At 39.0% G+C, this 72,089-nt stretch overlaps 3 protein-coding genes across 3 annotated transcripts in view; 2 read left to right on the forward strand and 1 right to left on the reverse strand.

The window, feature by feature from the left end:
• Positions 1–4,031, forward strand: part of LOC145805761 (uncharacterized) — a 6,876-nt gene extending 2,845 nt beyond the window's left edge. The window contains exons 5-6 of the mRNA XM_082900958.1: positions 1–1,047; positions 3,080–4,031. The exon at positions 1–1,047 is cut by the window's left edge and continues 107 nt beyond it. Coding sequence (XP_082757084.1) covers positions 1–1,047; positions 3,080–4,031 — 1,999 coding nt within the window. The remainder of the gene's footprint in view (positions 1,048–3,079) is intronic.
• A 23,531-nt stretch (positions 4,032–27,562) lies between these two features.
• On the reverse strand, positions 27,563–33,830 carry LOC114265219 (uncharacterized). The gene is made up of 5 exons (XM_082900959.1): positions 31,939–33,830; positions 28,201–31,855; positions 28,027–28,113; positions 27,750–27,924; positions 27,563–27,672 (listed from the first exon to the last, which is right to left on the reverse strand). The coding sequence occupies exons 1-5, from the start codon at positions 33,828–33,830 to the stop codon at positions 27,563–27,565; spliced, it is 5,919 nt and encodes a 1,972-aa protein (XP_082757085.1).
• Positions 33,831–34,360: 530 nt separating this feature from the next.
• Positions 34,361–35,476, forward strand: LOC114315046 (uncharacterized). The gene has a single exon (XM_028261616.2). The coding sequence runs from the start codon at positions 34,361–34,363 to the stop codon at positions 35,474–35,476; it is 1,116 nt and encodes a 371-aa protein (XP_028117417.2).
• Positions 35,477–72,089: the final 36,613 nt, after the last annotated feature.

Below are 72,089 nucleotides of genomic sequence, written 5' to 3' on the forward strand. Positions count from 1 at the left end.
CCTGGCTACGAGTTCGGAGTTAAATTCTGTTCAGTGGAAGTTGGATAAGGACCCTGGCAATCCTGTTCTACAAACACTTGAAAAGAGTCTCTATAAACAGTATGTGGATCTGAGTGCTGTTGAAGAAAGCTTGGCTCGCCAAAAGTCTAGGATCCAGTGGCTTGGTTTGGGGGATAGTAATAGCAAGTTCTTCTTTAGGTCTATTAAAGGCAACATTAATCGGGGTAAAATTCTCTGTATTGAGAGACATGATGGGCTTAGAACTACTAAGCCTGAGGATATTCAAGACGCTTTCATTAGCTTCTTTTCTGGTTTATTTGGCAAGCCTATTGATGATCACTATAATGGTTCTGCTAGGATTAATTCTCTTGTGAAAACTAAGCTATCTCAGGACCAGTCTTTGTTGCTTGCTAGTCCTGTGTCAGATAAGGAGATTAAAGATGTCTTTTGGTCGTTAAAACCCAATAAGGCCCCTGGCCCTGATGGGTTTTCTGCTGGTTTCTTTAAGAGCTCCTGGGATGTTGTTGGAAGAGAGGTCACCCAAGCTATCAGAACTTTCTTTGAATCTGGTAAGTTACTCTCTGAAGTCAATAGTACTATTATCGCTCTTATTCCTAAAGTTCCTAACCCTGTAAAAGTTGGGGACTATAGGCCTATCTCTTGCTGTAATACCATTTACAAGTGCATTGCGAAAATTATTGCTAATAGGATTAAAACATTTCTCCCTAAACTGATTGATCCTGTTCAGTCCGCATTTGTTTCTGGTAGGAAAATATCTGATAATATCTTCCTTTCCCAAGAGCGTATGAGAGGGTACCATAGAGGTTCCCCTACTCCTAAGTGTGCCATGAAAGTGGACATTATGAAAGCTTATGATAGTGTTAGATGGGAGTTTATCATTGATATTCTTAGAGCTATGGGCTTTCCTCCTACTATGGTGTCTTGGATTCAAGCTTGCATTACTAGCCCTTCTTTCTCTATCAGTATCAATGGTAGCCTGCATGGCTATTTCAGAGGTGCCAGGGGTCTTAGACAAGGGGATCCCATGTCCCCTTATCTCTTTGTCCTAGCCATGGAGATTCTTGCTAGGATTTTTTTTTTTTTTTTTTTTTTTTTGGGTGGGTAAGTCATAAATTAAATACAAAAAAACTTACACGTTTACAAGGGGCATACCCCAGGTAATACAATGAAAACACAAACCCACCAAAAGGGGAAAACTAACAAAAAATATAAAAAATAGCTAATTAAAAAAAAAAAAAACACACCCAAAACAGTCGGGTCACCATCATAACAATAATAAACAAAAATTGTCCATATATCATTTTTATCCCCAAGTACTCTCTACCATCCAAAAAATAATAGATGGGTACTTGGGAAAGATATATGGACAATTGTACAGGAGTGGTAGAAAACCCACCAAACAATTATCAATAAGTGGGGCCAAAAAAATCCCACATAAAAAGATAACCCACGGACTAACAGAAGAATAATCCACAGCCGAACGTAATTCCCTTAGCCCATAAATTGGGTCTAATAACATCAGCAAACCATGCCCCAAAAAAACCCACAGAACCGTCGGTACTGCTTGAATTTCCCTTCACCCACATTGAACGGCTCAGTGGGCCCCTACCAACTAAATATATAAATATACACACCAAACCGTGGCCCACTACCAACTGAATCCATCGAGAAACCCACTACATAACAAGTATATATAATATATATATATATATCTCACATCATTTGTCAGCCACAAAACCAGCCCATGGTTTTTGAAAACAATGACCAACAACCACAATTTCAAAAAAGCAACCCACGTGAGAAAGAAAAAATCCCACCTTCCACTCACGTGGTACAACCTGCTATGTAGCAACATTTACAACATCACTCATCATACGTCAAAACACATCATTCATAGGTGATGTATAGCCTATGAAAGCACCCAGCTACTTTTGTTAATGAATCCCACGCGCCCAAGACTCGTGAAATCCACTTCATCTTCTTCATAGCTCATGCATTAAAAATACACCAGCGTCGGAAGTCCATGGCCGACGAAGCTTGATTACCTAGAACAGAACCTGCCGTCAGAAAAAATCCAGCACCGCTAGCCAACAAAAATACAACCATCGCCGGTGTAGCAACGGCGCCACTAAACCACAGCCAGCTCCACACCAGAAAAAAAGAACGTAAAACCTCATAAGCACTGCCGGGATAGAAACCCCAAGCAACACCACCCGAAGTAGCGCCACAAAACAAAACTAACCAGCCGAACCATGATGACTATTGCCAACCTGCAAGACCAACGTTAGCCACCATGAACCCAGCACTAAGATTGAACCATGAAACCCAGAGCACCCAGGAACATGAACCCAGAGCACTCAAAAAGATCATCATTCTCTCTCTTAGAGAGGCAAAGACCAAAGGCACAAAAACCCACGGACATGGAAGACCCAACACCTCCGGCGACCCAAAACCGCGGACGACAAGCAGTGAACCAAAAAGAACTCAGCCTTGCTGAACTGTGAGCCATCCCACCGAGCCGAACCATAGACGACCTCACAGGTGGTAACCCAACCAGAACATGATGCAACGACATGAGCACCCACAGGTCACCTGAGCTTACCACCAAGCTTTGGCCAGCACCCCAAACCGGCCATAAAAATAGCTGGAGTGAGACTGACACGTCGGACCTCCATGAGACCGAAATAACCACGACGCTAGAACTACGAACAAGCTCGCCGAAACCACGTACGAGCTCGCCAAAACCATTTCCAGTCCATTCGAGCCAATCTGCAACAGCGTTCGAAGCTGGACAAAATGCCTCTGATGCACACTAAAACAGACTCACTCAAGCTGGCCGAACTGCACCAGACCCTCACCGCCAAGATACACCACCGGGGGGGAGTTTTCTCTCTCTAGATTCTAGAGAGATTCTAGAGAGAGAAGCTCCTACTTTCTTCCCCTTTGCTAGGATTTTTGCTGAAAAGTCTCATCTCCCGGCTTTCAAGTTTCATTGGAGATGTGACAAAACTAAAATTGTTAACCTTTGTTTTGCTGATGATCTTATGATCTTTTGTAGAGGTGATGTCCCCACGATTGAACTCATCATGGCTGGCCTTGATGAGTTTAGTAGTCTTTCTGGCCTAACTCCTAGCTCTAACAAGAGCAATATCTATTTCTCTGGTTGCAACCATGAGTTAAGAGAGTCAATCCTTAGAGTCGCTAAGTTTAGTGAAGGGACCCTCCCTGTTAAATATCTTGGGGTACCTCTCATTACTACTAAGTTAAGAGCGGTTGACTGTAACCAACTCACTGATAGAATCACTAAGAGGGTTAAGAGCTGGACTAATAGAATTCTTTCATATGCTGGTAGAGGCCAGCTCATTCAGACCATTCTCTTTTCTATGCAAGTGTATTGGTCTTCTCTTTTCATCCTCCCTAAGAAGGTGATTAAAGAGATTGAGAGTATCCTTCGGGCGTTTCTTTGGTCTGGTACTGAGCTCAAAAAGCATAGTGCTAAAGTTGCGTGGGACAAAGTGTGTGCTCCTAAAAATGAGGGCGGTTTGGGTTTTAAATCCATTGAGATTTGGAATAGGGCTGCTATTGCTAAACACATTTGGTTTTTGTTTTCCGGGGGTGAACAATCTGTGTGGTGTCAATGGGTTAAATCGTATTTACTCAAGGGTAGAAGTTTCTGGCATGTCAACACTCCTATTGATCCTTCTTGGGTTTGGAGGAAGCTATTGTCTCTTAGGAATATTGTCTCCCCTTTTATTCTCCACAAGATAGGTAAGGGTGACTCCACATTCCTTTGGTATGATAATTGGCATCCTCTTGGGCCCCTCTGGGATAGATATGGGGATAGAATTCTGTATGATTCTGGCTTTAATAGGGAGACCAAAGTTAGTCAAATTGTTCGTGGTAACTCTTGGCATTGGCCTTTCCCTACCTCATGGGAAATTCAGGAGTGGATCTCATCTACTCCTGAGAGTTGTAGACATGATGCCTCTAGTAATGATCTTATTAGTTGAACCCTCACTTCTGATGGGGAATTCACCATCAAGTCTACTTGGAACCACTGGAGAAGCAAGTTTGCCAAAGTAGCTTGGCATGATTTTGTCTGGGGCCCCCATAAAATACCTAAGGTTAGCTTTATTATCTGGCTTGCTATCCAGGAGAGGCTTAATACTGGTGACAGAGTGTCTTCTTTTGGTGTGATCACCACCTGTTCCTTTTGTCAGGATCCCAATGAAAGTCACTCTCATCTATTTTTTGATTGCTTATTCTCTTCTAGAGTTTGGCATGCTATTCAAGGTAAATGCAATGTTAACTGGCTAGATCTTCATTGGCCTGGGATCATGACTTATGCTACAGGAGAGACTAAGGGTAAAACTCTCAGAGCTAATGTCCTTAAGTTGGCTTTGATGTGCACTGTTTACAATCTTTGGCTTGAAAGGAATAACAGAAAATTCAATAAAGTCTCTAAACCTGAAGAGGTTGTTATCAAATCTATTATTCACATGGTTAGGGGGAGATTACTATCTGTTAATAACTTTTCCAGATCTCCAGGGGATAACTGGTTTCTATCTCATTGGAACTTGCCTGAAATTGTTTTGAAGCCCCTTTCTTCTGTCAGGAATGGGAGGGTTGCTGAGTGATGTGAGTTTCTCTACATGAGGGTTGAGTGAAGGAGAGCAAAATTATGTTTCCTAATTTTTTGCTCATTTTTGCAGTTGCTGTGCTTATGGATATCTCTTGAGAGTTGAGTGCTGTGAGAAATAAACACTTTTCTGTAGCTTATTGTGGGTTGAGTGAATTTAGACCTCAAATTGTTTGTACTAATGTTTACATATATAGTAATTTTTTATATGCAGGCTAAGGATGCTGTCATTGAGTGGTGTGAGTTCCTATACTGTGGGTTGAGTGATGCGAGGTCCTATATTGTGGGCTTTATTATTATGTTCCTGAAGTATGGTTCTCTTCCTTCATTTGGTTGTAATTTCTTCAAGTTACACAGTGCAGGGTTTACTACAGAGTGTAAGCAAGGTATGGGTTGCATGGGAGGTCAGCTGCGTCTCCATGGTAATTGCTGGTTTGCTGGTACAAATGTTTCGGGTTCAAGAGTTTGCTGGTGCGTGGTTATGGCTGCTTGTAGCGCCTCTGGTGGGAAGATTGTTTTTCTTTTCTGTTATTTTAATTTATTATGGTTGGACATTGTAGATGGTTTGCTGTGTTTCATTCCTTTTGGCCTATCCGTGCGGGATGTGCATGGCATTTTTGTTTTTTTTTTGTTCTTGGGTTTCGAACTGTGGATTATGGTACACATGTGAGTTGTGCATGGTCTTCATTCGACATGTTCCTCTTTTGCAAAGGAACAATATCTGTGGATAGCATCCTAGGTCATCTGCTATATGGGACAGCAGCGGGATGGACTTCAGCTATTTTGTTGACTATGGCTGCTGGGAATGCCCATGATGTGATGGACGTATTGTTTTTTATTTATTTTATTATTTGGTTTTTAAAGCCAGATGAATGCTTGTTTTATTTTTTGGTCTCATGCTTTACCTGCGGGATGTGCATGGTTAAGTTGGTCTGTATGGTCCCGAACCCGTTCGATTGTGTTCATCTTTCCCATATGTTTATTATTGGATACATGAACATTTTTGTATGCTCGGGTTTGTGTCGGTTTGTGTGGACAGTTCATTAGGCTTTGTATGTTTTTGGAATTTTGGCTCGTTTTCAGTTTCTTAGCTTGTTGATCTAGGCTGTTTTTTTGTTCTTATTGGTTAGGGCCTGGGGCATGCCCCTTGTATATGTGTAATTTTCTGTGTTTTTAATTTATGACTTATTCACCCAAAAAAAAAAAGATCAGATTTAGCAACAAGAACTCTAGTAGAGATGTCACTAAAATCTTTTTTATTAAGAGCTTTCAATTCAGTTTTCAGATTCTTAAGCTTTTGACAGACTCTGAACATAGGAACCCCCATGGATGTACTGACTCCACTCACGAGCAACTAAAGGAAGAAAATCCTCATGTTTGGACCAGAAGTTAAAAAACTTAAAAGGTTTTTTATATGAGGTAACATCATCAGCGATGGTAACAACAATAGGTGAATGGTCAGAAACACCAGAAGGCAGAAAATTGGCTGTAGAGCTAGGAAACTTGTCCAGCCAAGATTCATTGATAATAGCTCTATCAATTTTAGAGGCAATGTACTCCACTCCCTCCCTCTTGTTAGCCCAAGTGAACTAGCAGCCCGTATAGGAAAGGTCAACAAGCTCAGAGTCAAGAATATAAGAATTGAACTCCTCCTTCACAGAGGACCAATTTTGAGAGCCCCCAAATTTCTCATGACTGAATCTGGTGGCATTAAAATCACCCAGGAATATGATAGGGCTATTGGAATGAGAGTGGGACATCCTGACCATTGAATCAAAAAATACCCTTCTCATAGCATGGGTGTTTTCAACATACACAAAACAAGCAAGGAAAATAAAATGCTTAACTAGATCATTTATTTCATAAAACATATGTTGATCAGAGGTAGATATTATATTAACCTTACAAAAAATAGAGTCCCAACAAACACATTCTACCAGTTTGATTAGATTGTGAGTTAGACAAAAAAGACCAATTCCTTAAGCAAGTAGAAAATTTTTTTGCTTCATTAACAACTTTTATTTTGGTCTCCAAAATACCCATCGTGTTCAATTCTCACGTCCAAAAGGATAAATTTGAATTCTCTTTAATTTTCTTCCTATTTCCAATTATTTTCCCTTGCTTTCTCTTCTAAGTCTCAAGAAGAAAGTTTCTCCGTAACTCTATCCGTCCTTCTCCAAGCTTCTCCCTTTTGTTCTAGGAAATAATTACCTTAGGCAACTAATAGTTTCATTGGCTTAAGTTGCCAAGTTTAACTCAAACTAATCTTGCTTAGCCTCCAAGAAAGAGAATCTACTGAGTAATTGTAGCTTAACGATATTGTTTTAACTTAAGTACCTCATTTGAGGTTTCGTAAATTAATTTAAGCACCTCATTTAAGGTTTCGTAAATCACCTCAGTGTTCAGTTCTCAAGTCCAAACGGATGATTTGAACTCGCTTTAATTTTACTCCTATTTCCTTTTCTTTTATCTAACTTTCTCCTCTAGCTCTCAAGAAGAATGTTTCTCTTGAACTCTCTCTGTCTTTCTCCTCCCTTCACTCGTTTGTTCTCGAACTAATTAAGTTAGGCAACTACTAGCTTCATTAGCTTAAGTCGCCAAACTTAACTCAAACAAATTTTTCTTGACCTCCATGAAAGAGAATTTGTAGAGTAATTGTAGCTTGACGATATTAGGATTACTTAAGCAACTCATTTAAGGTTTTGTAAATCAGCTAAGTATTCAATTGTCAAGTCCAAAAGGATCAATTTGAATTTGATTCAATTTTCATCCTATTTCCCTTACATTTATTTCTCTCTAAATTTCTCTTTTACCACGCAAGAAGGAAGTTTTTTTCTCACTTTCTTCGTCCTTCTTAGTGCTTCTCTCTTTTGTTCTAGGAAGTAATTAATTAGCTTTGGCGACTAATAGTTTCATCAGACTAACTGGCCAAGTTCAACTCAAACTAATCTTGCTTAGCCTCCAAAAAAAGAAGTTACTAAGCAATTGTAACTTAACCATATAAGTTTAGCATAAGCAACTCATTTAACGTTTTATGAATCGCTTAAGTGTTCAATTCTCCTGTCAAAAAGCATTAATTTGAATTTGCTTTATATAGCGATCCCGGTTTTCCCTTCATTGTTTAATTGTATTTCAGACTCGGTTCCGTGGATGTATTGTTGTCTTTTTCCTGTTTCCATCCTTTACTCTTTGTATATGAGTCTTTGGTCGTGTTGGGTAGGTTTAAAACAGGTTAGTTGTGTTTGGAAACCAAGGGTTGATGTCCATTTAATTCCAACTAGTGTCTATTAAATTTTCATAATGGTTCATTCAATTCGAATTAGTGATCCATTCATATTCCATTAGTGGGATTTTATGACAAACTTGTCCATTCATATTTCTAACTAGTGTTCATTTAATTCTAGTTAGTGTTCATTTAATGCTAGTTAGTGTTCATTTAATTCTAACTTGTCCTTTCATTTTCCAATTAATGGGCTTTAATAACAACCTTTCAATATCACTTGTTCATCTCCCTTTTGATTTCAAAACCCTAGAACCATCTTCTGTCTCTCCCTACACACTTTCTCTCTAGGTTTTCATCTCCCTCTAGTGTAAATCTATACTAAGTCCTTTGTAAGAAAGGTAGAGTGGGTTGAGGGCTTCATTTTTAATCTGAAAGTTTGGCGATTTGGAGCACTTTGGTTTTTGGCCTTCATCTTCTCCATTTGGTCTCTCCATTTGAGGTAGGGATTTCTTTGTTCCTTTTCAATACTCTGTCTATAGATAGACATGTGGTAGTTTTGTATTGCATGAAAATCATATCCGTGTTGGATTTGTTTGAAAATCATGAGGGAAACCTAGGGTTGGTTGTTTGAGAATGGTTTTGTTATCACTGACTGTGATTTTGGACTAATTAGAGAGTAAAATTAGCATGTTATTGTTGAAAGAAGAGAAAGCCCTAAATTATATTTTGATTTGGTAAGATAAAAAGGATTTACGGTTGAACAATGTTGGTAAATTTCTATTGTTAATATGAGTTGTGTAGAAGGTGTTAACAGTTAAGGGATTAATTATGGTATTGAGGTTATTTTGAAATGAACGTATTGAATCAAGTTGGGTTATGGCTTATTATCCATGGAATTGATTTTGTAAAATGAAGAGAATGTAATTGGTTTTGTGAAAATGGAAAAGTGTTTTTGGAATAAGTGATGGAACATGTTGACTTAAGAAAATTATGAAGTTGATCTTGAAAATGGTAAATGAAATGTTAACTCTATGTGAGTCTCGGAAAATAAATTTGAGAATTAAACTATTGTATCATGAGTGTCGAATACACATATTTGGGGGTTTTATCCTTACCTATCGTACTAGTGTCGTTGTTGGGTTTAAGGTTTGCTTGAGAGTTGAGTCTCTTTTATTAGGTGTACTGAATACATGCATCTAGAGGTTTTGTCCTTGGTCATCGGTGGAGGATGACATTGGTGTGTTGAATTGTGATGTATGCGTTACACTTGTGTTGGTTAAACATTATTGAATAGTTTATGTGTATGTATTACACTTGTTATTGATGCTTTGTTGTATTGAGGAATTTGTGTATGATAATTGTTTATATACATTGTGTTGTGTGGGAGGAGATAGGGGATGTACTCCACGGTTTAGGGGAAGATAGGGGATGGACCTCTAAACCGGAAACTGTTTGACATTGATACAGCACTACAATGTGTATCATTTGTGAAGTATAGAATTGTTTTTGTTTGATATTGATACAACACCAAAATGTGTATCATTTGTGAAGTATGGAAGTATTTTTGTCTGAGATTGATACAAGACTAAAATGTGTATCTATTATGAGGTATGAAATGTTTAAAATGAGTTATTATCTCGCTTATCGCTTTGGCATATCCTTAGCTACTGTGCATATAGCCGGTAAAGCAGAGTTTTAATTGTTATCGTCAGTGTATCTGAGTATGTTATGGGTTGCGATGGTTACAGTTTTGAAAGGCTGAGCTGCCTCATTTGTGGGTTATATACATGTTGATGATTTGTTATTTCCCTTTTATTTAAGGCATGCATGTATTGATATGAATGTATTAGGAACAAACCAAAATGCCATTTTGAGATTTTGGAAAGTGTGAAGGAAAGTGGGGTATTTGTGAACATGTTTTCAAAAAAGGTCATTTTGTTGTAAGTACGGAAAATGGGGGAAGAGTAATGGGCTTGGTGAAATTGTTTTTTTTTTAAAAAAAAAAAAAAAAAAACTGTTATAGTCATGAAAGTTTGGAAAAATGGGTAATTAAAAGGAAAGAAGGTGAACATAGCGTTGAATGAATTGGCTGTTTTCGAGAAAAGTTCTTACTTATGTATATTTTGTATAAACTGCCACATTACTATTCTAGTATGAGATTGAACATTCATGATCATAGCTATCTGTAACTTGTTATTGTTGAGGATCATGTTGAGATCTCTACTGGACTATATGTTCATCCCACGTTGTTGAATCTTTTTCAGGTGATAACCAGGATGTGCTACAAAATTTTGGATCTTCTTATTTGTTGGCCACGAGGCCTCTTTTGTGTTGGCGGAATGCCATTTATGTAAAAGGGTTATACCCTTCTTCTTGACTTTTAATGATGTAAGCCCAAGGGCAATTTATTTAGTGTTCTCATGTTGTATTTACTTGCATACGAATGAGAGCAATGTTATTCACTTCTACAAGTTGAATATACGAGTTTATTTCCGCATGTTATCTCTGAAATGGAATTAAGTAAATGAAATTGGTAATACTTCGAGTAATAAAAAGTGGGGCGTGACAACTTGGTATCAGAGCGAGCCGGGTTTGAATACTTTGGGCTCGTGGGAAGTAGTTTTTACTACAGTGGGTTTGCTTCGGCGAGGACGTTGCATATAGTTAACATGAATGTTAGGACTTATATGTTGCATTTATGTGGGCATGGGATTAAGTTTTCTGGATAGTACTCGTAGCCGGTGAACTTGCTTTGAGGTCCTCTTGGAAACACGCCTGATCAACGTGGTTTCTGATAGGAATTCCTTGAGAGTTCTGGGATGAGTGACTATCTTTATGGACTTGATTCGATTATGTGTTTAAATGTTTAACTGTTTATATGCAATAGAAATGTATGTTTAGGGTGGTAAGTGTATGCCTCGGGGAAGGCTGTTGTGTTGTGCAGTAAGTGTGGTTTTGTTTTTGGACTTTATAGGATGTCTACACGAGGGAGCATGAGATTTGTATCTCGGGTTAGAGGAAATGGTACCGGTGTGTTGATTAGTGTTTTGGGCTTTGCTAGTTAATGAGTTTGTTGTGATCCCATCAGTTATGTATTTGGGTGGTGTTCGTATTATGACTTGTTATCGGTTGGTAACTATGTGTGGGTGAAATGAGTTAGTGGTGTTATTGGTTATTGGGTATGGTTTGTGAGTGGGAAGAGAATTTCTTGAGTGGATGCTGACGGCAATCTTTAAAAGGAAAATCAGTTTGTGTCCTCGGATAACGAGGGTAGCATTGGTTAAAATTGTCATTTGTATTAGGGATTGGGTGATTAAGGTTGACCATGTCAGTCTTGAGTTTGAGGAGGAGGGAAGGCTTGCTATGTAGGCTTGGGGGTGAAGACTCCCTTAAAAGCAGTGTTGGTGTGGTTCAATTTTAGGAAATCCGGTGAGATTCCAAAATTTGGGGGTTTGTGTAGGGAACTCCGTGTTTGGGGTAAATGGTTTTGAGTGGCACATCAGTGTGTCGTTTACTAAGTGTGGCGGTTTATTGAGTTGATTAGTCAACTTGTTGGCATCAGGTTTTGGTTGGCATTGGTCACCTTGAGGATAGTCGTGATTATTGTAGACATTGCATGTGGATTAGGGAAAACTGAAACTAACCATATTGGTTAAGTCATTGATTTTGACTGTTGAATTAATACAGAAAATACGTGTATTGATTGTGTGTTGTATATGACAAGTGTTTGATTCATTGCATATGCATTTTGTTTGGGAGGAGATAGGGGATGTACTCCACGGTTTAGGGGAAGATAGGGGATGGACCTCTAAACCGGATATTGTTTGGGAGGAGATAGGGGATGGACTCCAATAGCACCACTATATGTGTGCTTATTGATTTTTGGAAGTGTTTTTTTTACATGTTGTTGATACAACAAATTTGTGTATCAATTGAAGTATGGAAATGTTTATGTATGAGTTGTAGTCTCATTTAATAGCTCGGCTAGGCAATGGGCCATGTTTATGATTTTAAATTGATTAAGTAAAGGAATGTAGGATGAAATTCCAAAATCATGAATTTCTTATGCCTTATGTGTTGATAGCAAGGTTGTTATTTCTTTTTTTTTTGGGTGAGTAAGTCATAAATTAAAGACAATGAAATTTACAAGTTTACAAGGGGCATACCCCAGGCACGCCCAACAACAATGAATAAACGATTACAAAATTAACATAACCCAATTCCCACAGGAGTGGGAGAACAATCAGAAAACAAAACAAAACCCAACTTTACCCATATATCATGTTTCCCCCAAGTAACCCCTACCATCAGAAATAATAGATGGAAACTTGGGGTAGATGTATGGGCAAAGATACAAACAGACACCACATAACTTATAAACACAACAAACATACATACACAGCAACAACCCACAAGCCCAATAAACAGATAACCTCTCCCACATGCCCCCAGTCTCTACCACAGATAAAACACGGAACCCAATAAGCAACCCGCTCCTCACTGCCGTGACATCCTAGCCACTTAACCAAAGCAATGACGGAGGAAAAAATCTATCCCATGAGAGATCCGGACAGAGTCACATGAAGTAAGCAAGATCGGTCACCATAATCAATGGTCTTGGGAGTTGTAGCATAAAACAATAGCCCTCCCAGCAACAAACCAATACATGGCCAAAAATAGCATGAGAGTAATCATCACATCCCCCAGTCCCTACCTTGGTAGATCACAAGCCTTTTTTTGGGTGAATAGTAGATCACAAGCCTCAAACCCCACAGCAGTGTGCCCTTCACTCCATGGTAAGCGTGGCAAATAATCAATTAGGAAGGGTCACATGAAGACAAGAAGCCACCAAAAAATTGATGGCTAACCTCCCGCTCATCTCCCAGTCTCTAACTCAGCTAGTCATCGAACCACTATTCCCCATAGCAGTGACCCCTCAATCACTCTTGGCGGAGATGGCTCAAAACTAACCTCATATCGAGTCACATGAGGATCACATGATCAATCAACGTGAGAAATTCGACTATAAATAATTTGCTGCATCGTGGCTAAACAAAAATACATGGCCCACCAATCAAAGTCAAAGACCCAAAAAAATGGGCTCCACCAATTTCTCCACAAAAGACCAATAAGCCGTGGGCCCAAGAAAAGGACAGCCCACACTTGCACGAATCACAAAAGGTGGCTCGAACAGAATAAAAAGAGCCAGCCCAATTTCCAAGCCACGTGGGTAAACTTATATATAATGGCTCCAAAACCCTTGCTGGCCCACCAGACCAAAACAAATAACCCACTTATAACTCTATATATATATAAACAACCTCACACTTTTTGAACACTATTTGAATTTTCAAAACCACCCACTTTTTGCAACAGCCCACGGTATAACATCACTCCACGACGTGATGGACCATACCTGTGCTACCTACCACTTTGGGCAGAGCAGCAGCACACTAGATGGGATATTTCTGCAGCTTCATCCATGCTTTTGGCTAGGCGAAAAGCCACGCGCCATCTCAAATATTCTGAACCCATAGCCGACGTAAACCCAAAACTAGCCCACGGCCACGAGCTGGAAACCCCGATCAACTTCACAACATTGCCGGAGTAACCAGTTACGACAGTAAGCATCACCGGTTGAAGAACCACCAGAAAACATAGAGCACCGCCGGTAAATAAACACCTCCAGCACTCATAACAACATAACAAAACCTGCCGGTGGATGACACACCAACAGCGCCACCACTAACACCGCCCAGCGGCTGAACAATACAACGTGAATCCCACGCATCAACCCTCGGACTACACGACCGCTATGAGTCACAGTAGATCGGCAGCCAAGAACGAAAACCCAAGCCCAGGCTACTGAGACCGAAACCCAATCGACAGGCCGACCAACTAGCACTGTCACGAGCTCAAACCACAATACCGGAAGAACTTGTTTGCATCTTGAAACTGACCATCAACAAACACCATCACCACCGACGGCACACACATACTAAGTACATGGAGCAAAACCGGTCATGGCGCCACCCTCAACCGTAACTCATCAAGACCCAGAAGACACATTCAAAGGACATACCTCTCTCTCACAAAGACAGTAACGAATTGGAAAGAGAAGTTAACAACAAGATAGAGTTCAAAGCAGAGAACACACCATAGCTGGAGAAGAGCCCAGGACACAAAAAGCCGGACCATCACCGCCGGTTTACAACACCCAACAGTGACCACCATTACATGCGATTCACTCTCTCCTACAAAACAAAGTTCGTACTCAGAGAAGCAAAGAACCATGAACCCAGCTTTTGGACACCGAACTGTAAATCCAGCACAGACATGGAATCTGCAAAGACCCATAAACAACTGGTTGCCCAGAACACATTCTCCCTCAAGGGTGAGGGAGATATTCGGAACCATACTCAAGTTTCACTCCGGGGGGAGCTTTCTCTCTCTAGATTCTAGAGAGAGAGGCTCTACTTTCTTCCCCAGCTTATCTTGCTTGCAAGGTTGTTATTTCTATTAACTATTATTATGGAAATGTTATGTTTTATGTTGGTTGTGGCATCACCGTGTGAGTGGTGGGTGTTATGTTGGAAATAGATTGGAACATAAATTCTTCCTAGTGTTTTGGCCTTCTAAGGGCGCTGTTAAAAAGGAAAATGTTGAGGATTTGATTTAATTTGAATGTTATGAGAATTTCCAAACAAGTAGTTTTTAGCAAATAAACTGGAGATGTTTATGTATTATGGGTTTATGAAAAATGTTTACAAAATTTTTGAGTTTCGCATGGAAAATGCAAAATTTATTTTTGAATGTCAACGTTGAAAATTTGATTATCTTTGAGAAATGTCTCATGAACAAAAGAATGATTTTTCTTATATTTATACAAAAGATTTGCTTTGATTGTCTTATGTGAAGTTATGAATGTTGAGTAGTGGCATAGCTTGGAGCGCTAGTCGGGTGTTTTGGTGATTTGTTTCGGGAAGGGTTTGGTTTTGTTCAGGCTTTTGTGCCTGAGTGTTGCCTTTTGAAACGTGTTTCCTTGGTAAGCCCTTTCTTTTGTGAGAGTTAACCAGAGGTTTGTGGTGAGAATAGTTTCTTTTCTAAGTGCTCGGGTGTTGAGTGCTATGTGATTAGTTGGCCTTGTGTTTCTGGTGTACTCTTAATTTCGAGGACGAAATTCTTTAAGGAGGGGAGGTTATAGCGATCCCGATTTTCCCTTCATTGTTTAATTGTATTTCAGACTCGGTTCCGTGGATGTATTGTTGTCTTTTTCCCGTTTCCATCCTTTACTCTTTGTATATGAGTCTTTGGTTGTGTTGGGTAGGTTTAAAACAGGTTAGTTGTGTTTGGAAACCAAGGGTTGATGTCCATTTAATTCCAACTAGTGTCTATTAAATTTTCATAATGGTTCATTCAATTCGAATTAGTGATCCATTCATATTCCATTAGTGGGATTTTATGACAAACTTGTCCATTCATATTTCTAACTAGTGTTCATTTAATTCTAGTTAGTGTTCATTTAATGCTAGTTAGTGTTCATTTAATTCTAACTTGTCCTTTCATTTTCCAATTAATGGGCTTTAATAACAACCTTTCAATATCACTTGTTCATCTCCCTTTTGATTTCAAGACCCTAGAACCATCTTCTGTCTCTCCCTACACACCTTCTCTCTAGGTTTTCATCTCCCTCTAGTGTAAATCTATACTAAGTCCTTTGTAAGAAAGGTAGAGTGGGTTGAGGGCTTCATTTTTAATCTGAAAGTTTGGCGATTTGGAGCACTTTGGTTTTTGGCCTTCATCTTCTCCATTTGGTCTCTCCATTTGAGGTAGGGATTTCTTTGTTCCTTTTCAATACTTCGTCTATAGATAGACATGTGGTAGTTTTGTATTGCATGAAAATCATATCCGTGTTGGATTTGTTTGAAAATCATGAGGGGAACCTAGGGTTGGTTGTTTGAGACTGGTTTTGTTGTCACTGACTGTGGTTTGGACTAATTAGAGAGTAAAATTAGCATGTTATTGTTGAAAGAAGAAAAAGCCCTAAATTATATTTTGAATTAGTAAAATAGGTTAAGCCACAATTACTCAATAAATTATTATTATTTGAGGGGAAGAAAGCAGAGCCTCTCTCTCTAGAAAAGCTCCCCCCGGTGGAATCTCATGGTGGATGTTGATCTGGTATGGCTCCGGCTTGTGGAAAGCTCCTTCATCAAACTTTGAATGACAGTGAGCATGTATCTATGAGGTTAGTGACCTGGTGTTATTATGTTTTCTGGTTATGTCCCCATTTTTGGGGTGTATCGTTGATTCTGGGTTTTGGTTCATAGAGCTCGGACGTCATGTCTCTTCTGATGGTCATGGCGGGTTGTTCAAGGGTGTTTCTCCCTGGCCTGTGGGGGTTATGCAGGTACGTAGGTGCAGTATGACTCGCCGGGTTGGGGATCATCGCCGTTAATGGTGGGTTTCTCCGGCACATCTATTGCCGGAGATGCTCAAGGTTGTCGGCAAGCTATATGGATGGTCGATGATGCTGGTTTGGGTTGTGTGGGTATTGTCTTCTTGTCTCCCTCTCTAGGTCTAGAGAGAGAAAGATATTGTATACGGGTTTGGAATCTTGCTGGTACCTAAGCCCGTGAGCTGGATGTAGTTGGTTCTCCTCGGACGTGAGCTTGTCTACTCCGGTACTGGTTGGGTCGGGCTTCGTCGCTGTGCAGTTTTCATTCACCGGAGCTACCGATTATCTATATGTGAGATTGTTGTAGATGGGTGTACTGGTTTATTGGCCGCCGGTGTTGATACTTTGCGTCGCTGCCGTGGCTTCTTGTTCATGTCCGATGTGAATATGTATGGGTCTATGTGCTGTTTTCAGATAGCAACTCCCGACGGTTTATTCCGATGCAGGTTCATATCCGGCGTCGTTGCTTCTGTGTGTAAGGAGGTGATTTGGTGTCCGTGAGCGTGTGTTCTTTGGTTCTGCAGTTGGCGCGTTTACTTCACAGTATGGAAGACGCGTTGGTGCAATTTTGGGACCCTGCAAAGATGTGTTTTATCAGCATGGGTTGCACAGACCTAGTGAAAGGTGATAGTGCATGATGTGTGTTGGGAAGGTAAAAGCTTGATCAGCATTATATATTTTATATATATATTTTGGTTTGAATTGTGTTTTGCCACAAATTTGGAATTTGGTGGTGTTGGTGGGGCCCGCGTGGTTCTCCTCTCTATCACCTATGTTCGGCAGCACATAGGCATGTGGGACCGTGGGCTGTCTTTGTTAGCCGTTCGTTTGTTTGTAGCCTTCTGTATATATAAATATCTTAATATATATTTATATATTGGCTGGGCATGATTAAGTGGCTTTTGATGATGTCATTCGGTGTGAAGCAATTGGGATGGCCAACTTTTCAGTGGACTTTTCGTTGATTGCTTGGGCTGGGTATTATTTTGGTAATGGGCGGTGGGCCCCTTGTTTCCCATTATGGGCCGTCCGCGGGCTGCCTTGCTTGGTACACGTGGATATGCTATTTTTTGGGCCTATTCTTGGGCGATATTAGTGGCCATTTTTGGGCTACTATATTGGGGCAGATGGGCTCTTTTATTGGGTTCATTTTGGTTATTCTTTTGTTTAGACTCTTGGCAGCGAATCATTTATAGTTAATGATTTTATGATGATTGATTGTGTGATCCTCATGTGACTCGATACGAGGGTGGTTTTGAGCCATCTCCGCCAAGAGTGATTGGGGAGTCACTGCTATGGGGAACAGTGGTTTGATAACCAACCGAGTTAGAGACTGGGAAATGAGCGGGAGGATAGCTACCGGTTTCTGGTTGCTTCTTATTTTCATGTGACCCGTCCTAATTGATCGTATTGCCACGCCTGACATGGAGTGTGGGCCCACTGCCGTGGGGTTTGAGGCTTGTGATCTACCAAGGATGGGACTGGGGGATGTGATGATTGATCTCATGACTTTGTTGGCTGTGTATTGGTTTTGTTGCTGAGGGGCTACTGTCTTTTCACTACAACTCCTTGGTCCGTGGCTTATGGTTTTTTTTTATCGTGCTAGCTTCATGTGACTCTGCTGGGATTTCTCATGGGGTAGATCTTATCCTCCGTCATGGCTTGGTTTTAGTGGCTTGGATGTCACGGCTGTGAGGAGTGGGTTGCTTATTGGATTCCATGTTTTATCTGCAATAGAGGCTGGGGGCTTGTGGGGTTGATTATTATCTTTAACTCGGCTTGAGGGTTGTTGTTTGGTCTGTATCTGTTTTTGTTTATTAGCTTAGTGGTGTTATTTTGTGTGTATCTCTGATCCACCGCAAGTTCCCTTCTATTATCTCTGATGGTAGGGGTTACTTGAAGCGGGTATATGGGCAGAGTTGGGGTTGTTTCTGTTTTTCTATTGTTCTTGCTTGTCCCCTCTATTTTTAGGGGTGCAGTGGTAGTTTATGTTGGTTATATTTGTTTTTATTTATTTATTTGTTGTTGGGCGTGCCTGGGGTATGCCCCTTGTAAACGTGTAAATTTCATTGTCTTTATTTTATGACTTACTTACCCAAAAAAAAAAAAAGAATTAGTAAAATAAAAAGGATTTACGGTTGAACAATGTTGGTAAATTTCTATTGTTAATATGAGTTGTGTAGAAGGTGTTAACAGTTAAGGGATTAATTATGGTATTGGGGTTATTTTGAAATGAACGTATTGAATCAAGTTGGGTTATGGCTTATTATCCATGGAATTGATTTTGTAAAATGAAGAGAATGTAATTGGTTTTGTGAAAAGGGAAAAGTGTTTTTGGAATAAGTGATGGAACATGTTGACTTAAGAAAATTATGAAGTTGATCTTGAAAATGGTAAATGAAATGTGAACTCTATGTGAGTCTCGGAAAATAAATTTGAGAATTAAACTATTGTATCATGAGTGTCGAATACACATATTTGGGGGTTTTATCCTTACCTATCATACTAGTGTCGTTGTTGGGTTTAAGGTTTGCTTGAGAGTTGAGTCTCTTTTATTAGGTGTACTGAATACATGCATCTAGAGGTTTTGTCCTTGGTCATCGGTGGAGGATGACATTGGTGTGTTGAATTGTGATGTATGCGTTACACTTGTGTTGGTTAAACATTATTGAATAGTTTATGTGTATGTATTACACTTGTTATTGATGCTTTGTTGTATTGAGGAATTTGTGTATGATAATTGTTTATATACATTGTGTTGTGTGGGAGGAGATAGGGGATGTACTCCACGGTTTAGGGGAAGATAGGGGATGGACCTCTAAACCGGAAACTGTTTGACATTGATACAGCACTACAATGTGTATCATTTGTGAAGTATAGAATTGTTTTTGTTTGATATTGATACAACACCAAAATGTGTATCATTTGTGAAGTGTGGAAGTATTTTTGTCTGAGATTGATACAAGACTAAAATGTGTATCTATTATGAGGTATGAAATGTTTAAAATGAGTTATTATCTCGCTTATCGCTTTGGCATATCCTTAGCTACTGTGCATATAGCCGGTAGAGCAGAGTTTTAATTGTTATCGTCAGTGTATCTGAGTATGTTATGGGTTGCGATGGTTACAGTTTTGAAAGGCTGAGCTGCCTCATTTGTGGGTTATATACATGTTGATGATTTGTTATTTCCCTTTTATTTAAGGCATGCATGTATTGATATGAATGTATTAGGAACAAACCAAAATGCCATTTTGAGATTTTGGAAAGTGTGAAGGAAAGTGGGGTATTTGTGAACATGTTTTCAAAAAAGGTCATTTTGTTGTAAGTACGGAAAATGGGGGAAGAGTAATGGGCTTGGTGAAATTGTTTTTTTTTTTTTTAAAAAAAAAAAAAAAAACTGTTATAGTCATGAAAGTTTGGAAAAATGGGTAATTAAAAGGAAAGAAGGTGAACCGCTTATAGCGTTAAATGAATTGGCTGTTTTCAAGAAAAGTTCATACTTATGTATATTTTGTATAAACTGCCACATTACTATTCTAGTATGAGATTGAACATTCATGATCATAGCTATCTGTAAGTTGTTATTGTTGAGATTCATGTTGAGATCTCTACTGGATGTTCATCCCACGTTGTTGAATCTTTTTCAGGTGATAGCCAGGATGTGCTACAAAGTTTTGGATCTTCTTATTTGTTGGCCACGGGGCCTCTTTTGTGTTGGCGGAATGCCATTTATGTAAAAGGGTTATATCCTTCTTCTTGACTTCTAATGATGTAAGCCCATGGGCAATTTATTTAGTGTTCTCATGTTGTATTTACTTGCATACGAATGAGAGCAATGTTATTCACTTCTACAAGTTGAATATACGAGTTTATTTCTGCATATTATCTCTGAAATGGAATTAAGTAAATGAAATTGGTAATACTTCGAGTAATAAAAAGTGGGGCGTGACACTATAATTATCATCCTATTTCCCTTTCTTTTCTCTAACCATCTCTTCTAACTCTCAAGAAGAAAGTTTCTCTCCAACTCTCTCCGTACTTCTCCATCCATCTCTCTTTAACTCAAACTAATCTTGGTAAGCCTCCAACAAAGAGAATTTACTAAACGGAATTACTTTAAGTTAAGAAACTCTTTTAATGTTTTCTCAATCAACAATGTGTTCAATTTTCACATCTAAAAGGAGAAATTTGAATTCCCTTTAATTTTCTTCCTATTTCCATTTATTTTCTCTAACTTTCCCTTCGAATTCTCAAGAAGAAAGTTCCAACCTTCTCTGCTTTGTTCTAGGAAATAATTACCTTAGGCAACTAATACTTCGTTGGCTTTTTTTTTTTTTTTTTTTTGGGTGAATAGTTTCATTGGCTTAAGTTGCCATGTTCAACTCAAACTAATCTTGCTTAGCCTCCAACAAAGAGAATCTATTGAGTAATTGTAGCATAACGGTATTGGTTTAACTTAAGCACCTCATTTAAGTATTTGTAAATCACCTAAGTGTTCTCAAGTCCAAATGGATGATTTGAATTCGCTTTAAATTTAATCCTATTTCTTTTTCTTTTATCTAACTTTCTCTTCTAGCTCTCAAGAAGAATGTTTCTCTTGAACAGTCTCGGTCCTTCTCCTCCCTTCTCTCTTTTGTTCTCGAGCTAATTAGGTTAGGCAACTAATAGGTTCATTAGCTTAAGGGGCCAAACTTAACCCAAACTAACTTTTCTTGGCCTCCTTGAAAGAGAATTTATTGAGTAATTGTAGCTTGACGATATTAGGATTACTTAAGCAACTCATTATTATTAAATCAGCTAAGTGTTCAATTCCCAAGTCCAAAAGGTTCGATTTGAATTCGATTTAATTTTCATCCTACTTCCCTTACATTTTCTTTCTCTCTAAATTTCTCTTTTACCACTCAAGAAGGAAGTTTTTTTCTCACTCTCTTCGTCCTTCATCCTTCTCCGTGCTACTCTCTTTTGTTGTAGGAACTAATTAGCTTTGGCGACTAATAGTTTCATCAGACTAACTGGCCAAGTTCAACTCAAACTAATTTTGCTTAGCCTCTAAGAAAAGACAAGTTACTGAGTAATTGTAGCTTAACAATATAAGTTTAGCATCAGCAACTCATTTAATGTTTTCCAAATCGCCTAAGTGTTCATTTTTCCTGCATAAAAGCATTAATTTGAATTTGCGTTAATTATCATCCTATTTCCCTTTCTTTTCTCTAACCTTCTCTCCTAACTCTCAAGAATAAAGTTTCTTTCTAACTCTCTTCATTCTTCTCCATTAATCTCTCTTTTGTTCTGGGAACTAATTTGGTTAGTCAACTAATAGAAGCTTAAGTGGCCAAGTTTAACTCAAACTAATCTTGGTTAGCCTCCAAAAAATAGAATTTACTAAACGAGATTAGTTTAACTTAAGAAACTCATTTAATGTTTTCTCAACCAACAACGTGTTCAATTCTCACGTCCAAAAGGATAAATTTGAATTCTCTTTAATTTTCTTCCTATTTTCATTTATTTTCCCTTACTTTTTCTTCTAATTCTCAAGAAGAAAGTTTCTCCGTAACTCTATCCGTCCTTCTCCAAGCTTCTCCCTTTTGTTCTAGGAAATAATTACCTTAGGCAACTAATAGTTTTATTGGCTTATGTTGTCAAGTTTAACTCAAACTAATCTTGCTTAGCCTCCAAGAAAGAGAATCTAATGAGCAATTGTAGCTTAACGATATTGTTTTAACTTAAGCACCTCATTTGAGGTTTCATAATTAATTTAAGCACCTCATTTAAGGATTCGTAAATCACCTAAATGTTCAATTCTCAAGTCCAAATGGATGATTTGAACTCGCTTTAATTTTAATCCTATTTCCTTTTCTTTTATCTAACTTTCTCCTCTAGCTCTCAAGAACAATGTTTCTCTTGAACTCTCTCGGTCATTCTCCTCCCTTCACTCGTTTGTTCTCGAACTAATTAAGTTAGGCAACTACTAGCTTCATTAGCTTAAGTGGCCAAACTTAACTCAAACTAATTTTTCTTGACCTCCATGAAAGAGAATTTGCAGAGTAATTGTAGCTTGACGATATTAGGATTACTTAAGCAACTCATTTAAGGTTTTGTAAATCAGCTAAGTGTTCAATTGTCAAGTCCAAAAGGATCAATTTGAATTCGATTCAATTTTCATCCTATTTTCCTTACATTTATTTCTCTCTAAATTTCTCTTTTACCACTCAAGAAGGAAGTTTTTTTCTCACTCTCTCCGTCCTTCTCCGTGCTTCTCTCTTTTGCTCTAGCAACTAATTAATTAGCTTTGGCGACTAATAGTTTCATCAGACTAACTGGCCAAGTTCAACTCAAACTAATCTTGCTTAGCCTCCAAGAAAAAGAAGTTACTGAGTAATTGTAACTTAACAATATTAGTTTAGCATAAGCAACTCATTTAACGTTTTCTAAATCGTCTAAGTGTTCAATTCTCTTGTCAAAAAGCATTAATTTGAATATGCTTTAATTATCATCCTCTTTTTTTTTTTGGGTGGGTAAGTCATAAATTAAAGACAAAAGTTTACACATTTACAAGGGGCATACCCCAGGTAATACAAAGACAAAAGTTTACACATTAGTGAGAGAAGCTCTGACGTCTCTCTAGAAAACTCTGGGTTCAATATCTCATTGATTGCCAATGTCTGGAGTAAATGCTACCATTAATGATAGAGAGGTGGGGGAAAATGCAAAGAGTAAGTCTGTAAAGATATCTGGTCTGGTCAATCGGAATCTAGGGTTTACTAAGAATCGTTTTACGACATTGTGTGACGATTTGATGGCTTCTGAAGCAGAACTGTCTACACCTAGTGGCGAGGGTATCTCAAGCGTAGATCTCAGTGTTGTTATTCCGATGGTTGATCTGCCAAGTGCGGAGGCTCATAACCAGGAAGTGGTAGTCAACGTTGAGGCAAATCGTTCTGAAGAGATGGGTGTTTCGGCTCCGTTCTCGGAATTAGTGTGTTTAGACCTATCTAAATCCCCAATCAATGACGGATCTAAGGATGCTGTGCAGAGCTTGGATAAAATGAAGGTTCCAATGCTCCCAGGTCTTGGTCAGGAACCATCTACGCCGATTGGTAATGAGATTGGCACGAGTTGGTTTGAAATCGTCGAGGAAGAGAATAATAGCTTCCTGAATCTGCCCGATAGTCTGGAGATCGCGCGTAGCAGGGGGGGCCAAGCCAAATATGGTTCCTATCTCTGAAACCCAGATCCCTCTTGGAGAATCTACTCAAGGGGGAGGTGGTAGGGGGGGAAGCAGTTATCGGGGTGGGAGAGGAGGTCGCGGGGGCTCCAGTGGTAGCAGAACTGTAGAGCAAATGGATCAAGGAAACCAATCATGGGCCAATGTTACTGCCGCATCTACTCGATCAAACATCAAGCTCAGGTATGTCCCTCTAACTGCTGTAGAAGATAGTATTGTGGTAGAAATGCCAGCAAGACTTGACCCTTTGGAGAAATGGGATTCCTGCCTCATTGGCTATTTTATTGATAAAGGAGTTGGGTATAATTATCTTCGGAACAGTGCGTTTGGGATGTGGAAGGCTAAGGGCCTTAAGGAAGTTCTTACAAATGGGGATGGTTTCATGTTCTTCATTTTTGATACCCCTAAGTGCTGTAGAGACGTTCTAGAGGGAGGCCCATGGTATATTGGGGGTTACCTCCTCATCTTGAAACAATGGAAGAGAATGATGAAGCTTGCCAAGGAGAAATCCACTAAAATCCCAGTTTGGGTGAAATTTTTTAATGTCCCCCTGGAATACTGGGACCCTGATGGCTTAAGCAGGATTGCTAGTGCAATTGGCAACCCCCTCTTTATGGATCAGCTTACGGCTCGAGGTAGTAGAGTGGCTTTTGCTAGAATCTGTGTGGAGATAGAAGCTACATCAAAGTTGCTCTCTTATTTCCAAATCAGGTGTGGTGATGATGCAGTCTTAATTAAAGCTGAATATCAGGGACTGCCTTCTGTTTGTCAACACTGTCAGATCTTTGGACATAGTACTGAGAAGTGTGTTTCCAAACAAGTGGCCCAGTTGATCTCCTTGCAGAAGGTAACCGAAGAGAATGTTAATCCTCAGGAAGAAGGTTGGACAACTGTTCAAGCTAAGGGTAAAAGGAAGGTGGGGGATCCTGAGTTAGAGACTATACCTGAAGTGGTGGAGTCCCCTGAAATCCCTTCAGATACGGAGCCCATACCTACCTCAGCTGTAGAGCCTTTGGCTGTTTCAACTCATAATCAAGTGTTACAGGAGGATCCGGCCGAGAAGAGCTCCTCTGTGGAAGAAGTAAGTTCTGACAGTAGTGATGTGGATATATTTCAAAAGAAGATTTTCGAGATTACAAAGCTGGTTATACCTAATGCTACTGAAATGTTAGAGTCAGCTCTGAAGGAGGTAAAGAAGTCCCCTACTGTAGCTCAGGTGAACCAGAATATAACGAACAAGTCCTCTGGCAAGGGAAGCAGCAGCCAGAGGAAGAAGAAGAAGTAACCAGTTTCAGTTGGTTGTGGTTTTTGTCATCTCTCCTTTTTGTATCCCAATGACTGTTAAAATTGCTTCATGGAATGTTAGAGGATTGAATGATCCCTCTAAACAAAAAGAAGTTAAGAATTTTGTGTCTAAAGAAAATTTTCATGTCATGGGAGTTTTGGAAACTAAAATAAAGCAAACCAATGAGAGGAAAATTTGTGAAAAATGCTTTGGTAAATGGTCTATGCTCTCCAATTCACAACCAACTGAAACTGGGAGAGTCTGGGTGTGCTGGAACAATGAATATTTTTTTGTTGTTTTTGTCTATGCTACAAATAAGCACGTTTTGAGGAAGGTATTTTTTGATACAATGTTTAATATCTCCCGTGCTAAATCCAAAGTTCCTTGTATTTTTTTGAGTGATTTTAATGCTATAAGGTACCAACAGGAAAAAATTGGGGGTTCTCCTAGCTGGACTTCTGAAAATGAGGAGTTTAATACTTATATTAACGCATCTGAATTGGCTGATCTATCTTATGGTGGATGCCAATTCACATGGGCTAATAAAAGGAGTGCGGGAGCTTTCATAGCGACCAAGATTGACAGAGTCCTGGTTAATGAGGCCTGGCTGGATAAGTTTCCTGAGTCTACGGCTACTTTTCTCCCGGCTGGTATCTCTGATCACTCTTCTGTTGTGGTCAACATTAGTGTTAACAGTAGCTCCTTTAAGAAACCTTTCAAATACTTTGACTTCTGGTCTCAACACCCAGATTTTCTTAGCACTGTTTCTAATACCTGGTTTCAATATATTCGTGGTGTCCCTATGTTCAGAATTTGTCAGAAGCTGAGACAACTCAAAGTCAGTCTTAAGCTTCTTAATAAAAAAGATTTTAGTGATCTATCCACTCGTGTCCTTATCTCTAAGGCTAGTTTGGATCTTGCTCAAATTAAGCTTGATAAGGATCCTTTGAACTGTGGGCTTCAATCTGTGGAGAGAGAGGAGTTGAAAAGATACATTGAGCTTAGCAATTTGGAAGAGTGCCTTGCTCTTCAAAAATCCAGAGTCCAATGGCTTGGTCTGGGGGATAGGAATAGCAGCTTCTTCTTTAGGTCTGTTAAGAGTAATATTAATAGAGGTAAAATCATGAGTGTGGTTATGGAGGATGGTTCTAGGTCCACTAAGTATACTGATATTCATGATACTTTTGTCCAGTTCTATACCAAGCTGTTTGGTACCCCTATCTTGGGGGAGTACAATGGTCTTGAGCGTATCAAATCGCTGGTGAATAAAAAGGTTTCTAATTCTCAATCGGCTCTTTTAGCTAAACCTGTTTCGGATGTTGAAATCAAGGAGGTTTTTTGGTCTCTTAAAGCCAATAAAGCTCCTGGCCCTGATGGGTATTCAGCTGGTTTCTTCAAAAGCTCTTGGGATATTGTTGGGAAGGAGGTTACTCTTGCCATTAAGTCATTTTTTTACTCTGGTAAACTCCTCTCGGAGATAAATAGCACCATCATTGCTCTTATTCCTAAAATTCCTAATCCTACGAATGTTGGTGACTATAGGCCTATTTCTTGCTGTAATACCATCTATAAATGCATTGCCAAGATAATAGCTAACAGAGTCAAATTGGTGCTTCCTGATCTGATTGATCCTGTGCAATCTGCTTTTGTCCAAGGTAGAAGAATCTCAGACAACATCTTTCTGTCCCAAGAGATTATGAGGGGTTACCACCGGAGTTCTAAAACTCCGAAGTGCGCTATGAAGGTGGACATCATGAAAGCCTACGATACTGTGAGATGGGAGTTTATTATTGATATCCTCACTGCTATGGACTTTCCTCCTTGCATGATAAATTGGATTAGAGCTTGTATGACTAGTCCTTCCTTCTCCATTTGTGTTAATGGTAGTCTTCATGGGTATTTTAAAGGGGCTAGGGGGCTTAGGCAAGGAGACCCTATGTCCCCTTATCTTTTTGTCTTGGCTATGGAGGTTTTGGCTAGAATTCTTGCTGAAAAATCTAGAAACCCTCTTTTTAAGTTCCATTGGAGATGTGAGAAGACTAAAATTGTTAATTTGTGTTTTGCTGATGACCTTATGATCTTCTGTAGAGGGGATCCGGGGACTGTTAGTCTCATCATGCAAGGTTTGGAGGAATTCAGGAAATTGTCCGGTCTCACTCCTTTTTTGGGTAAGTAAGAAATAAATAAAACAAGAAAATTTACACGATTACAAGGGGCATACCCCAGGCCCTACCCCAAACTACAACGACAACGACCAAACAAACAACTGGCACCAGAAAGGCAAGCCAACCACAAAAAACAAGGAACTCTAAACAGCCAGAGCAACTAAGCACAAAAGACTTGTTCAAGAACCATATCCCACAGCAGATAGGGAGCTTGCACAAGATCTACACCGTTACAAAGAAGCACCGAACTGAGATAATACAAAGATCCCCGTGAAAACCAAAAAAAACACCCCTTATCTTAAGCTTAAACACATCCAGATCTAATAAACAAAGAACCCAAAAAAAAGGGGACAGCGTTACAATACACAATAATAAAAGTCCCACCATACAGATATATATACAAGCAGAATTTAAAACAGCTTATGAACCCACTGAAGTGCCAAGGTAAGGCGCACCGTGCTGCCATCACCGAAAAGCATCTCCACACAGCATATAGCTTCCCCGAGGGGCGCAGGTTGCAGCCACCTCCACACCACCAGTCAACACTAAATTCGATAGCAGGCACATCTTGTTGCCAACGCCCAAGAGCCTTCCCCAACAGCATCCAACTTGTAGTCGGAGTCCAATAACAGTCCCAATGACAGTACAAAGGAGACTGCCAGTAACAAACCCACCAGACAGTTTTATATTTCACCTGCCCAAAGAGAACTAGATAGTAAGTGCCAATATTACATGAGACATCATAGAGAAGGAGGAACATAAATCTGGGAATATGAGACGTCCCATCACTCGGCCCACATCTAATAACAACACTCCACACAGTATATGTCCTCTCTTCACTAGGCCCACATCTCTCAAACTCACTCATTATCTCAACTGATTTGCTGTATAAGGGCGCTTCCTCAACCTGTACATAAAAGTTAGAATATAGAAAAACAGTTAGAAATATGATGGTGAGTAGCCTCACATCTCTCAACCCACAAGATAAAATGAAATTATTCTGGCTCACTCCACTCGGCCCACATATAACTGTAGCCGAACATGTTAGAGAGTATGAAGACTTCATCCAATTGGAACAAGCATTCATGACATAAATCTGCAAAAGAGTAACCAATTAGAAATCCCTCAATATATGCTCCCCTCACTCAACCCTCAATATAGGTAAACTGTCCCCGCTCATTACACTCCCAGCATTGTTGTCCTGGGGCTGCTTCATAATTGTTGCAGGTAGATTCCATTGAGATAGATACCAATCATCACCTGCAGAGTTAGCCAGATTATACATAGAAAGCATCCTACCTCTAACCATCTGGACAATAAGGTTAGTCACAATTTTTTCAGGTTTAAACTCCTTGCTAAAAATCCTTCTATTCCTCTCAATCCAGATCTGATAGACAGTGCATAGAAAGGATAGTTTAGTAAGAGAAGACTTCAGGGCTTTGCCTCTGGTGGACTTAGTAGCATAGACCACGTACTCCAGCCAGGTTAATTGGGGCCAGCTAATGTTACACTTAACCTGAATGGCACCCCAGATCCTAGAAGAATACACACACCTGAAGAACAGATGGGAGTGATTCTCCTCAAGACCATGACAGAGGGGGCAGATAGAATTAGGGACAAGGCCGAATAGATGCAACCTATCCCCCGTGTTTAATCTCTCGTGAATAGCCATCCAGACTACAAAGCTGACCCTAGGAATGGACGGATGCCCCCAAACAAGATTAGCCCAAGGCACTTTAGTACCCTTTTCCCTCCAACAATTCCACGCAGATTGTATGGTAAAATCCCCATCCACAGTCAAGTTCCAGACAGGACAATCCTGGATATCCTTATTTGGTTTAAGCTCCAGAGGAGTGGAAGAGATCCACTCCTTGATCTCCCAAGAGTTGTCAATAGGCCATCTCCAATCATTATTAGATATGACAGCACTAACTTTAGACTCGAAAGAAAGACCCGTGTCGTACATAATCCTATGCCCAAATCTGTCCCATAAAGAACCCAAAGGATGCCAATTGTCAAACCACAGAAACACCTTCTCCCCATTACCAATTTTAAACTTGATAAGAGGGAAGATATTTTTCCTAATAGACAGAATTTTCCTCCAAACCCATGAGGGGTCACTAGGCATCTTAACATGCCAAAAGCTCTTACCCTTAAGTAAGTAAGACTTAACCCATTGGCACCACATAGATCCTTCCCCTCCAGAAAACAAGAACCAAACATGCTTGGTGATAGCCGCCCTATTCCAGACCCCCATCTCCTTAAACCCTAAGCCCCCTTCACCTTTAGGCTTACAGACATTATTCCAAGCAATTTTAGCACTATGCATCTTCAAATCAACACCCGACCAAAGAAAAGCTCTCAAAATGCTATCAATCTCTCTAATCACCTTCTTAGGGAGGATAAAAAGTGAGGACCAATAGACTTGCATGGAGAAAAGGATAGTCTGGATAAGTTGAGCTCTACCCGCATAGGAAAGAAGTCTATTGGTCCAGCTCTTAATCCTCTTGATGATTCTCTCAACCAGGATCTTACAATCAGTAGCCTTAAGCTTCGTAGTGATCAAGGGCACACCCAAGTATTTCACCGGAAGAGTGCCCTCAGTAAACTTGGAAATGCGAAGAATGTCATTTTTAAGCTCCCTATTACACCCCGAGAAGAATATATTACACTTACTAGGACTAGGGGTGAGACCAGACAATTGTCTAAACTCCTCAAGGCCTTGCATGATAAGGTTGACAGTGGCAGTATCACCTTTACTAAAAATCATGAGATCATCAGCAAAGCAAAGATTGACGATTTTGGTCTTATCACACCTCCAATGGAACTTGAAGAGGAGATCACAAGCTTTTTCAGCCAAAATTCTAGCTAAGATTTCCATAGCCAAAACAAACAAGTAGGGTGACATTGGATCACCTTGTCTAAGCCCCCTAGCCCCTTTGAAATACCCATGGAGACTCCCATTAATGCAGATTGAGAAAGAAGGACTCGTCATACAAGCCTTGATCCACATAATCATACAAGGGGGAAAGTTCATAGCTGACAAGATGTCAAGAATGAACTCCCACCTGACATTATCATAGGCTTTCATACTGTCCACTTTCATAGCACACTTGGGAATTTTAGAATTTCTATGATAACCCCTCATTATCTCCTGAGACAAGAAGATGTTATCCGAGATCCGTCTACCCTGGACAAAAGCTGATTGCACAGGATCTACCAGATCCGGAAGAACAATCTTAACTCTATTGGCAATGATCTTGGCTATGCACTTATAGATTGTGTTGCAACAGGAGATAGGCCTATAGTCCCCAACCTTCGTGGGGTTAGGGACTTTAGGAATGAGAGCTATAATCGTACTATTAACCTCCGAGAGAAGTTTACCAGTTTCAAAAAAGGATCTTATAGCAAGGGTGACCTCCTTGCCCACAATATCCCAAGAGCTCTTGAAAAAACCCACCGAATACCCATTAGGTCCCGGGGCCTTGTTAGGCTTAAGGGACCAAAAAACATCCTTAATCTCAGCATCAGAGATAGGCATAGCAAGCATAGCATACTGAGACACAGAAACTCTAGTTTTCACCAAAGAATTGATCCTATCAATGCCATTATACTGGTCCGCAAAGGGAGAGCCAAAGAGGTTGGTATAAAACTGAACAAAAGCAGTGTGAATGCCACTGATCTCCGTAATCCTATCACCATTCCCCAACTCAACACTCAAGATTTTACCCCTATTAGTATTACTCCTCACCGACCTAAAGAAGAAGCTGCTATTCCTGTCCCCCAAATTAAGCCATTGAATCCTGGATTTTTGAAGAGCAAGACTCTCCTCCACCTTGCTAAGGCCCAGATACTTCTTATACTCCTCCCTCTCCTGAATCTGGAGGCCACAATTCAGAGGATCTTTATCAAGCTTGATCTGGATTGATTCCAGAATAGCTTTCGAAACTTGAACTCTAACAGAAATGTCACTGTAATCCTTTTTATTCAACAGCTTGAGGGCCGTTTTAAGTTGTTTCAGCTTTTTACAGACCCTAAACATCGGAACACCTCTAATAAATTGATCCCAGGTAGTAGACACACAATTCAGAAAATCAGGATGCTTAGACCAAAAATCAAAAAATTTGAAAGGTTTTTTAAAAGAAGTTTTGGTCTCATTTATATTAACAACAGCAGGTGAGTGGTCAGAAATACCAGATGGAAGAAAAGAAGCACTGGATTTAGGGTATTTGACCAGCCAGTCCTCATTAACTAACACCCTATCAATTTTAGTAGCAATATAGTCACCATCAGCTCTTTTATTAGCCCAAGTAAATTGACAACCACCATACGAGAGATCAGTCAAATCAGCTGAGTTAATACATGTGTTAAATTCTTCATTGTCATTAGACCAAACCGAAGAGCCCCCTATTTTTTCCTGGCGATATCTTATGGCATTGAAATCACCCAGGAAAATACAAGGGGAATTGGACTTGACATGGGAGATGTGAACCATTTTTTCAAAAAATGTTTTCCTCACAGTATGTTTATTATCAGCATAAACAAATGTTGCAAAAATACTGGCTTTAGTGGCACGAAGCAGAACTTCACAAAAGATGTGTTGGTTAGACATCGAGCACAGTTTGACATCACAAGTTTCACTGTTCCAACACACCCACACCCTACCAGATTCAGTTGGTTGGGAGTTAGACAAAAAGGACCAATTTTCAAAACAGTTATTAAAAATCTTATTTTCATTATATTGGCTAATTTTGGTCTCCAAAACACCAATGACTTGGATATCTTCATTAAGCACAAATTTTTTAAGATCTTTATGTTTAGAAGGATCATTCAACCCTCTAACATTCCAAGAAGCAATTTTAAAAGTCATTGGAAACAAAAACAAAAAGTACATCCCACAACCAACTGCAACAGCAGTTACTTCTTCTTTTTCCTCTGACTGCTATTACCTTTGCCAGAGGATTTGCTACCTTGAACATGCTGAGTTTTTGGGACTTGAGTAGCCCCTGATGAACGCACCGTAGCTGGCATGGTATCAGCAATCACTGCCTCCAAGAGTTCTGCGGCCTGTGGGAGCACCGTTTTAGTCAATTCCATAACACTATTATGAAACATTTTAGCTTCCTTCACTGGCGTCTCTAACTCCTCCTCTGATGAACTCACTGCCACTGTTGGGATAGGATTTTCCACTACTGGAATGGTTGTTGTTGGAACATCAGGCACCAGACTGGGAACATCCACACTTTCAGGATTCGGATCCCCCACTTTCCTCTTCCCTTTGGCTTGGACAGTAGTCCATTCCTCTTCCGGCACCTCAACAGCTTCCTCAGAGTTCTTTTGGAGAGCAATTAGGTGCGCCACCTGTTTAGATACACACTTCTGAGTATCGTGACCAAAAATTTGGCAGTGTTGGCAGATGGAAGGCAAGCCTTGGTATTCAACACGGATCAGGACTGCTTCATCATCACAGCGAATCTGGAAATAGGTAGGAAGTTTGGCGGTAGCCTCTATCTCAATGCACACCCTTGCAAAAGCCACCCTGGACCCTCTAGCTGTGAGTTGATCCATACAAAGAGGACTGCCAATAGCACTAGCAATCCTACTAAGCCCATCCGGGTCCCAGTACTCCAGTGGGATGTTAAAAAACTTAACCCAAATCGGAATCTTGGTGGATTTTTCCTTGGCTAACTTCATCATCCTTTTCCATTGTTTTAGAATGAGTAAATAACCACCAATATACCACGGCCCCTCTTCAAGCACCTCCCTGCAACAGTTCGGGGAATCAAAAATAAAGAACATAAAACCATCCCCGTTGGTTAAAACTTCCTTAAGGCCTTTGTTTTTCCACAACCCAAAGGCACTGTTACGAAGGTAATTGTAACCTACACCCTTATCTATGAAATAGCCTACCAAACATGAGTCCCATTTCTCCAGACGATCTGATCTCCGGGGCATATTAACCACAACAGCATCATCAATCTGAGTAGGGGGAATATACCTTAGTTTGATATTAGATTGAGTTGGTGCCGCAGCCACGTTGGCCCACGATCTCTGCTGAGGCTGATTAGGCCCCACAACATCAGAGGAGCTCCTGTCTCCATTACCCCCTCGACCCCCTCTCGCCCCTCGGTAACTTTCTCCGCCCCTTCCTCGACCACCAGACTGGTTGGGAACATTCACAGTAAGATTTTCCGAATCATTACCCACAGGCAAGACATCGAGAGTTGGACGACTCCTCCCTTCTCCTCTGATTCTAGTAACATCAAGGCTGTCAGGAAGATTTTGAAATCTGTAGTCTTCGTTGTCAGCACTTTCTGACCATCTAGGGTTAGAGGTCTGACCCATCGGAGTCGAAGGAAAGACCTCTCCACCTTCCTTCTCTGAAGCTAAGATCATTGGGGCTTTAAGCTTTTCCAAACGATCTGTATTACCCTGAGTAACCTCATCAACACCGATCTGAGTAATCACGGTTCGCTCTACCCCTTCAACCCCTTCAGATCGCTCTCGAGCCCTCGCAGCCAAATCGATTTGCCCTGTTACATATGTACCCAACAGATCTGAGTTCCTCAATCCCGAAGTACACACCACTGCATCTCCATGCTCTGCGCTAGATACAATATTCCCACTTAGAGAGGGTGAACTGACCATTTTTGCTGCAGACGTATCCATGGTTTTGAACACAGATGTTCTTTGTGTTTCCAACTCAAGATCTCCCAAACGAATACTATCTTTTACGAGGCCAGATCCTACGGAACAGATGGGATCATTAACTTTTGCATTTAACTCATTAGGGATAGCATTAACTCCGGACATCGTAAATCAATGAGATATTTTGTTTTCTAGAGAGATGTCAGAGCTTCTCTCTCTAACCCATGATTCTTCTAACTTTCTCTTTTAGCTCTTCCGGTCTCACTCCTAATCCTAATAAGAGTAATATTTATTTTTCCGGGTGTAGTAGTGAGCTTAAAGCTAATATTTTGCACATTGCCAAATTCACTGAGGGCTCCCTCCCTGTGAAATACTTGGGTGTGCCTTTGATCACCACTAAGCTTAGAGCGTCTGATTGCCAAACTTTGGTTGATAGGATGACTAAAAGGATTAAAAGATGGACCAATAAATTGCTATCTTATGCTGGAAGAGCCCAACTCATCCAGTCTATTCTTTTTTTGATGCAAGTTTATTGGTCCTCCATTTTTATTCTCCCTAAGAGGGTTATCCGCGACATAGAAAATCTTCTCAGATCTTTCCTTTGGTCTGGGACGGAGCTGAAAAAACATAGTGCTTAAATTGGTTGGAAGCAAATTTGTAAAAAAAAAGATGAGGGTGGGCTTGGTTTTAAGGATATGGAGGTTTGGAATAAAGCGGCTATAGCCAAACATGTTTGGTATTTGTTTTCGGGTGGGGAATGTTCTATGTGGTGTCAATGGGTTAAGTCATACTTACTTAAGGGTAAGAGTTTTTGGGGTATTAAGGTGCCCAGTGATCCCTCCTGGGTTTGGAGGAAACTATTGTCACTTAGGGATTTAATTTTCCCCCTTATCAAATTCAAACTTGGTAATGGTGGAAATGTGTTCCTCTGGTATGATAACTGGCACCCCTTTGGTTCGCTTCTGCTTCGGTATGGTCCTAGGATTTTGTATGATACGAACCTTCCTGATAGTTCTAAGGTTAGTTCTATTATCTCAAATGATTCTTGGAATTGGCCTTTTCCTAACTCTTGGGAGATACAGGAATGGATTGCAGCCACTCCTCCTTCTCTTAAACCTTCCCTTGATTCCCCTGATATTCCTGTGTGGAGCTTGACTGCTGATGGCTCTTTTTCTATCCACTCTGCTTGGGAATGTTGGAGGGACAAGGGCCCAAAGGTTACTTGGTCTAATCTTATTTGGGGTCCTCCTGTTATCCCTAGGGTTAGTTTCATTGTGTGGCTGGCTATTCATGAGAGACTTAACACCGGGGATAGGCTCCAAATCTTTGGTCTCCTTACTAGCCCTAGCTGCCCTTTATGTTGTGCTCCTGAGGAGAACCACTCCCATTTGTTCTTTGGGTGTCTCTATTCCTCTAGGATTTGGGCTGTTATCCAAGCTAAATGTAATTCCCACTGGCCTTCTCTGCCCGGGTTGGAACTTGTTGAGTTTGCTACTAAATCCATCAATGGTAAATCTCTGAAATCTGTGATTTTGAAACTCTCTTTTCTCTGCACTATCTACCACATTTGGATGGAGAGAAATAGTAGAATCTTTAGTAAGGTTTTCAAACCTGAAGAGGTTGTCACTAACTCTATCATCCAAATGGTCAGGGATAGACTCCTTTCTATGGAAAATGTGAAAGCTTATGCAGGTGACAACTGGTATTTGGAACAACGGAACCTACCCTCTAAAATCCTGTTGCAGTCCCAAACTGCTGCAGTTGAAAGGAATTTGAGTGGTGTGAGTTATCCTACATTGAGGGTTGAGTGATGGTGAGCAGATATGGAGTGTTTTGTCTAACAAAGGGTGCTGTTTTGCAGATGGTTTTTATTCTCAGATTCTATCAGCTATTATGGACCCCAAATGTTTACAATATCTGGAGCCTATGAAGGGAGGGTTGAGGGATGTGAGCCAATACAGATACTATTGTAAATGTGGGTTGAGTGGGGGGAGGAAATACATATATTTTCTAACTTGTGCCATATATTATATATATAGATATATATTGTGCAGGTTCATGGAATTCTCAAGTACATTGTTCAGCTGGCTGGAATAAGTGAGCACGAGATTTGTAAGCCGAGTGATGGGAGATATTACATTGAGTAGAGAGCTCTCCTTTCTTGTGGGTTGAGTGAGGGGAGGTCCTATACTGAGTGCTTGTGGTTTCTTCTTCTTTATGACTCAATATATTATTATGGCAACTCCTTTCTATTATCTGTTGAACAGGTTAAGCAGCAACTTGTAAGGTGGGATTGCTCCTGGCAGTTTCTTTCGGATTGTTGTTGGGCTTGTTATTGGGCTGTGGCTGCAAGTAGCCTGCTGTTGGTGACTGCTTTTGGGCGTTGGCAGCAATCTGTGCCTGGTATTGCCTGGTGGTGTGACGGTGACGGCAACCAGCGTCTCTATTTGACGTTGTACGCTGTGTGGATATGCTCTTTGGTGATGGCTGCAAGTTGCGCCTTGCCTAGGCATCTCAGTGGGTTCAAAAGCTGTTTTCATTTCTGTCTGTACATATACCCGTATAGTGTGTTTGTAATTTTGTATACCATAATTTTGTCCCCTCTGTGGGCTGTTTTGTCTTTAGTTCTGGCCTTGTTTGAGACTAAGTACTAGGCTGGTGTTTTGTTGGTCCTTGTATTACCCCAGTTCGGTGCAACTGCTGGGCTGGTGTTGTATTTGTGCAAGACCCCTGTCTGTTGTGGGGACATGGGTTTTGAACAATTATTATGTTCTGCTTAGTTGTATTGGCTGCGTGTGTTCCCGGTCTAGTGGGTTGGTAGATTTTTGTTTCCTTTTCAGTTTGGGTGTCTTTGTTGTAGTTTGTGTTAGGGCTTGGGGGATGCCCCTTGTATTTGTGTAAATTTTCCTGTTTATTTATTTCTTATTCACCCAAAAAAAAAATAGAAAGAATCTCATGCTGCCCCCCAAAGGAGGGGGGAAACTATTACAAATAAAATAAATACAAAATAACAAATTAACATAACCCATAACTGCAGGGTACCCAACAAATAAAGCATAAATAGATTTTAAAACTTTAATTATCATCCTATTTCCCTTTCTTTTCTCTAACCTTCTCTTCTAACTCTCAAAAAGAAAGTTTCTCTCTAACTCTCTCTGTACTTGTCCATCCATCTGTCTTTCGTTCTAGGAACTAATTTGGTTAGGCAACTAATAATTTCATTAGCTTAAGTGGCCAAGTTTTTTTTTGGGTGAATAAGAAATAATATAAAACAGAAAGATTTACAAAAATATAAGGGGCATACCCCAGGCCCTAACAACAGAAAAACAACACGAGCCTCAGCCCACAGACACCGAAGCCCAAAAAAAACACAAACAAAAACACTAGACCAAGCCTAGGAGCTACATCCGAAAATTAGGAGAGCCAAAAGAAAACTTAGCCAATCGAACTGTACAAAGGCCATATCCTATGATGAATAGGGGACCTTGTACAAAAGACAAAACCAGCAACCAACAAGCACCACTACAACAGTCCAAAACTCCCTACACAACCCGTAGGGATGGGCACCATCACACCCACAAAACCTCCCTACACAACCCGTAGGGATAGGCACCTGTAACAAAATAAATATAATACAAAAATAGTAACCCAAGCAAACCGAAGTGATGAACCAAGAGGGGCCCATCTTACCGAATTGCTCAAAAAACCTGTTACACAAGACACCAAAGTACACATGAAACCTCCTACACAACCCGTAGGAGTAGGCAAACTGCAAACTACAACTGTGTACAAATAAAAATAAAAAGAAAGACCACTGATTAGCTCCCACTTGTAGCATAGCAAGGCGCTTGAAGCAGCCATCACCATGGTACATACACACCCTGCCAACTGCCACCCAAATCTGAACAGCAATCAGCCACCACTCCTCCACAGCAAGAGAGAAATAAAAGAAATGAAGATAGTTTATGAACCCACTAAAATGCCTAGGCAAGGCGCAACTTGCAGCCATCACCGAAGAGCAAATCCACACAGCGTACAACGCCAAAGAGGGGCGCTGATTGCAGCCACCTTCACACCACCAGGCAAACCCCGGCACAGATTGCTGCCAATGCCCAGAGATAGTCACCAACAGCAAACTTCTTGCAGCCAAAGCCCAAATCCAGTAACCATCCGAAAGGAACTGCCAGGAGCAATCCCACCTTACAAGTTGCTGCTTAACCTGTTCAACATGTAATAGAGAGGAATTTCCATAACAATATATTGAGTCATACAGAAGAAGAAACAACAAGCATTCAGTATAGGACCTCCCCTCACTCGACCCACAATAAAAGAGAGCTCTCCACTCAATGTAAGATCTCCCATCACTCGGCCCACATATTCCGTGCTCTCTCATTCCAGCCAGCTGAACAATGTACTTGAAATTCCATAAACCTGCACAAAAATATATATAATATATAGTACATGTTAGTCTAAAATATATGTACTTCCTCCCCCCACTCAACCCACATTTACAAGAGGAACTGTACTGCAACAGGATTTTAGAAGGTAGGTTCCATTGTTCCAAATACCAGTTGTCACCTGCATAAGCTTTCACATTTTCCATAGAAAGGAGTCTACCCCTAACCATTTGGATGATAGAGTTAGTGACAACCTCTTTAGGTTTGAAAACCTTACTAAAGATTCTACTATTTCTCTCCATTCAAATGTGGTAGATAGTGCAGAGAAAAGAGAGTTTCATAATCACAAATTTCAGAGATTTACCATTGATGGATTTAGTAGCAAACTCAACAAGTTCCAACCAGGGCAAAGAAGGCCAATGGGAATTACACTTAGCTTGGATAACAGCCCAAATCCTAGAGGAGTAGAGACACCTAAAGAACAGATGGGAATGGTTTTCCTCAGGAGCACAACATAAAGGGCAGCTAGGGCTCGTAAGAAGACCAAAGATTTGGAGTCTATCCCCAGTGTTAAGTCTCTCATGGATAGCCAACCACACAATGAAACTAACCCTAGGGATAACAGGCGGACCCCAAATGAGATTAGACCAAGTAACCTTTGGACCCTTGTCCCTCCAACATTCCCAAGCAGAGTGAATAGAAAAAGAGCCATCAGCAGTCAAACTCCACACATGAATATCAGGGGAATCAAGGGAAGGTTTAAGAGAAGGAGGAGTGGCAGCAATCCATTCCTGTATCTCCCAAGAGATAGGAAAAGGCCAGTTCCAAGAATCATTTGAGATAATTGAACTAACCTTAGAATTGTCAGGAAGGTTGGTATCATACAAAATCCTAGGACCATACCGAAGCAAGAGCGAACCAAAGGGGTGCCAGTTATCATGCCAGAGGAACACAGTTTCACCATTACCAAGTTTGAATTTGATAATAGGGAAGATTAAATCCCTAAGCGATAAAAGTTTCCTCCAAACCCAGGATGGATCACTGGGCATCTTAATACCCCAAAAACTCTTACCCTTAAGTAAGTAGGACTTAACCCATTGACACCACATTGAACATTCCCCACCCGAAAACAAATACCAAACATGTTTGGCTATAGCCGCTTTATTCCAAACCTCCATATCCTTAAAACCAAGCCCACCCTCATTTTTTTTTTCGCAAATATGCTTCCAAGCAATTTTAGCACTATGCTTTTTCAGCTCCGTCCCAGACCAAAGGAAATATCTGAGCAGATTTTCAATGTCACAGATAACCCTCTTAGGGAGAATAAAAATAGAAGACCAATAAACTTGCATCGAGAAAAGAATAGACTGGATGAGTTGGGCTCTACCAGCATAAGATAGCAATTTATTGGTCCAGCTTTTGATCCTTTTAGTCATCCTATCAACCAAGGTTTGGCAGTCAGACGCTCTAAGCTTAGTGGTAATCAAAGGCACACCCAAATATTTCACAGGGAGGGAGCCCTCAGTGAATTTGGCAATTTGCAAAATGTTAGCTTTAAGCTCACTACTACATTCGGAGAAATAAATATTACTCTTATTAGGATTAGGAGTGAGACCGGACAAGTTCCTAAAATCCTCCAAACCTTGCATGATGAGATGAACAGTCCCCGGATCCCCTCTACAGAAGATCATAAGGTCATCAGCAAAACACAAATTAACAATTTTAGTCTTCTCACATCTCCAATGGAACTTAAAAAGGGGGTTTCTAGATTTTTCAGCAAGAATTCTAGCCAAAACCTCCATAGCCAACACAAAAAGATAAGGGGACATAGGGTCTCCTTGCCTAAGGCCCCTAGCCCCTTTAAAGTACACATGAAGACTACCATTAATGCAAATAGAGAAAGAAGGACTAGTCATACAAGCATTGATCCAATTTATCATGCAAGGAGGAAAGTTCATAGCAGTGAGGATATCAATAATAAACTCCCATCTCACAGTATCATAGGCTTTCATGATGTCCACTTTCATAGCGCACTTCGGAGTTTTGGAACTCCGGTGGTAACCCCTCATAATCTCTTGGGACAGAAAGATGTTGTCCGAGATTCTTCTACCCTGGACAAAAGCAGATTGCACAGGATCAATAAGATCAGGAAGCACCAATTTGACTCTGTTAGCTATTATCTTGGCAATGCATTTGTAGATGGTGTTGCAGCAAGAAATAGGCCTATAGTCACCAACATTCATAAGATTAGGAATTTTGGGAATAAGAGCAATGATGGTGCTATTGATCTCCGAGAGGAGTTTACCAGAGTCAAAAAATGACTTAATACCTCCTTCCCAACAATATCCCACGAGCTTTTGACGAAACCAGCTAAATACCCATCAAGGCCAGGAGCTTTATTGGCTTTGAGAGACCAAAAAACCTCCTTGATTTCAGCATCCGAAATAGGTTTAGCCAAAAGAGCCGATTGAGAATTGGAAACCTTTTTATTCACCAACGAAGTGGCCAAGTTTAACTGAAACTAATCTTAGTAAGCCTCCAACAAAGAGAATTTACTTAACGAAATTATTTGAAGTTAACAAACTCATTTAATGCTTTCTCAATCAACAACGTGTTCAATTCTCACATCCAAAAGGATAAATTTGAATTCCCTTTAATTTTCTTCCTATTTCCATTTATTTTCTCTAACTTTCCCTTCTAATTCTCAAGAAAAAAGTTTCCCTCTAACTCTCTCCATCCTTCTCCAACCTTCTCTGCTTTGTTCTAGGAAATAATTACCTTAGGCAACTAATACTTTCATTGGCTTTTTTTTTTTTGGGGGGTGAATAGTTTCATTGGCTTAAGTTGCATTGTTCAACTCAAACTAATCTTGCTTAGCCTCCAACAAAGAGAATATACTTGAACACAAAAGGGTCACCAACTGTGAAAGGGGAAGAAAGCAGAGCCTCTCTCTCCAGAATCTAGAGAGAGAAAGCTCCCCCCGGAGTAAAATGGTGCACTGTTCTAGTTTTCTTCCTCACCCTTGAGGGAGAAAGTGTTCTTTGTGATTTTGTTGAGGTAATTTCTTGTTTTCCAGTCCGGCTATCTCAGTTTCCGGCTGGTTTTTGTTTTATCTTTTGAGTGCATTGAGTTTTGGTGTTGTTCCAGAGTATCAGTTTCGTCCAACCATGGGTTGTCAGACTTTTGCTCCTTGTTATTCTATTCATGTATGTTCTTTCCTGCTCGGGTTCTTCAAGTAGGGAAGTTCAGATCATGTTGTGAAGTTGGTGCCGCCGTTCTTGGTGGATGTTGGCCTTAGCCGGCGTTGTTTCCTGCTAGTGAGGTTTGATTTCTTTGCTTGGCTTCGGTTGGATTTGAGTATGCTGGTCAAGGCGGTAATGCTTATGTTTCAGTTCCGGCAGAGTTATCCGGCAATGGCGTCGTGAGATTGTGGCGTTGTGGTTGTCTGCCGGTGCACGTGTCTTTGGTTGTTTTGGGTTGTTAGAGCTTCGGTGGTGATTCTGGTTCTATGGAGGGCTTCAGAGCTGGTCTTTTGCCGGTGATGGGGTCTACCATTCTTTTGGTGCTGTTGTGTTGGTTTGGTTTACCGCCAGCTGCGGTTTGTTTGCTCACTGTCGTTTAGTTGCTGCCACTCATCGGAGGGTCTGCAACTTTTGAGTTTGGGTGGTCATGGCAGATGTGAGTTCCACGCGCGTTATCTGAGGTGGGCTTTGTTTCATGGGTGGTTGTGCAATACCATGTAGGTATGTGTACATCTGGTTTTGATGTTTGGTTTTGTAAAGCTGTGGGCTGAACTTTTCCGCCGATCAAAAGGTTGTTTTGTCTTCACCATAGATGGCTAGCACGTGGAATTAGTTCTCATTGTGGGGCCCTCCATTTTTTGGGTGGGATTCAAAAAGTTGAATTTGGTTAGTTATATATAAATATATTTATTTTATATATACATAGCTATTTCCTTTGTTTAAGTCAGAAGTGTTTTGTGCTAGTGGGTGCTTATGGGGCCCACTTGTCTATTGGCTTGATGTGTTTGCTGCTTCGAAGGGTCATAGGTAATTTTGGGCCGTTTGTTGGGCCATTATTTTCCTACTGTGGGTAGTCCGTGGGCCTCCTTTTTGGTGCTCGTGATCTTGTTGATTTTGGGCCTTTTCTTGGGTATTTGTGTTGGGTCTCAATTTTATTGGTGTGCCCATTTATTTTTTGATTAGCCACAATGCAGCGAATCTTTTGTAGTCGATTATTTCATGTTGATTGATCGTGTGATCCTCATGTGACTCGATATGAGGATAGTTTTGGGCCACCTCTGCCAAGAGTGATTGGGGAGTCACTGCTATGGGAATAGTGGTTCGATAACTAGCCGAGTTAGAGACTGGGAGATGAGCGGGAGGATAGCTACCGGTTTTCTGGTCGCTTCTTGTCTTCATGTGACCCTTCCTAATTGATTGTTCTGCCCCGCCTGACATGGAGTGATGGGGACACTTCCGTGGGGTTTGAGGCTTGTGATCTACCAAGGAAGGGACTGGGGGATGTGATGATTGCTCTCATGTTTTGTTGGCTATGTACTGGTTTGTTGCAGCGGGGCTATTGTTTTTTCACTACTATTCTCAAGACCGTGGCTTATGGTTACTGACCATATTAGCTTCATGTGATTCTATTGGGATTTCTCGTGGGGTAGATTTTTTCCTCCGTCACGGCTTTGGTTAATTGGCTTGGATGTCACGGCTATGAGGAGTGGGATGCTTATTGGACTCCATGTGTTTATCTGCAGTGGAGACTGGGGGCATGTGGGGTTGGTGGTATCCTTCGTTTCTGGTTTGAGGGTTGTAGCTTTGTGAGTGTCTGTTGTGTTTTACAAGTTTTGTGGTGCTTTTTATATCCTTGCCCATATATCCACCCCAAGTTTCCATCTATTATCTCTAATGGTAGGGGGTTACTTGGGGAAAAAAAAGGACCCCAAGTTTCCATCTATTATCTCTGATGGTAGGGGGTTACTTGGGGAAAAAAAGGATATATATGGGCAAAGTTGGGTTATTTTGTTGTTTTGTTGTTCTTGTTTATTCCCCTCTTTCTTAGAGGGGTGCAGTGGTAGTTTTTGTTGGGTTTGTAATTGCTTTTTCTTTATTATTTGTTGTTGGGCATGCCTGGGGTATGCCCCTTGTAAACTTGTAAATTTCATTGTCTTTATTTTATGACTTACTTACCCAAAAAAAAAAAAAAAGAGAATATACTGAGTAATTGTAGCATATCGGTATTGGTTTAACTTAAGCACCTCATTTAAGGTTTTTTAGAGCTTTCCTTTGGTCTGGCAGTGAGCTCAAAACCCATAGTGCTAAGATTGCCTGGGATTCTGTGTGTGTTCCTAAAAATGAGGGGGGTCTTGGGTTTAAATCTCTTGGTATCTGGAATAGAGCTGCTATAGCTAAGCATGTCTGGTTCCTCTTCTCTGGTGGCGAGAAGTCTATGTGGTGCCAGTGGGTTAAATCCTATTTACTCAAGGGTAAAAGCTTTTGGAGGGTCAAAATTCCCCCTGACCCTTCCTGGGTTTGGAGGAAGTTATTGTCTCTTAGAGACTGGTTGTCTCCTCTAATTAACCACCAAGTTGGTTGTGGTGATTCTACATTCCTTTGGTATGACAATTGGCATCCTCTTGGTCCTCTATGGAAAAAGTTTGGGGACAGGATTTTGTATGATTCCTGCCTCAACAGTGAGACCAAAGTCAGTCAAATCATCAGTGGTCATTCTTGGAAGTGGCCTATCCCTAATTCTTGGGAAATTCAGGAGTTGATCTCATCTACTCCCGAATGCTGCAAACCTAACCCTTCTAAGTGTGACCAAGTTACCTGGAAACTCACTACGGATGGTAAGTTCTCCATTCACTCAGCTTGGAATCATTGGAGAAGTAGGTCTGACAGAGTGGTCTGGCATAAACTCCTTTGGGGCCCTCATAGGATTCCTAAAGTTAGTTTTATTGTCTGGGTTGCTATCCATAACAGGTTATACACTGGAGATAGGCTAATGCTGTTTGGTTTATCTCCTCATTCACAGTGTCCTTTTTGCCTTGACCCTGGAGAGAGTCATTCTCATCTCTTTTTTAAGTGTAGTTTTACTAATAGAGTTTGGGGTGCTATTGAAGGCAAATGTAACATGAAGTGGCCTGTTTTGGATTGGCCTGATATTGTTACATATGCTACAAAAGAAACCAAGGGTAATTCTCTCAGGGCTAATATTCTTAGCAATGCTTTCTTGTGCTCTATCTACCACATCTGGATTGAGAGAAATAATCGTGTTTTTAACAAAGAATGTAAGCCTGAAGAGGTGGTTATTAAATCTGTAATCCAGATGGTGAGAAGTAGAATGCTATCCATTAAGAATTTGCCTAACTCTGCTAGTGACAGCTGGTTTCTTGCCCATTGGAACCTGCCAACAACGATATTGAAGCCCCATATTATCAGATATGGGAGGGCTGCTGAGTGATGTGAGTTCCATATATGTGGGTTGAGTGTAGGTGAGCAACATTGTGTGTTTGCATAATGGTTTGGTCTTGTGCAGGTTTGTTCAGAGTTCACTGTGGTTGCATACATATCTTTGAGGGTTGAGTGATGAGAGAAGTTAAATTGTCACTTTACATGAGGGTTGAGTGTTGTCAGCCACCATATTTGTTTATGTTAATATATATTATAATTCTTTATTTGCAGGGTAAGGAAGCTCAAGTCGAGTGGTGCGAGTCTCTAAATTGTGGGTCGAGTGGTGTGAGATCCTATATTGAGGGCACTGTTACTGATTTAATTCATAGCAGATTGTATCTTATTTGCTGGAGGTACTTATTCATGGCTGTTCTTACAGGGTCTACTATAATGTATGAGCATGACTTGGACTGCATGGGTCAGCACTGGCGTCACTTATCTTGTGGTGACTGGCTCTTGGACCCAATGGTTCATGGCTCCTCAGGTTTTGCTACAATGCTCCATTTCTGCTGGGCATGTAAGGGAAGGAAAAACTGCGTTTTGTTTGATGACTGTGGCTGTGCCGGTACTCATTTGCTGCGCAGGTTGTGTTCGAGAGTTTATGTATTTGGTGTGATGGCTGCTTGGAGCGCCTTTGTGGAAACTTGTTCTTACTTAATTTTTACATTTTGTTCAGATACTTATGTTTGGAATTTAGATGGTCTGCTTGTATGGACTATGAATATTTTTATGGGTTGTCACTTTTTTTGGCCTAGCCGTGTGGGATGTACATGGTTGCTAGTTTTGTTTTTTCTGCTGGTTTTAGCTGTTTTGTGGGGTGGTTTTATTACAGAGTTGGGTCGCTGTTGGATGTGTTCATGATCCTCATTCGAATTATGCGGCTCATGAACACATTTTTGGGGGTTTATATTTTCCCATGTCCTTTCTCTAATTCTTATGTCTTGTTAGTTTCTAGTCCTGTTTAGTTTGGTTTGTTTGCTGGTTGTGTGTTTTGGTCTTTTCATTTATTCTTGTATAGTTTTCGTTAGGTCCTGGGGTATGCCCCTTGTAGCTGTGTAATCTCTGTTTTTTTATTTATGTCTTATTCACCCAAAAAAAAGGTTTTTTTTTTTGGGTGAATAAGACAAATAAAACAGGAAAATATACTCATTTAAGGTTTTGTAAATCACCTAAGTGTTCAATTCTCAAGTCGAAATGGATGATTTGAATTCACTTTAAATTTAATCCTATTTCCTTTTCTTTTATCTAACTTTCTCTTCTAGCTCTCAAGAAGAATGTTTCTCTTGAACTCTCTCGGTCCTTCTCCTCCCTTCACTCGTTTGTTCTCGAACTAATTAAGTTAGGCAACTACTAGCTTCATTAGCTTAAGTGGCCAAACTTAACTCAAACTAATTATTCTTGGCCTCCATGAAAGAGAATTTGCAAAGTAATTGTAGCTTGACGATATTAGGATTACTTAAGCAACTCATTTAAGGTTTTGTAAATCAGCTAAGTGTTCAATTGCCAAGTCCAAAAGGATCAATTTGAATTCGATTCAATTTTACATTTATCTCTCTCTAAATTTCTCTTTTACCACTCAAGAACGAAGTTTTTTTCTCACTCTCTCCGTCCTTCTCCGTGCTTCTCCCTTTTGTTCTAGGAACTAATTAATTAGCTTTGGCGACTAATAGTTTCATCAGACTAATTGGCCAAGTTCAACTCAAACTAATCTTGCTTAGCCTCCAAGAAAAAGAAGTTACTGAGTAATTGTAACTTAACAATATTAGTTTAGCAAAACCAACTCATTTAACATTTTCTAAATTGCTTAAGTGTTCAATTCTCCTGTCAAAAAGCATTAATTTGAATATGCTTTAATTATCATACTATTTCCCTTTATTTTCTCTAACCTTCTCTTCTAACTCTCAAAAAGAAAGTTTCTCTCGAACTCTCTTCGTACTTCTCCATCCATCTCTCTTTCGTTCTAGGAACTAATTTGGTTAGGCAACTAATAATTTCATTAGCTTAAGTGGCCAAGTTTAACTCAAACTAATCTTGGTAAGCCTCCAACAAAGAGAATTTACTTAACGAAATTACTTGAAGTTAACAAACTCATTTAATGTTTTTTCAATCAACAACGTGTTCAATTCTCACATCCAAAAGGATAAATTTGAATTCCTTTTAATTTTCTTCCTATTTCCATTTATTTTCTCTAACTTTCCCTTCTAATTCTCAAGAAGAAAGTTTCTCTCTAACTCTCTCCATCCTTCTCCAACCTTCTCCGCTTTGTTCTAGGAAATAATTACCTTAGGCAACTAATAGTTTCGTTGGCTTTTTTTTTCGGTGTATAGTTTCGTTGGCTTAAGTTGCCATGTTCAACTCAAACTAATCTTGCTTAGCCTCCAACAAAGAGAATCTACTGGGTAATTGTAGCTTAACGGTATTGGTTTAACTTAAGCACCTCATTTAAGGTTTTGTAAATTACCTAAGTGTTCAATTCTCAAGTCCAAACGGATGATTTGAATTTGCTTTAAATTTAATCCTGTTTCTTTTTCTTTTATCTAACTTTCTCTTCTAGCTCTCAAGAAGAATGTTTCTCTTGAACAGTCTCGGTCCTTCTCCTCTCTTCTCTCTTTTGTTCTCGTTTAGGCTAGGCAACTAATAGCTTCATTAGCTTAAGGGGCCAAACTTAACCCAAACTAATTTTTCTTGGCCTCCTTGAAAGAGAATTTATTAAGTAATTGTAGCTTGACGATATTAGGATTACGTCGGCAACTCATTTAATGTTTCTTAAATCAGCTAAGTGTTCAATTCTCAAGTCCAAAAGGATCGATTTGAATTCGATTTAATTTTCATCCTGTTTCCCTTGCATTTCTTTCTCTCTAAATTTCTCTTTTACCACTCAAGAAGGAAGTTTTTTTCTCACTCTCTTCGTCCTTCTCCGTGCTTCTCTCTTTTTTCTAGGAACTAATTAGCTTTGGCGACTAATAGTTTCATCAGATTAACTCGCCAAATTCAACTCAAACTAATTTTGCTTAGCCTCTAAGAAAGACAAGTTACTGAGTAATTGTAACTTAACAATATAAGTTTAACAATATAACTCATTTAATGTTTTCCAAATCACCTAAGTGTTCAATTCTCCTGTCAAAAAGCATTAATTTGAATATGCGTTAATTATCATCCTATTTCCCTTTCTTTTCTCTAACCTTCTCCCCTAACTCTCAAGAAGAAAGTTTCTCTATAACTCTCTTCGTCCTTCTCCATCCATCTCTCTTTTGTTCTAGGAACTAATTTGGTTAGTCAACTAATAGTTTATTAGCTTAACTGGCCAAGTTTAACTCAAACTAATCTTGGTTAGCCTCCAAAAAAGAGAATTTACTGAATGAAATTAGTTTAACTTAAGAAACTCATTTAATGTTATCTCAACCAACAACGTGTTCAATTCTCACGTCCAAAATGATAAATTTGAATTCTCTTTAATTTTCTTCCTATTTCCATTTATTTTCCCTTACTTTCTCTTCTAATCCTCAAGAAGAAAGTTTTTCCGTAACTCTATCCGTCCTTCTCCAAGCTTCTCCCTTTTGTTCTAGGAAATAATTACCTTAGGCAACTAATAGTTTCATTCGCTTAAGTTGTCAAGTTTAACTCAAACTAATCTTGCTTAGCCTCCAAGAAAGAGAATCTACTGAGCAATTGTAGCTTAACGATATTGTTTTAACTTAAGCACCTCATTTGAGGTTTCGTAAATTAATTTAAGAACCTCATTTGAGATTTCGTAAATCACCTAAGTGTTCAGTTCTCAAGTCCAAACGGATGATTTGAACTCGCTTCAATTTTAATCCTATTTCCTTTTCTTTTATCTAACTTTCTCCTCTGGCTCTCAAGAAAAATGTTTCTCTTGAACTGTCTCGGTCCTTCTCCTCCCTTCACTCGTTTGTTCTCGAACTAATTAAGTTAGGCAACTACTAGCTTCATTAGCTTAAGTGGCCAAACTTAACTCAAACTAATTTTTCTTGACCTCCATGAAAGAGAATTTGCAGAGTAACTGTAGCTTGACGATATTAGGATTACTTAAGCAACTCCTTTAAGGTTTTGTAAATCAGTTAAGTGTTCAATTGTCAAGTCCAAAAGGATCAATTTGAATTCGATTCAATTTTCATCCTATTTCCCTTACATTTATTTCTCTCTAAATTTCTCTTTTACCACTCAAGAAGGAAGTTTTTTTCTCACTCTCTCCGTCCTTCTCCGTGCTTCTCTCTTTTGTTCTAGGAAATAATTAATTAGCTTTCGCGGCTAATAGTTTCATCAAACTAACTGGCCAAGTTCAACTCAAACTAATCTTGCTTAGCCTCCAAGAAAAAGAAGTTACTGAGTAATTGTAACTTAACAATATAAGTTTAGCATAAGCAACTCATTTAACGTTTTCTAAATCGCCTATGTGTTCAATGCTCTTGTCAACAAGCATTCATTTGAATTTGCTTTAATTATCATCCTATTTCCCATTCTTTTCTCTAACCTTCTCTTCTAACTCTCAAGTAGAAAGTTTCTCTCCAACTATCTCCGTACTTCTCCATCCATCTCTCTTTTGAATTTGCTTTAATTATCATCCTATTTCCCTTTCTTTTCTCTAACCTTCTCTTCTAACTCTCAAGAAGAAAGTTTCTCTCTAACTCTCTCCGTACTTCTCCATCCATCTCTCTTTTGTTCTAGGAACTAATTTGGTTAGGCAACTAATAGTTTCATTAGCTTAAGTGGCCAAGTTTAACTCAAACTAATCTTGGTAAGCCTCCAACAAAGAGAATTTACTTAACGAAATTACTTTGAGTTAAGAAACTCATTTAATGTTTTCTCAATCAACAACGTGTTCAATTCTCACGTCCAAAAGGGTAAATTTGAATTCCCTTTAATTTTCTAACTATTTCCATTTATTTTCTCTAACTTTCCCTTCTAATTCTCAAGAAGAAAGTTTCTCTCTAACTCTCTCCATCCTTCTCCAACTTTCTCTGCTTTGTTCAAGGAAATAATTACCTTAGGCAACTAATAGTTTCAATGGCTTTTTTTTTTTTTTTGGGTGAATAGTTTCATTGGCTTAGGTTGCCAGGTTCAGCTCAAACTAATCTTGCTTAGCCTCTAATAAAGAGAATCTACTGAGTAATTGTAGCTTAACGGTAGTGGTTTAACTTAAGCACCTCATTTATGGTTTTGCAAATCACCTAAGTGTTCAATTCTCAAGTCCAAATGGATGATTCGAATTCGCTTTAAATTTAATCCTATTTCTTTTTCTTTTATCTAACTTTCTCTTCTGGCTCTCAAGAAGTATGTTTCTCTTGAACAGTCTCGGTCCTTCTCCTCCCTTCTCTCTTTTGTTCTCGAACTAATTACGTTGGGCAACTAATAGCTTCATTAGCTTAAGGGGCCAAACTTAACTCAAACTAATTTTTCTTGGCCTCCTTGAAAGAGAGTAATTGTAGCTTGACGATATAAGGATTACTTAAGCAACTCATTTAATGCTTCTTAAATCAGCTAAGTGTTAGGGGAAGAAAGTAGAGCCTCTCTCTCTAGAACTAGAGAGAGAAAGCTCTCCCCGGAGTAAAATGGTGCACTGTCTGGTTATTCTTCTCACCCCTTTCGGGAGAATGTGTTCTATGTGAGTTACCAGTCCGGTGAAATCATTTTGGCTGGTTTGTTATTAGTGGGGAGTGACTTTTGTGAGTTTGGGCTATGGTGCTGTTGTTTTGCATCATTTGTTATGGCCATATGTTGTCAAACATTGGCTGGTGTGTTATTATATTCATGTCTATTCTTTCCAGTTTGGATTCTTCAAGATGGGAAGTTCTGATCATGTTGTGAAGGTGCTTGAAACCGGTCTTCTACATTGCCGGTGTGTGTTCTTGTTGGAGTCAATCCATGGCAGTGTCTCGGCACTGTGTTGGTATAGGGCCTGTCTCATGTAGAGGGCTTCACATAGTTTCGTTTTCTGGTGCTTTGCTGGATTATCGTTGGGATTTTCTTCTGGTGACACCATGATAATGTGTTCCGTGGGGTTTACTTCTGGCATTGGTCTGAGTTCACTGGTTGCCGGCGTGCTGCTGTGACGATAGAACTGGGGACTGTGTGGCTTATCTCTCGGTTTTGTTGCCGGATAGGAAGGTTGCTGGCCATGGTGGTGTGTTTGACTTCACCGGTGGTCTGGTTTGCTGGTGTACTACTATTTCAGCGGTGGCCATGGCGGCCACCTGCTATGGCGTGTTGTTACAATGTGCTAAAATTTTGTCTCGTGTGGGTTGTTGTGCACATCGGGCAGTGTGTTTTCCCGCCCATGCGTGTGGGCCGGTGGGATTTCGATTTGATCTTCAAAAAGTTGAGTTTTGTTTATATATGTTATATATATAACTTTGTGGGTTCATAGATACATGTATTTGGTCTGGAAGTGGGGCCTGTCACTTTTTTGGGCTAGCTGTAGTCTACTAGCAGATTGATACATGGGGAAGGCTTTTGCGTGTGTGGGTTAACTTTCTCACGTGATTTTTTGGGGGTTCAAGTGAACGTGTACTGTGGGGGCTCAAGTGGGGCCCGTGTTATTGGTGAATGTGTATTGTGCAAATGGGACGTGAATTGTGCAGAGGTTTTGTAGGGCCCACGGATTTCTTTATTCCAAACGCGGTTTGTACTTTTGAGGTGGTGCAATATCCTGGTGTTTTTATTATCAAAATATGGTGCTTGTTTTGACCTACGTGAGGCTATCCGTGGGCTGGTTCATTGGTGAGGAAAGTGGGCTTCTTCTTGGGCTCTCTTTTTTAGTGTCTTATGAGTGGCCCATATGTTTATTATTCTCAACAGATTGGGTTGTGTGTTATTGGGTTTGATCAAGTGGGTTTTTTGTGCTCACTTATTTTTTTTTTAGTCCCATTGCAGCGGTTTACGACTTATAGTTGATTTTTTTCATTTTGATTGATCGTGTGATCCTCATGTGACTCTTTACGAGGTGAGTTTTGAGCCATCTCCGCCAAGAGTGATTGAGGGGTCACTGCTATGGGGAATAGTGGTTCGTTGACTTGCTGAGTTAGAGACTGGGAGATGAGTGGGAGGTTAGCTACCGGTTTATGGTTGCTTCTTGTCTTCATGTGACCATTTCTAATTGATTATATTGCCACGCCTAACATGGAGTGAAGGGCACACTACCGTGGGGTTTGAGGCTTGTGATCTACCAAGGAAGGGACTGGGGGATGTGATGTTTGATCTTATGCGATTTTTGACTATATATTGGGCTATTGCAGTGGGGCTATTGTTTTGTTGCTACAACTCCTAAGACCGTTGATTATGGTTACTGCTCGTGCTAGCTTCATGTGACTCTGTCGGGGATATGTCGTGGGGTAGATTTTTTTCCTCTGTCATGGCTTTGGTTAAGTGGCTAGGATGTCACGGCTGTGAGGAGTGGAAGGCTTACTGGATTCCATGTGCTCATCTTCGGTAGAGACTGGCAGCATGTGGGGGTGGCTATCCTTTTGGATCGGGCTTGTGGGTTGCAGCTTTGTGTGTTTGTTTGTTATGTTTAATTAGCTGTGTGGAGTTTATTTGTATCTTTGCCCATATATTCACCTCAAGTTTCCATCTATTATCTCTGATGGTAGGGGTTACTCGGGGTCAAAAGGATATATGGGCAAAGTTGGGCTACTCTGTTTTCTGTTGTTCTTGTGTTTCTCCCCCATCTTATGGGGGTGCTTTAGTAGTTTATGTTGGTTATGCAATCTTTTATTTATTGTTGTTGGGCGTACCTGCGGTATGCCCCCTGTAAACATGTATATTTCATTGTCCTTATTTTATGACTTACTTACCCAAAAAAAAAAATCAGCTAAGTGTTCAATTCTCAAGTCCAAAATGATCGATTTGAATTCGATTTAATTTTCATCCTATTTCCCTTACATTTCTTTCTCTCTAAATTTCTCTTTTACCACTCAAGAAGGAAGTTTTTTCTGACTCACTCCGTGCTTCTCTCTTTTGTTCTAGGAACTAATTAACTTTGGCGACTAATAGTTTCATCAGATTAACTGGCCAAGTTCAACTCAAACTAATTTTGCTTAGCCTCTAAGAACGACAAGTTACTGAGTAATTTTAACTTAACAATATAAGTTTAGCATCAACAACTCATTTAATGTTTTCCGAGTCGCTTAACTGTTCAATTCTCCTGTCAAAAAGCATTAATTTGAATTTGCGTTAATTATCATCCTTTTTTGGGTGAATAAGACATAAATAAAAAAACAGAGATTACACAGCTACAAGGGGCATACCCCAGGACCTAACGAAAACTATACAAGAATAAATGAAAAGACCAAAACACACAACCAGCAAACAAACCAAACTAAACAGGACTAGAAACTAACAACTAACAAGACATAAGAATTAGAGAAAGGACATGGGAAAATATAAACCCCCAAAAATGTGTTCATGAGCCGCATAATTCGAATGAGGATCATGAACACATCCAACAGCGACCCAACTCTGTAATAAAACCACCCCACAAAACAGCTAAAACCAGCAGAAAAAACAAAACTAGCAACCATGTACATCCCACACGGCTAGGCTAAAAAAAGTGACAACCCATAAAAATATTCATAGTCCATACAAGCATACCATCTAAATTCCAAACATAAGTATCTGAACAAAATGTAAAAATTAAGTAAGAACAAGTTTCCACAAAGGCGCTCCAAGCAGCCATCACACCAAATACATAAACTCTCGAACACAACCTGCGCAGCAAATGAGTACCGGCACAGCCACAGTCATCAAACAAAACGCAGTTTTTCCTTCCCTTACATGCCCAGCAGAAATGGAGCATTGTAGCAAAACCTGAGGAGCCATGAACCATTGAGTCCAAGAGCCAGTCACCACAAGATAAGTGACGCCAGTGCTGACCCATGCAGTCCAAGTCATGCTCATACATTATAGTAGACCCTGTAAGAACAGCCATGAATAAGTACCTCCAGCAAATAAGATACAATCTGCTATGAATTAAATCAGTAACAGTGCCCTCAATATACGATCTCACACCACTCGACCCACAATTTAGAGACTCACACCACTCGACTTGAGCTTCCTTACCCTGCAAATAAAGAATTATAATATATATTAACATAAACAAATATGGTGGCTGACAACACTCAACCCTCATGTAAAGTGACAATTTAACTTCTCTCATCACTCAACCCTCAAAGATATGTATGCAACCACAGTGAACTCTGAACAAACCTGCACAAGACCAAACCATTATGCAAACACACAATGTTGCTCACCTACACTCAACCCACATATATGGAACTCACATCACTCAGCAGCCCTCCCATATCTGATAATATGGGGCTTCAATATCGTTGTTGGCAGGTTCCATTGGGCAAGAAACCAGCTGTCACTAGCAGAGTTAGGCAAATTCTTAATGGATAGCATTCTACTTCTCACCATCTGGATTACAGATTTAATAACCACCTCTTCAGGCTTACATTCTTTGTTAAAAACACGATTATTTCTCTCAATCCAGATGTTAATTATCATCCTGTTTCCCTTTCTTTTCTCTAACCTTCTCTCCTAACTCTCAAGAAGAAAGTTTCTCTCTAACTCTCTTCGTCCTTCTCCATCCATCTCTCTTTTGTTCTAGGAACTAATTTGGTTAGTCAACTAATAGTTTATTAGCTCAAGTGGCCAAGTTCAACTCAAACTAATCTTGGTTAGCCTCCAAAAAAGAGAACTTACTAAATGAGATTAGTTTAACTTAAGAAACTCATTTAATGTTTTCTTAACCAACAACGTGCTCAATTCTCACGTCCAAAAGGATAAATTTGAATTCTCTTTAATTTTCTTCCTATTTCCATTTATTTTCCCTTACTTTCTCTTCTAATTCTCAAGAAGAAAGTTTCTCCGTAACTCTATCCGTCCTTCTCCAAGCTTCTCCCTTTTGTTCTAGGAAATAATTACCTTAGGCAACTAATAGTTTCATTGGCTTAAGTTGCCAAGTTTAACTCAAACTAATCTTGCTTAGCCTCCAAGAAAGAGAATCTACTGAGCAATTGTAGCTTAACGATATTGTTTTAACTTAAGCACCTCATTTGAGGTTTCGTAAATTAATTTAAGCACCTCATTTAAGGTTTCGTAAATCACCTAAGTGTTCAATTCTCAAGTCCAAACGGATGATTTGAACTCGCTTTAATTTTAATCCTATTTCCTTTTCTTTTATCTAACTTTCTCCTCTAGCTCTCAAGAAGAATGTTTCTCTTGAACTCTCTCGGTCCTTCTCCTCCCTTCACTCGTTTGTTCTCGAACTAACTAAGTTAGGCAACTACTAGCTTCATTAGCTTAAGTGGCCAAACTTAACTCAAACTAATTTTTCTAAACCTCCATGAAAGAGAATGTGCAAAGTGATTGTAGCTTGACGATATTAGGATTACTTAAGCAACTCATCTAAGATTTTTTAAATCAGCTAGGTGTTCAATTGTTAAGTCCAAAAGGATCAATTTCAATTCGATTCAATTTTTATCCTATTCCCCTTACATTTATTTCTCTCTAAATTTCTCCTTTACCACTCAAGAAGGAAGTTTTTTTCTGACTCTCGCCGTCCTTCTCCGTGCTTCTCTCTTTTGTCCTAGGAACTAATTAGCTTTGGCGACTAATAGTTTCATCAGACTAACTGGCCAAGTTCAACTCAAACTAATCTTGCTTAGCCTCCAAGAGAAAGAAGTTACTGAGTAATTGCAACTTAACAATATAAGTTTAGCATAAGCAACTCATTTAACGTTTTCTAAATCGCCTAAGTGTTCAATTCTCCTGTGAAAAAGCATTAATTTGAATTTGCTTTAATTATCATCCTATTTCCCTTTCTTTTCTCTAACCTTCTCTTCTAACTCTCAAGAAGAAAGTTTCTCTCTAACTCTCTCCGTACTTTTCCATCCATCTCTCTTTTGTTCTAGGAACTAATTTGGTTAGGCAACTAATAGTTTCATTAGCTTAAGTGGCCAAGTTTAAATCAAACTAATCTTGGTAAGCCTCCAACAAAGAGAATTTACTTAACGAAATTACTTTGAGTTAAGAAACTCATTTAATGTTTTCTCAATCAACAACGTGTTCAATTCTCACGTCCAAAAGGGAAAATTTGAATTCCCTACAATTTTCTACCTATTTCCATTTATTTTCTCTAACTTTCCCTTCCAATTCTCAAGAAGAAAGTTTCTCTCTAACGCTCTCCATCCTTTTCCAACCTTCTTTGCTTTGTTTTGGGAAATACTTACCTTGGGCAACTAATAGTTTCAATGGCTTTTTTTTTTTTTGGGTGAATAGTTTCATTGGCTTAAGTTGCCAGGTTCAACTAAAACTAATCTTGCTTAGCCTCCAATAAAGAGAATCTACTGAGTAATTGTAGCTTAACGGTTGTGGTTTAACTTAAGCACCTCATTTATGGTTTTGTAAATCACCTAAGTGATCAATTCTCAAGTCCAAACGGATGATTTGAATTCGCTTTAAATTTAATCCTATTTCTTTTTCTTTTATCTAACTTTCTCTTCTAGCTCTCAAGAAGAATGTTTCTCTTGAACAGTCTCAGTCCTTCTCCTCCCTTCTCTCTTTTGTTCTCGAACTAATTACGTTGGGCAACTAATAGCTTCATTAGCTTAAGGGGCCAAACTTAACTCAAACTAATTTTTCTTGGCCTCCTTGAAAGAGAGTAATTGTAGGATTACTTAAGCAACTCATTTGATGCTTCTTAAATCAGCTAAGTGTTCAATTCTCAAGTCCAAAATGATCGATTTGAATTCGATTTAATTTTCATCCTATTTCCCTTACATTTCTTTCTCTCTAAATTTCTCTTTTACCACTCGAGAAGGAAGTTTTTTTCTCACTCTCTCCGTCCTTCTCCGTGCTTCTCTCTTTTGTTGTAGGAACTAATTAGCTTTGGCGACTAATAGTTTCATCAGATTAACTGGCCAAGTTCAACTCAAACTAATTTTGCTTAGCCTCTAAGAACGACAAGTTACTGAGTAATTTTAACTTAACAATATATGTTTAGCATCAGCAACTCATTTAATGTTTTCCGAATCGCCTAACTGTTCAATTCTCCTGTCAAAAGCCATTAATTTGAATTTGCGTTAATTATCATCCTGTTTCCCTTTCTTTTCTCTAACCTTCTCTCCTAACTCTCAAGAAGAAAGTTTCTTTCTAACTCTCTTCGTCCTTCTCCATCCATCTCTCTTTTGTTCTAGGAACTAATTTGGTTAGTCAATAATAATTTATTAGCTTAAGTGGCCAAGTTCAACTCAAACTAATCTTGGTTAGCCTCCAAAAAAGAGAACTTACTAAACGAGATTAGTTTAACTTAAGAAACTCATTTAATGTTTTCTTAACCAACAACGTGCTCAATTCTCACGTCCAAAAGGATAAATTTGAATTCTCTTTAATTTTCTTCCTATTTCCATTTATTTTCCCTTACTTTCTCTTCTAATTCTCAAGAAGAAAGTTTCTCCGTAACTCTATCCGTCCTTCTCCAAGCTTCTCCCTTTTCTTCTAGGAAATAATTGCCTTAGGCAACTAATAGTTTCATTGGCTTAAGTTGCCAAGTTTCACTCAAACTAATCTTGCTTAGCCTCCAAGAAAGAGAATCTATTGAGCAATTGTAGCTTAACGATATTGTTTTAACCTAAGCACCTCATTTGAGGTTTCGTAAATTAATTTAAGCACCTCATTTAAGGTTTCATAAATCACCTAAGTGTTCAATTCTCAAGTCCAAACGGATGATTTGAACTCGCTTTTATCTAACTTTCTCCTCTAGCTCTCAAGAAGAATGTTTCTCTTGAATATTCTCGGTCCTTCTCCTCCCTTCACTCGTTTTTTCTCAAACTAACTAAGTTAGCCAACTACTAGCTTCATTAGCTTAAGTGGCCAAACTTAACTCAAACTAATTTTTCTTAACCTCCATGAAAGAGAATGTGCAAAGTGATTGTAGCTTGACGATATTAGGATTACTTAAGCAACTCATCTAAGATTTTTTAAATCAACTAGGTGTTCAATTGTTAAGTCCAAAAGGATCAATTTGAATTCGATTCAATTTTTATCCTATTCCCCTTACATTTATTTCTCTCAAAATTTCTCTTTTACCACTCAAGAAGGAAGTTTTCTTCTAACTCTCTCCGTCCTTCTCCGTGCTTCTCTCTTTTGTTCTAAGAACTAATTACCTTTGGCGACTAATAGTTTCATCAGACTAACTGGCCAAGTTCAACTCAAACTAATCTTGCTTAGCCTCCAAGAAAAAGAAGTTACTGAGTAATTGTAACTTAACAATATAAGTCTAGCATAAGCAACTCATTTAACGTTTTCTAAATCGCCTAAGTGTTCAATTCTCCTGTGAAAAGGCATTAATTTGAATTTGCTTTAATTATCATCCTATTTCCCTTTCTTTTCTCTGACCTTCTCTTCTAACTCTCAAGAAGAAAGTTTCTCTCTAACTCTCTCCGTACTTCTCCATCCATCTCTCTTTTGTTCTAGGAACTAATTTGGTTAGGCAACTAATAGTTTCATTAGCTTAAGTGGCCAAGTTTAACTCAAACTAATCTTGGTAAGCCTCCAACAAAGAGAATTTACTTAACGAAATTACTTTGAGTTAAGAAACTCATTTAATGCTTTCTCAATCAACAACGTGTTCAATTCTCACGTCCACAAGGGTAAATTTGAATTCCCTTTAATTTTCTAACTATTTCCATTTATTTTCTCTAACTTTCCCTTCTAATTCTCAAGAATAAAGTTTCTCTCTAACTCTCTCCATCCTTCTCCAACCTTCTCTGCTTTGTTCTAGGAAATAATTACCTTAGGCAACTAATAGTTTCAATGGCTTTTTTGTTTTTTGGTGAATAGTTTCATTGGCTTAAGTTGCCAGGTTCAACTCAAACTAATCTTGCTTAGCCTCCAATAAAGAGAATCTACTGAGTAATTGTAGCTTAACGGTAGTGGTTTAACTTAAGCACCTCATTTATGGTTTTGTAAATCACCAAAGTGTTCAATTCTCAAGTCCAAACGGATGATTTGAATTTGCTTTAAATTTAATCATATTTCTTTTTCTTTTATCTAACTTTCTCTTCTAGCTATCAAGAAGAATGTTTCTCTTGAACAGTCTCGGTCCTTCTCCTCCCTTCTCTCTTTTGTTCTCGAACTAATTACGTTGGGCAACTAATAGCTTCATTAGCTTAAGGGGCCAAACTTAACTCAAACTAATTTTTCTTGGCCTCCTTGAAAGAGAGTAATTGTAGCTTGACGATATAAGGATTACTTAAGCAACTCATTTAATGTTTCTTAAGTGTTCAATTCTCAAGTCGAAAATGATCGATTTGAATTCGATTTAATTTTCATCCTATTTCCCTTACATTTCTTTCTCTCTAAATTTCTCTTTTACCACTCAAGAAGGAAGTTTTTTTCTCACTCTCTTCGTCCTTCGTCCTTCTCCGTGCTTCTCTCTTTTGTTGTAGGAACTAATTAGCTTTGGCGACTAACAGTTTCATCAGATTAACTGGCCAAGTTCAACTCAAACTAATTTTGCTTAGCCTCTAAGAACGACAAGTTACTGAGTAATTTTAACTTCACAATATAAGTTTAGCATCAGCAACTCATTTAATGTTTTCCGAATCACCTAACTATTCAATTCTCCTGTCAAAAAGCATTAATTTGAATTTGCATTAATTATCATCCTGTTTCCCTTTCTTTTCTCTAACCTTCTCTCCTAACTCTCAAGAAGAAAATTTCTCTCTAACTCTCTTCGTCCTTCTCCATCCATCTCTCTTTTGTTCTAGGAACTAATTTGGTTAGTCAACTAATAGTTTATTAGCTTAAGTGGCCAAGTTCAACCCAAACTAATCTTGGTTAGCCTCCAAAAAAGAGAACTTACTAAACGAGATTAGTTTAACTTAAGAAACTCATTTTTTTTTTTTTGGGTGAATAAGAAATAATATAAAACAGAAAAATTTACAAAAATACAAGGGGCATACCGCAGGCCCTACAACAGAAAAACAACACGAGCCTCGGCCCACAAACACCGAAACCCAAAGAAACACAAACAAAAAAACACTAGACCAAACCTAGGAGCTACATCCGAAAATTAGGAGAGCCAAAAGAAAACTTAGCCAATCGAATTGTACAAAGGCCATATCCTATGATGAATAGGGACCTTGTACAAAGGACAGAACCAGCATCCAACAAGCACCACTACACCAGTCAAAAACCCCCTACACAACCCGTAGGGATGGGCACCATCACACCCACAAAACCTCCCTACACAACCCGTAGGGATAGGAACCTGTAATAAAATAAAAATAATACAAAAATAGTAACCCAAGCAAACCGAAGTGATGAACCAAGAGGGGCCCACCCTACCGAATTGCTCAAAAAACCTGTTACACAAGACACCAAAGTACACATGAAACCTCATACACAACCCGTAGGAGTAGGCAAACTGCAGACTACAACTGTGTACAAATAAAAATAAGATGAAAGACCACTGATTAGCTCCCACTTGTAGCATAGCAAGGCGCTTGAAGCAGCCATCACCATGATACATACACACCCTGCCAACCGCCACCCAAATCTGAACAGCAATCAGCCACCACTCCTCCACAGCAAGAGAGAAATAAACTGTTAACAGCCTCAGGTGACTGCGGAATAAGGAGTTACCACACCACCGAACCACGACATAAACCACAACCAGCCATGGATAGAAAAACTCATTTAATGTTTTCTTAACCAACAACGTGCTCAATTCTCACGTCCAAAAGGATAAATTTGAATTCTCTTTAATTTTCTTCCTATTTCCATTTATTTTCCCTTACTTTCTCTTCTAATTCTCAAGAAGAAAGTTTCTCCGTAACTCTATCCGTCCTTCTCCATGCTTCTCCCTTTTGTTCTAGGAAATAATTACCTTAGGCAACTGATAGTTTCATTGGCTTAAGTTGCCAAGTTTAACTCAAACTAATCTTGCTTAGCCTCCAAAAAAGAGAATCTACTGAGCAATTGTAGCTTAACGATAATGTTTTAACTTAAGCACCTCATTTGATGTTTCGTAAATTAATTTAAGCACCTCATTTAAGGTTTTGTAAATCACCTAAGTGTTCAATTCTCAAGTCCAAACGGATGATTTGAACTCGCTTTAATTTTAATCCTATTTCCTTTTCTTTTATCTAACTTTCTCCTCTAGCTCTCAAGAAGAATGTTTCTCTTGAACTCTCTCGGTCCTTCTCCTCCCTTCACTCGTTTGTTCTCGAACTAACTAAGTTAGGCAACTACTAGCTTCATTAGCTTAAGTGGCCAAACTTAACTCAAACTAATTTTTCTTAACCTCCATGAAAGAGAATGTGCAAAGTGATTGTAGCTTGACGATATTAGGATTACTTAAGCAACTCATCTAAGATTTTTTAAATCAGCTAGGTGTTCAATTGTTAAGTCCAAAAGGATCAATTTCAATTCGATTCAATTTTTATCCTATTCCCCTTACATTTATTTCTCTCTAAATTTCTCTTTTACCACTCAAGAAGGAAGTTTTCTTCTAACTCTCTCCGTCCTTCTCCGTGCTTCTCTCTTTTGTTCTAGGAACTAATTAGCTTTGGCGACTAACAGTTTCATCAGAGTAACTGGCCAAGTTCAACTCAAACTAATCTTGCTTAGCCTCCAAGAAAAAGAAGTTACTGAGTAATTGTAACTTAACAATATAAGTCTAGCATAAGCAACTCATTTAACGTTTTCTAAATCGCCTAAGTGTTCAATTCTCCTGTGAAAAGGCATTAATTTGAATTTGCTTTAATTATCATCCTATTTCCCTTTCTTTTCTCTGACCTTCTCTTCTAACTCTCAAGAAGAAAGTTTCTCTCTAACTCTCTCCGTACTTCTCCATCCATCTCTCTTTTGTTCTAGGAACTAATTTGGTTAGGCAACTAAGAGTTTCATTAGCTTAAGTGGCCAAGTTTAACTCAAACTAATCTTGGTAAGCCTCCAACAAAGAGAATTTACTTAACGAAATTACTTTGAGTTAAGAAACTCATTTAATGCTTTCTCAATCAACAACGTGTTCAATTCTCACGTCCAAAAGGGTAAATTTGAATTCCCTTTAATTTTCTAACTATTTCCATTTATTTTCTCTAACTTTCCCTTCTAATTCTCAAGAATAAAGTTTCTCTCTAACTCTCTCCATCCTTCTCCAACCTTCTCTGCTTTGTTCTAGGAAATAATTACCTTAGGCAACTAATAGTTTCAATGGCTTTTTTTTTTTTGGGGTGAATAGTTTTATTGGCTTAAGTTGCCAGGTTCAACTCAAACTAATCTTGCTTAGCCTCCAATAAAGAGAATCTACTGAGTAATTGTAGCTTAACGGTAGTGGTTTAACTTAAGCACCTCATTTATGGTTTTGTAAATCACCTAAGTGTTCAATTCCCAAGTCCAAACGGATGATTTGAATTCGCTTTAACTTTAATCCTATTTCTTTTTCTTTTATCTAACTTTCTCTTCTAGCTCTCAGGAAGAATGTTTCTCTTGAACAGTCTCGGTCCTTCTCCTCCCTTCTCTCTTTTGTTCTCGAACTAATTACGTTGGGCAACTAATAGCTTCATTAGCTTAAGGGGCCAAACTTAACTCAAACTAATTTTTCTTGGCCTCCTTGAAAGAGAGTAATTGTAGCTTGATGATATAAGGATTACTTAAGCAACTCATTTAATGCTTCTTAAATCAGCTAAGTGTTCAATTCTCAAGTCCAAAATGATCGATTTGAATTCGATTTAATTTTCATCCTATTTCCCTTACATTTCTTTCTCTCTAAATTTCTCTTTTACCACTCAAGAAGGAAGTTTTTTTTCTCACTCTCTCCGTCCTTCTCCGTGCTTCTCTTTTTTGTTATAGGAACTAATTAGCTTTGGCGACTAATAGTTTCATCAGATTAACTGGCCAAGTTCAACTCAAACTAATTTTGCTTAGCCTCTAAGAACGACAAGTTACTGTGTAATTTTAACTTAACAATATGAGTTTAGCATCAGCAACTCATTTAATGTTTTCCGAATCGCCTAACTGTTCAATTCTCCTGTCAAAAAGCATTAATTTGAATTTGCGTTAATTATCATCCTGTTTCCCTTTCTTTTCTCCAACCTTCTCTCCTAACTCTCAAGAAGAAAGTTTCTCTCTAACTCTCTTCGTCCTTCTCCATCCATCTCTCTTTTGTTCTAGGAACTAATTTGGTTAGTCAACTAATAGTTTATTAGCTTAAGTGGCCAAGTTCAACTCAAACTAATCTTGGTTAGCCTCCAAAAAAGAGAACTTACTAAACGAGATTAGTTTAACTTAAGAAACTCATTTAATGTTTTCTTTTTTTTTGGGTAAGTCAGTCATAAAATAAAGACAATGAAATTTACAAGTTTACAAGGGGCATACCCCAGGCACACCCAACAACAAATAAAATAAAACAAATATAATCAACATAAACTAACACTGCACCCCCCTATGAAAAGAGGGGTAAACAAGAAACTGAAAGCAATAACCCAACTTTGCCCATATATCCAAATGACCTCAAGTAACCCTATCATCAAAGACTATAGGAACTTGAGGTGGATATATGGGCAAAGATATACATAAAGACACCACATAGCTAATAAACAAAGCAGACACACCAACAAAACAACAACTCTCAAGCCGAGACAAAGATGACAATCAACCCCACATGCCCCCAATCTCTACTGTAGATAAAACATGGAATCCAATAAGCAACCCACTCCTCACAGCCGTGACATCCAAGCCACTTAACCAAAGCCATGCCAGAGGATAAAATCTACCCCATGGGAAATCCCAGCAAAGTCACATGAAGCTAGTACGATCAACAACCATAAGCCACAGTTTGGAGAGTTGAAGTGAAAAAGCAATAGCCCCACAGCAGCAAACCAATACATAGCCAACAAAATCAAGAGAACAATCATCACACCCCCCAGTCCCATCATTGGTAGATCACAAGCCTCAAACCCCCACGGCAGTGTGCCCTTCACTCCATGCCAGGCGTGGCACTACGATCAATTAGGATAGGTCACATGAAGACAAGAAGCATCCAGAAAACTGGTAGCTATCCTCCCGCTCATCTCCCAGTCTCGAACTCGGCTAGTTATTGAACCACTAATCCCCAAAGCAGTGACTCCCCAATCACTCTTGGCGGAGATGGCTCAAAACCACCCTCGTATCAAGTCACATGAGGATCACACGATCAAACATCAAGAAAACATCAACTATAACTGATCCGCTGCAAAGTGACTAAACAAATCAAACAAACACTTAAAACATAGACCAATATTACCAAAAAGTCTGCCAAATCCAAAATGAGCCCCTTATATAACCCCAAAAGAACCATACCAAGTGGGCCCCAGAACCCACGCCATGCACTCCAGATTTCGGCACCCAAAAAAGAGCCCAAAAGTCCAAACCAAAATGAGCCCAACGGCTGAATTTCAAAACCACCAACTCCAAACCAACCCTTGCACCGTGGGCCCCACAGAAACGTGGGCCAAAATCCGGTGAAAAAACAATTAAACAAACCCACTAGAAATAATTAATCTTGAAACACGTGGGCCCCAATTTGCAAAACCACCGAACAGCCTTTAACAAATACATAGGACCCCAGTCTCCACAATATATATTTATATAATATAAATATAAAAGTAGGATAGCCACGTATTAACAAAATAATACCTCAACTAGTTGCCTCCAAAAGCTACACTTTCCAGCTGCCACTCACTTAAAATAATGCACAGACCAATCATCATCCCACGTGATGGAAGACGTATTTGCAGCTAGTAGCTCTGCCCAACGTGGGTGAACTTCCAATGCTCATTTCACGCGCCCACGACAGCGTGGTGATAACATCATCATCTTCGAACAGCATTGCTGGAGGCCAAACCCAGTCAAGGACCACACCTCCGGCGCAAACTTAAACCAGATAGAGTACCGGAATTCCTTGACTTGAAGCCGTTCCGTGCCGGAGCAATTCAGAACACCACGGCGTCAAGGAACAACCACCACCAGGACCAGTGACGCTCACATACTCGAACCAAAGAAAAGTAGGCTCTCCGGTGAAGCAAACCATCATACTTACCTACAGCGATTCACACTCTTGTAGCAGAACGGTAGCCAACTTACGGAAGCCGACTGCCGCGAGCTTGAATCATCGATCAACATCACAACTGGACCATTACCTTGGATGGCAAAACCATTGACAAGAATAAACCACAACATCGACACAGCCCCCGAGCACACAACGCCGGCTGAAAACACCCAGAACCGCATGCTAGAGACGATTGATGTAAACTGAGCTTAGAACCCAACAGAAACTATCTAACCGACGCCAGCTCAGCAATCGGCAGAGAAGATACAAACTTGCATGGCTGAAAAAACCATGACTACGACAACATCGGCAGCTCAACGCCATAGACGAGATTTCGAAACTGAAGAACCACAGCAAACATCCCACAGAGTACCCATAGGATGCCCACCAATCATTTTAAAACCACACCCACTAGCAAACGCAGACGGTTGTAAAAGTCAAGCACACCATGGATTGTAAACCCATGGCCGAACCTGTACAAAACCACAACTCATATAAGCCACCGGCGAGAATAACCTCTGCCGGGAAACCCAAACTCACTCCCCATCAAAAATGGGTACAGGAGCTAAACAACTGGTTAGAGCTACACCAGACCATCACAACCGGGGGGAGCTTTCTCTCTCTAGAATCTAGAGAGAGAGGCTCTACTTTCTTCCCCTTTAGAAACAATTTAATGTTTTCTTAACCAACAACGTGCTCAATTCTCACGTCCAAAAGGATGAATTTGAATTCTCTTTAATTTTCTTCCTATTTCCACACTTGTTTTCCCTTACTTTCTCTTCTAATTCTCAAGAAGGAAGTTTCTCCGTAACTCTATCCGTCCTTCTCCAAGCTTCTCCCTTTTGTTCTAGGAAATAATTACCTTCGGCAACTGATAGTTTCATTGGCTTAAGTTGCCAATTTTAACTCAAACTAATCTTGCTTAGCCTCCAAAAAAGAGAATCTACTGAGCAATTGTAGCTTAGCGATATTGTTTTAACTTGAGCACCTCATTTGAGGTTTCGTAAATTAATTTAAGCACCTCATTTAAGGTTTCGTAAATCACCTAAGTGTTCAATTCTCAAGTCCAAACGGATGATTTGAACTCACTTTAATTTTAATCCTATTTCCTTTTCTTTTATCTAACTTTCTCCTCTAGCTCTCAAGAAGAATGTTTCTCTTGAACTCTCTCGGTCCTTCTCCTCCTTTCACTCGTTTGTTCTCGAACTAACTAAGTTAGGCAACTACTAGCTTCATTAGATTAAGTGGCCAAACTTAACACAAACAAATTTTTCTTGACCTCCATGAAAGAGAATGTGCAAAGTGATTGTAGCTTGACGATATTAGGATTACTTAAGCAATTCGTCTAAGATTTTTTAAATCAGCTAGGTGTTCAAGTGTTAAGTCCAAAAGGATCAATTTGAATTCGATTCAATTTTTATCCTATTCCCCTCACATTTATTTCTCTCTAAATTTCTCTTTTACCACTCAAGAAGGAAGTCTTTTTCTGACTCTCTCCGTCCTTCTCCGTGCTTCTCTCTTTTGTTCTAGGAACTAATTCGCTTTGGCGACTAATAGTTTCATCAGACTAACTGGCCAAGTTCAACTCAAACTAATCTTGCTTAGCCTCCAAGAAAAAGAAGTTACTGAGTAATTGTAACTTAACAATATAAGTTTAGCATAAGCAACTCATTTAACGTTTTCTAAAGCGCCTAAGTGTTCAATTCTCTTGTGAAAAAGCATTAATTTGAATTTGCTTTAATTATCATCCTATTTCCCTTTCTTTTCTCTGACCTTCTCTTCTAACTCTCAAGAAGAAAGTTTCTCTCTAACTCTCTCTGTACTTCTCCATCCATCTCTCTTTTGTTCTAGGAACTAATTTGGTTAGGCAACTAAGAGTTTCATTAGCTTAAGTGGCCAAGTTTAACTCAAACTAATCTTGGTAAGCCTCCAACAAAGAGAATTTACTTAACGAAATTACTTTGAGTTAAGAAACTCATTTAATGTTTTCTCAATCAACAACGTGTTCAATTCTCACGTCCACAAGGGTAAATTTGAATTCCCTTTAATTTTCTAACTATTTCCATTTATTTTCTCTAACTTTCCCTTCTAATTCTCAAGAAGAAAGTTTCTCTCTAACTCTCTCCATCCTTCTCCAACCTTCTCTGCTTTGTTCTAGGAAATAATTACCTTAGGCAACTAATAGTTTTAATGGCTTCTTTTTTTTTTTGGTGAATAGTTTTATTGGCTTAAGTTGCCAGGTTCAACTCAAACTAATCTTGCTTAGCCTCCAATAAAGAAAATCTACTGAGTAATTGTAGCTTAACGGTAGTGGTTTAACTTAAGCACCTCATTTATGGTTTTGTAAATCACCTAAGTGTTCAATTCTCAAGTCCAAACGGATTATTTGAATTCGCTTTAAATTTAATCCTATTTCTTTTTCTTTTATCTAACTTTCTCTTCTAGCTCTCAAGAAGAATGTTTCTCTTGAACAGTCTCGGTCCTTCTCCTCCCTTCGCTCTTTTGTTCTCGAACTAATTACGTTGGGCAACTAATAGCTTCATTAGCTTAAGGGGCCAAACTTAACTCAAACTAATTTTTCTTGGCCTCCTTGAAAGAGAGTAATTGTAGCTTGACGATATAAGGATTACTTAAGCAACTCATTTAATGCTTCTTAAATCAGCTAAGTGTTCAATTCTCAAGTCCAAAATGATCGATTTGAATTCGATTTAATTTTCATCCTATTTCCCTTACATTTCTTTCTCTCTAAATTTCTCTTTTACCACTCAAGAAGGAAGTTTTTTTCTCACTCTCTCCGTCATTCTCCGTGCTTCTCTCTTTTGTTGTAGGAATAATTAGCTTTGGCGACTAATAGTTTCATCAGATTAACTGGCCAAGTTCAACTCAAACTAATTTTGCTTAGCCTCTAAGAACGACAAGTTACTGAGTAATTTTAACTTAACAATATGAGTTTAGCATCAGCAACTCATTTAATGTTTTCCGAATCGCCTAACTGTTCAATTCTCCTGTCAAAAAGCATTAATTTGAATTTGAGTTAATTATCATCCTGTTTCCCTTTCTTTTCTCTAACCTTCTCTCCTAACTCTCAAGAAGAAAGTTTCTCTCTAACTCTCTTCGTCCTTCTCCATCCATCTCTCTTTTGTTCTAGGAACTAATTTGGTTAGTCAACTAATAGTTTATTAGCTTAAGTGGCCAAGTTCAACTCAAACTAATCTTGGTTAGCCTCCAAAAAAGAGAACTTACTAAACGAGATTAGTTTAACTTAAGAAACTCATTTAATGTTTTCTTAACCAACAACGTGCTCAATTCTCACGTCCAAAAGGATAAATTTGAATTCTCTTTAATTTTCTTCCTATTTCCACTTGTTTTCCCTTACTTTCTCTTCTAATTCTCAAGAAGAAAGTTTCTCCATAACTCTATCCGTCCTTCTCCAAGCTTCTCCCTTTTGTTCTAGGAAATAATTACCTTCGGCAACTGATAGTTTCATTGGCTTAAGTTGCCAATTTTAACTCAAACTAATCTTGCTTAGCCTCCAAAAAAGAGAATCTACTGAGCAATTGTAGCTTAGCGATATTGTTTTAACTTCAGCACCTCATTTGAGGTTTCGTAAATTAATTTAAGCACCTCATTTAAGGTTTCGTAAATCATCTAAGTGTTCAATTCTCAAGTCCAAACGGATGATTTGAACTCGCTTCAATTTTAATCCTATTTCCTTTTCTTTTATCTAACTTTCTCCTCTAGCTCTCAAGAAGAATGTTTCTCTTGAACTCTCTCGGTCCTTCTTCTCCCTTCACTCGTTTGTTCTCGAACTACTAGCTTCATTAGCTTAAGTGGCCAAACTTAACTCAAACAAATTTTTCTTGACCTCCATGAAAGAGAATGTGCAAAGTGATTGTAGCTTGACGATATTAGGATTACTTAAGCAATTCGTCTAAGATTTTTTAAATCAGCTAGGTGTTCAAGTGTTAAGTCCAAAAGGATCAATTTGAATTCGATTCAATTTTTATCCTATTCCCCTCACATTTATTTCTCTCTAAATTTCTCTTTTACCACTCAAGAAGGAAGTTTTTTTCTGACTCTCTCCGTCCTTCTCCGTGCTTCTCTCTTTTGTTCTAGGAACTAATTAGCTTTGGCGACTAATAGTTTCATCAGACTAACTGGCCAAGTTCAACTCAAACTAATCTTGCTTAGCCTCCAAGAAAAAGAAGTTACTGAGTAATTGTAACTTAACAATACAAGTTTAGCATAAGCAACTCATTTAACGTTTTCTAAATCGCCTAAGTGTTCAATTCTCTTGTGAAAAAGCATTAATTTGAATTTGCTTTAATTATCATCCTATTTCCCTTTCTTTTCTCTAACCTTCTCTTCTAACTCTCAAGAAGAAAGTTTCTCTCTAACTCTCTCTGTACTTCTCCATCCATCTCTCTTTTGTTCTAGGAACTAATTTGGTTAGACAACTAATAGTTTCATTAGCTTAAGTGGCCAAGTTTAACTCAAACTAATCTTGGTAAGCCTCCAACAAAGAGAATTTACTTAACGAAATTACTTTGAGTTAAGAAACTCATTTAATGTTTTCTCAATCAACAACATGTTCAATTCTCACGTCCACAAGGGTAAATTTGAATTCCCTTTAATTTTCTAACTATTTCCATTTATTTTCTCTAACTTTCCCTTCTAATTCTCAAGAAGAAAGTTTCTCTCTAACTCTCTCCATCCTTCTCCAACCTTCTCTGCTTTGTTCTAGGAAATAATTACCTTAGGCAACTAATAATTTCAATGGCTTTTTTTTTTTTTCGGTGAATAGTTTCATTGGCTTAAGTTGCCAGGTTCAACTCAAACTAATCTTGCTTAGCCTCCAATAAAGAGAATCTACTGAGTAATTGTAGCTTAACGGTAGTGGTTTAACTTAAGCACCTCATTTATGGTTTTGTAAATCACCTAAGTGTTCAATTCTCAAGTCCAAACGGATGATTTGAATTCGCTTTAAATTTAATCCTATTTCTTTTTCTTTTATCTAACTTTCTCTTCTAGCTCTCAGGAAGAATGTTTCTCTTGAACAGTCTCGGTCCTTCTCCTCCCTTCGCTCTTTTGTTCTCGAACTAATTACGTTAGGCAACTAATAGCTTCATTAGCTTAAGGGGCCAAACTTAACTCAAACTAATTTTTCTTGGCCTCCTTGAAAGAGAGTAATTGTAGCTTGACGATATAAGGATTACTTAAGCAACTCACTTAATGTTTCTTAAGTGTTCAATTCTCAAGTTCAAAATGATCGATTTGAATTCAATTTAATTTTCATCCTATTTCCCTTACATTTCTTTCTCTCTAAATTTCTCTTTTACCACTCAAGAAGGAAGTTTTTTTCTCACTCTCTTCGTCCTTCGTCCTTCTTCGTGCTTCTCTCTTTTGTTGTAGGAACTAATTAGCTTTGGCGACTAACAGTTTCATCAGATTAACTGGCCAAGTTCAACTCAAACTAATTTTGCTTAGCCTCTAAGAACGACAAGTTACTGAGTAATTTTAACTTGACAATATAAGTTTAGCATCAGCAACTCATTTAATGTTTTCCGAATCGCCTAACTGTTCAATTCTCCTGTCAAAAAGCATTAATTTGAATTTGCGTTAATTATCATCCTGTTTCCCTTTCTTTTCTCTAACCTTCTCTCCTAACTCTCAGAAAGAAAATTTCTCTCTAACTCTCTTCGTCCTTCTCCATCCATCTCTCTTTTGTTCTAGGAACTAATTTGGTTAGTCAACTAATAGTTTATTAGCTTAAGTGGCCAAGTTCAACCCAAACTAATCTTGGTTAGCCTCCAAAAAAGAGAACTTACTAAACGAGATTAGTTTAACTTAAGAAACTCATTTAATGTTTTCTTAACCAACAACGTGCTCAATTCTCACGTCCAAAAGGATAAATTTGAATTCTCTTTAATTTTCTCCCTATTTCCATTTATTTTCCCTTACTTTCTCTTCTAATTCTCAAGAAGAAAGTTTCTCCGTAACTCTATCCGTCCTTTTCCAAGCTCCTCCCTTTTGTTCTAGGAAATAATTACCTTAGGCAACTAATAGTTTCATTGGCTTAAGTTGCCAAGTTTAACTCAAACTAATCTTACTTAGCCTCCCAGAAAGAGAATCTACTGAGCAATTGTAGCTTAACGATATTGTTTTAACTTAAGCACCTCATTTGATGTTTCGTAAATTAATTTAAGCACCTCATTTAAGGTTTCATAAATCACCTAAGTGTTCAATTCTCAAGTCCAAACGGATGATTTGAACTCGCTTTAATTTTAATCCTATTTCCTTTTCTTTTATCTAACTTTCTCCTCTAGCTCTCAAGCAGAATGTTTCTCTTGAACTCTCTCGGTCCTTCTCCTCCCTTCACTCGTTTGTTCTCGAACTAACTAAGTTAGGCAACTACTAGCTTCATTAGCTTAAGTGGCCAAACTTTACTCAAACTAATTTTTCTTAACCTCCATGAAAGAGAATGTGCAAAGTGATTGTAGCTTGACGATATTAGGATTACTTAAGCAACTCATCTAAGATTTTTTAAATCAGCTAGGTGTTCAATTGTTAAGTCCAAAAGGATCAATTTGAATTCGATTCAATTTTTATCCTATTCCCCTCACATTTATTTCTCCCTAAATTTCTCTTTTACCACTCAAGAAGGAAGTTTTTTTCTGACTCTCTCCGTCCTTCTCCGTGCTTCTCTCTTTTGTTCTAGGAACTAATTAGCTTTGGCGACTAATAGTTTCATCAGACTAACTGGCCAAGTTCAACTCAAACTAATCTTGCTTAGCCTCCAAAAAAAAGAAGTTACTGAGTAATTGTAACTTAACAATATAAGTTTAGCATAAGCAACTCATTTAACGTTTTCTAAATCGCCTAAGTGTTCAATTCTCTTGTGAAAAAGCATTAATTTGAATTTGCTTTAATTATCATCCTATTTCCCTTTCTTTTCTCTAACCTTCTCTTCTAACTCTCAAGAAGAGAGTTTCTCTCTAACTCTCTCCTTACTTCTCCATCCATCTCTCTTTTGTTCTAGGAACTAATTTGGTTAGGCAACTAATAGTTTCATTAGCTTAAATGGCCAAGTTTAACTCAAACTAATCTTGGTAAGCCTCCAACAAAGAGAATTTACTTAACGAAATTACTTTGAGTTAAGAAACTCATTTAATGTTTTCTCAATCAACAACGTGTTCAATTCTCACGTCCAAAAGGGTAAATTTGAATTCCCTTTAATTTTCTAACTATTTCCATTTATTTTCTCTAACTTTCCCTTCTAATTCTCAAGAAGAAAGTTTCTCTCTAACTCTCTCCATCCTTCTCCAACCTTCTCTGCTTTGTTCTAGGAAATAATTACCTTAGGCAACTAATTGTTTCAATTGCTTTTTTTTTTTTTTTGGGTGAATAGTTTCATTGGCTTAAGTTGCCAGGTTCAACTCAAACTAATCTTGCT

Source organism: Camellia sinensis, chromosome 13, assembly GCF_055761805.1.
Source record: "Camellia sinensis isolate YWXY chromosome 13, ASM5576180v1, whole genome shotgun sequence".
Classification (NCBI taxonomy): domain Eukaryota; kingdom Viridiplantae; phylum Streptophyta; class Magnoliopsida; order Ericales; family Theaceae; genus Camellia; species Camellia sinensis.

Coding starts and splice junctions, on each gene's coding strand:
- LOC114265219 (XM_082900959.1), bottom strand. CDS start 33,830: ATGTCCGGAGTTAATGCTATCCCTAATGAGTTAAATGCAAAAGTTAAT. Junction 31,856..31,938: donor AGTCAGAGGAAAAAGAAGAA/GTAACTGCTGTT, acceptor TTGGAATGTTAG/AGGGTTGAATGATCCTTCTA. Junction 27,673..27,749: donor CCTTCTCTATGATGTCTCAT/GTAATATTGGCA, acceptor TGTTACTGGCAG/TCTCCTTTGTACTGTCATTG.
- LOC114315046 (XM_028261616.2), top strand. CDS start 34,361: ATGGAGGTTTGGAATAAAGCGGCTATAGCCAAACATGTTTGGTATTTG.